Genomic DNA, 72,089 nt, shown 5'->3' with positions numbered 1-72,089 from the left:
AATCAACATCAATCAAAGCAGAACTCACCTGCAGTAGCAACAGACACCGACTCCAACAGAGTCTGAAAGACAGAAAGAAAACAATGTTAGGTTAAACAAATTCATTACATAGTGAACTACTTTTAACCGGGGCCACTATTCCCTATATAGTGCACTACTTTTGACCAGAACCCTATGGGCCCTGGTCAAAAGTAGTGCACTATATAGGGAATAGGGTGCCGTTTGGGACGCAACCTGTGCAAACCAGAACTTACGAATGCGGCAAGCAGGTATAGGTTAATGGGGTGTTGATGTCTGTAGAAGGCCAGGGCAATGATCAACACCAGGGAGCCAATGGCTGACATCAACACAACCGCTGGACTGTGGGGGACAGAACCAATGAGAGAGTCAGAACCAAGCCAAGCCAACCAGGCAGCGTGTTGGACAGATTATACTATTGCACATCTGGTTGGGCTCTTGTCACTTGCATAATCCATTGAAAGTTCCATAAGGAGTTGGCAAGACGGCAGAAACAGACTGACACCCAGGCTGGAGAGATTAGTATAATAGTAATTTGATGTCATCGTAGCCAAAATACATGTCTCCTTACAGTATATGAATACATGCACAATACTGGTGTATAGGGCTATTTAGGGGGTGGAGGATTGGCATACATTCATTTTCCCCCAAAAAAATGTACGCCTATTTTAATGTTTTGGGCTGTTATTTGATTTTTTTCCTGACGGTCTTCATCCATTACCGTTACAGCCCTAGTGGAGTACGCATTCAACTATCTGAATTTACTAATATCTATCATAACGATATCATTACCCAGATGGGTATCATTTACTAATATCAATCATAACAATATCATTACCCAGATGGGTATCATTAACTAATATCCATCATAACAATATCATTACCCAGATGGGTATCATTAACTAATATCCATCATAACAATATCATTACCCAGGTGGGTATCATTTCCTAATATCCATCATAACAATATCATTACCCAGGTGGGTATCATTTCCTAATATCCATCATAACAATATCATTACCCAGGTGGGTATCATTTCCTAATATCCATCATAACAATATCATTACCCAGATGGGTATCATTAACTAATATCCATCATAACAATATCATTACCCAGGTGGGTATCATTTCCTAATATCCATCATAACAATATCATTACCCAGGTGGGTATCATTTACTAATATCCATCATAACAATATCATTACCCAGGTGGGTATCATTTACTAATATCCATCATAACAATATCATTACCCAGGTGGGTATCATTAACTAATATCCATCATAACAATATCATTACCCAGGTGGGTATCATTTCCTAATATCCATCATAACAATATCATTACCCAGGTGGGTATCATTTACTAATATCCATCATAACAATATCATTACCCAGGTGGGTATCATTTACTAATATCCATCATAACAATATCATTACCCAGGTGGGTATCATTAACTAATATCCATCATAACAATATCATTACCCAGGTGGGTATCATTTCCTAATATCCATCATAACAATATCATTACCCAGGTGGGTATCATTTACTAATATCCATCATAACAATATCATTACCCAGGTGGGTATCATTTCCTAATATCCATCATAACAATATCATTACCCAGGTGGGTATCATTTCCTAATATCCATCATAACAATATCATTACCCAGGTGGGTATCATTTCCTAATATCCATCATAACAATATCATTACCCAGGTGGGTATCATTTACTAATATCCATCATAACAATATCATTACCCAGGTGGGTATCATTTGTGGAATGTTCCAACAGGAATCTGTTCCAAAAACTTTGTAAATAACAAGAATGCCAACAAACAACACATACAAAGTAGTATGATCAATTCACCTAGCTGACTAGCTGCCGAATAGGCATCAACTCACCACGTAGCTTATTCTTAATGTTTGTCCATAGGCTACCAGAGAGAGGACAGACACTTTTCCAGAATAAACGTGGTGAGTTAAAAAAGTAATGAAATAGCCCACCCTCTACCTGGTATCTTATTCTGCCGATATACCTCTTTGTATACGTTGTTTGTTGGCAACGTTTTTGAAACAGATTCCCGTTGGAACATTCCACAAATTATACCCACCCTCATTACCCTTCTACCACAGTGTTTCCCAGATATGCCCATTGAATGATGCAGGCCTACTAATAGTTCACAATTTACCTTGAATGGACAAAGTCCTTGATGGTGTCACAGAACATGAAGAGAGCAGAAGTAGCCGTGGTCAGGATGATCTGAAGAGACAGGATGGTGTACACCTTGCGCAGGAAATCTGTTCCGGGGAGAGAGAATAAATAGATAGACAGCTAAGTAGGCTTATTGAAATCATGATTTATTTAATTAAATTCTATAGCAGCAGATTTATTTGATTCTGTCATTTAGTTAGTTACCACCACAATAAATATCACATAGTTTTATTTCATTTGGCAAGGCATGATCTAGACATATTGATAAGATGGCTTGCTAGTTAGCAACCATCATCGGCTAGGCTAGCTAGCTAGGTAAATAGACTAGAACGGGTCTTCTCTTACCCATCCGGATTTGCACACTCGCAGTCGCAACGTTTGTCCCATAGTTGAAATCATCTTCAATTGAAGACCTAGGATATTTTTCAGGTGTAGTCATCTTGATCCAGCTTTAATTCAGACTAAAATACTGTGTGATGTTTTCTGTTTTGGGCCCTTGCACAGCTGTTCCTGTTGACGTGCGTCAGTTCACTCCACTTCCGGCTTCCGGCTTGGTTTGTCATGTGACATGTCTCGTGATTTCTGTGAAACCTGCAATAGCACAACACACCACCTACTGTTGACAAAGGGTCATTTTCAGGGAACTATTAAAGCGGTAGAGTAGACTATGCTCAACTTTATGCTAAAACTCAAAACAAAAACCTTAATTAAAAGAGGTATGTGTATTGTGGCCTAGGGTGGTCTAGTGGTCTATGCCGCACGTCTACGGTGTTGGCCTGGGTTCAAATCCGGCGTACTGCCTGATATAAACTATCTTTCCCCACTGTCATCCTCACTCTGTTCAATAAAATCTGAAAATACCGTATAAATACACATATATTTTTAAAGAGATACATGCATTGTTATATTGGATTAAGTAATGGTGTGTAACCATTCTAGCAACTTTTCACTGTAATGACTAATATATTTGGGCTCCCGAGTGGCGCAGCAGTCTAAAGGTACTGCATCTCAGTGCAAGAGTCCCTGGCTCGAATTAAGGCTGTATCACATCCCATAGGGCGGCGCACAATTGGTCCCAGCGTCGTCCGGGTTTGGCCGGGGTAGGCCGTCATTGTTAATAAGAATTTGTTCTTAACTGACTTGCCTAGTTAAATAAAGTTTCAATAAATACAAATTACAATTAGATCAACAGAGACACAAAATATTGAAAAGGCAAAACAACTATTCTATTCTATATTTTTTGATTCTCAAAACGGATGCCTAGGTGAAATAACATTATCTCATGACATACATGTTAAATCGAAATTGTTATTATGGTAGCTCGCCTGGATTTCAGGTTATTTCCAGACTATAGTCCTCCCCAATAAACTACCTAACCTGTGAGGCTTTCTTTAGCCTAACAACAGAAATATACCACTTTTGATTGGCTTTTAAAATAGAGAGGAGGCGGTCCTGGAGAGTATTTATACGACTATCTGCCTTACTTTCAGTTAGGTTATTTCCACAGACAGACACAGACAGACCGATCTGTCCATTATCTAGTTTAGTTGACTACGAATAATTCCGAATTAGACCAAATATGAAGTCTATTCTGTCAATCGTTGTACTTGTGCTCATTTACAGCGCGGTGGAGTCCAAAGAATGTAAGTGTCTTGTTTTATAAAGTCACCGCAACGTTTGGAAATGCACGTCTTTATCGATTTCTTACCATCAGTTTGTTTGTACGCTATTTATATTTTAGTTGTACGTTTTTTACTAGGATATTTATTTAAATACCAAATGTATACTTTTGTTGTTTATATAACACTGTTTCTTGTAAACCCTACATTGTCATATCATGTGGGACGAAGGACACCACAACCTCCAGCCCTAGCTAAATCATTTGCATTAACCTTTTGCCATTTTTGCCAGATAATCGTTATTTCTACATCCTAATCATTGATTGTTTATGTAGGCCTGGCCTGTAACTTGTTGTGAGATGTGTGATGAGCATGTCACCGAATGTAAAGTTTTTAACGTGACCAGAATGTAACGTTAAGGGATTGTTTCAGTAGATAGGTTATAGACTACCTTGTATAGACCAACAATGACGCCACATTTTGTTATGGTTGGAAATCCCCTCCAGATTTTACTTTCACTTTTAATGAAATGGCTGCTGTCTTTGGCAGTCAGTATGGTTCCAGAGCCATAATAAATGGCTGATAACTCAGACCTTTTTCCCTAAGTGCACTTTGCTAGGAAATAACTTTGTTAAAATATATATAGCCTACCTGTGTGAAATGTAAATTAATATATTTATGTATTCCAATACCTACAAATGGCATAATTTAAACTTTAACTGATGAAAACCTATGAATCTTCCTGTGGCATTTCCTTTCGTATTTCTACCAGCTCCCCCCAAGGTGCAGGTGTACAGCCGTAACCCTGGCAACTTTGGAGATAAGAATACCCTGATCTGTCACGTGAGTGGCTTCCACCCCCCTGACATCAGCATCCAGCTCCTGAAGAACGGTGTGGAGATCCCAGACGCCAAGCAGACAGACCTGGCCTTCGAACAGGGATGGCAGTTCCACCTCACCAAGAGTGTTGGCTTCACACCAGCCAGAGGAGAGGAGTACACCTGCAGAGTCCGCCACCTGAAGAATCTGAAGACCTACACCTGGGGTGAGTTACTAGTGTAGTTAGTAGTTAGAGGAGTACACCTGGGGTGAGTTACTAGTATAGTTAGTAGTTAGAGGAGTACACCTGGGGTGAGTTACTAGTATAGTTAGTAGTTAGAGGAGTACACCTGGGGTGAGTTACTAGTGTAGTTAGAGGAGTACACCTGGGGTGAGTTACTTAGTATTTCCACCTCCTTGATTAACCCTGGCTCCTGTGTTTGTGTGACTATCACCTGCAGAAGCCAACCACTAGACCTGGGCCCTGTACAGAAGCCCCTACTCCCTAGAGTCACTTGTGGAGAACTGAAAGGATTTGGTTTAGGTTGAACCTGTCCTTCTGATAGGCTAGGTGGAATTTTCTTGACATATTGACTACAATTCAAGTTTGTACTTTATTTGTCCCAGAGAGGGCAGTTGGTTTTGTAGCAGAGGAGCACGTGACATAAAAATCATATCAAATCTACATGGATTACAATGCTACTGAGTACAGTGGGCTAGTACATCAGTCATGAGCTGACTGGCCTATCCTCTCACATCCACAAGTTTCTAGGGAGGAAGTACAGGGGTTGTTTCTGGACAGGGCCGTGGAGAGCTAGGTGCATTATGTGGTCATTGATTTAGATACCAATTGATGAGCCATTAGTTACACTAAGAGACTGATATCATGAAGACATGTAGTTTGTGGAAATCTGTAAAACAGTAACAATGCTTTCTTTGTTGTTTTCTCCAGAGGCAGATATGTAAGGATCTGTCTGGAGCAGGACTTAATGGTAGGTATTCAGCTGAATTTATTTACATTTATTTGTTGAAACTGTATCTAATTACATTAACTGTAACTTAACTAGATTAAATCAGAATTAAAACTCATACCTTTACCCTTCTTTCTTAACAGGCGGCCATTCCATCTGGGGTTGTCCAATCCGTGCCAGCCTTAAACTAGACCTGAGATGACTAACTTGGGCTTTTGTTTTCATTTTTGGTAACACTTTGTGCGACGGTGCCAGTTTCAAGGGTTTTGAATTGAAAATCATTACTAAACACTTAGACACAAAATTATTAGATTTTGGGCAAGCTATTGTTAATTGACAAATGGCACAGCTTCTGATGAACATTCTCATTCTCTTTTAAAACAAAGGCTTTATCAAGTATTTTATTTTTAGATTAAGAAAACCTTTAATTTCCTTGAAATTGGTACCATTAGATTTGAACACTTTCTCAAAATGGAAATAAATTAACTCCATAACTTGCACTATTTGAATGTGGTTTTAGCTATAAAGTCTGATATTTGATCAGCATTTTATTTTTTTAAGTCCAAATTATTTTTAGAGGAAGCCCATGTGATATGTATTTGTGTGACCTGTAAATATCAACGTTCGTTTTGGTTTGAAGTCATTTATCAATATAACATCTAATCTTCTGTCTATCCTTCAACATTCCTGTAAATGACCAATTATCAACAGTAATAAATGGGGTCTTTTTACAGGCACATTTTGCTAAGTAGAGAACTGTATTTTCATTACTTAAAAAAAAAGATATGTTCTGTCTTTCGGTGTATTATACAACACTTTTCTGTTCCGTTTGATAAAAAAATAAATGGTAAACCACTGACATCGGACAACTATTTGACTAAATATTTTTAATTTAAAGAAATACAAAATCATTGTGACCAAAAATGCACTTTTTATGATATTTCTTGATTAAATGTCTCTAACTGTAAGAACTTGTTGTGATCGACTCAGTAATGTTCAAAAGTCCATTTTGATAAGTTATATTAATCATTCAATCAGTAATGTACTAAGCTACTCACATTAGAGGTCGACCGATTAATTGGAATGTTCGATTAATTAGGGCCGATTTCAAGTTTTCATAACAATCGGTATTTTTGGGCACCCATTTGGCAATTTTTTGTTTTTTTTTGTATTTTTTATTATTATTTTTTTATTGTTTTTATTTGTATTTTTTTTAAATTTAATATAAAAAAAAATTTTTGTCATTTTTAAAAACATTTTTTTTTTATATAAATATTTTTTAACCAGGCAAGGCAGTTAAGAACACATTCTTATTTTCAATGACGGCCTAGGAACGGTGGGTTAACTGCCTTGTTCAGGGGCAGAACGACAGATTTTTACCTTGTCAGCTGGGGTATTCAATCTTGCAACCTTACGGTTAACTAGTCCAACGCTCTAACCACCTGCTTTACATTGCACTCCACGAGGAGCCTGCCTGTTACGCAAATGCAGTAAGAAGCCAAGGTAAGTTGCTAGCTAGCATTAAACTTATCTTATAACAAACAATCAATCAATCATAATCACTAGTTAACTACACATGGTTAATGATATTACTAGTTTATCTAGCCTGTCCTGCGTTGCATATAATCGCTTAGGTACACGTTGCTCCAACCATAAACATCAATGCCTTTCTTAAAAGCAATACACTGAAGTATATATTTTTAAACCTGCATATTAAGCTAAAAGAAATCCAGATTAGCAGGCATTATTAACCAGGTGAAATTGTGTCACTTCTCTTCCGTTCATTGCACGCAGAGTCAGGGTATATGCAACAGTTTGGGCCGCCTGGCTCGTTGCAAACTAATTTGCCAGAATTTTACGTAATTATGACATAACATTGAAGGTTGTGCAATGTAACAGGAATATTTAGATTTAGGGATGCCACCCGTTAGATAAAATATGGAACGGTTCCGTATTTCACTGAAAGAATAAACGTGATACTTTCCGGATTCGACCATATTAATGACCTAAGGCTCGTGTTTCTGTGTGTTATGTTATAATCAAGTCTATGATTTGATAGAGCAGTCTGACTGAGCGATGGTAGGCACCAGCAGGCTCGTAAGCATTCATTCAAAACAGCACTTTAGTTTTGCCAGCAGCTCTTCGCTGTGCTTCAAGCATTGCGCTGTTTATGACTTCAAGCCTATAAACTCCCAAGATTAGGCTGGTTTAACCGATGTGAAATGGCTAGCTAGTTAGCTGGGTGCGCGCTAATAGAGTTTCAAATTATCACTCGCTCTGAGACTTGGAGTAGTTGTTCCCCTTGCTCTACATGGGTAACGCTGCTTCGAGGGTGGCTGTTGTCGATGTGTTCCTGGTTCAAGCCCAGGTAGGAGCGAGGAGAGGGACGGAAGCTATACTGTTACACTGGCAATACTAAAGTGCCTATAAGAACATCCAATAGTCAAAGGTATATGAAATACAAATCGTAAAGAGAGAAATAGTCCTATAATTCCTATAATAACTACAACCTAAAACTTCTTACCTGGGAATATTGAAGACTCATGTTAAAGGGAACCACCAGCTTTCATATGTTCTCATGTTCTGAGCAAGGAACTTAAACGTTAGCTTTCTTACATGGCACATTTTACTTTCTTCTCCAACACTTTGTTTTTGCATTATTTAAACCAAATTGAACATGTTTCATTATTTATTTGAGGCTAAATTGATTTTATTGATGTATTATATTAAGTTAAAATAAGTGTTCATTCAGTATTGTTGTAATTGTCATTATTACAAATAAATGTAAAAAAATCGGCCGATTAATCGGTAGCGGCTTTTTTGGTCCTCCAATAATCGGTATCGGCGTTGAAAAATCATAATCGGCCGGCCGCTAACTCACATTGCCAAGGCAGGTAGGCAATGTATGCAGAGCACAGTAGTCTACAGCATTATATTGGGTGATGATACGATGTTGACATTTCAGATCATACACTATACTTTATTACCATACCTTCTCTCAATGCAATGCATGTCCAGCATTGTAACTGGTAAAATGAAGATTGCGTCAACTTTGTAACAGACTGTCATGGCTAGAAGGGATACATACAGCTTTTGTCAAATTCAAGTCATTTAAAAAAAAAAAAATTGTTCTTTTGCATTTCAGCAAACCCTTTTCCAAACCTTATCCAAATTCGCCTAACCTGCTACAAAAAGTCAATTCTCACGTTCATTTCACAAAAGCTGTTTCTCTTCTAACCCTGTAACCTTTTGGGTCTCAATTTAAGGTTAGGCACAAAGTTAACAGTGTGGTTAAGGTTGAGTTTAAATCAGATAAATTGTGGAATTGGGTGGAAATGGGTGGGGTTTAGCCATAATTATTACTTTGTGGCTGTATTAACTAGTGACGACCCTGGATCAGCCTAGAGAAACATCGAGAGGTGAAGCCTGCATAGCAACTGTGAAGTACGATTTTCAATTGGCGCATCAATCGAAGTGGGTGCGGCTTTAGTACATTTCAGGAAGAATATATATTTCACTTTCATCAGACACCATCTGCAAAGTCTGTTTTGTTCTGTTTGGCGCAGTTGTATATTTTTTCAGCCTTGGAAAGAAATCATGAAAACTGTTTTGTCCGTGATCGCTTTCTGCGTCTTCCTGGGGTTCATAAACGCCAAAGAATGTAAGTAGTTAAAGTTATCACTTTGTCATTATAATTATTGATGGGATTGTCTTTGTCACCCATGATGACGTTCGTGAAAACAATTAGATATTTCCTTAACATTGTTTTAAGGAAACAATAAACCTAGCATTAGGCAACTATTATTACTTGATAAAATATTGAATTTGATGTTTACTATTAGTGCCCAAAGATACGCATTGAATAACATATTGTTAACTGCTGTTTCATTACAATATTCTTAAATGGCAAAAAAACGTCTAAAAATAAATCGTAAGGTTTTGAAGTGTTTGTTTTATATCTATATATAATTTAACCCCCCTATTTTTGTTGGCACAAAACTACCTCCATACTTCCATTCGTTTGTATGGGTTGAAGCGTCATGACACTTATTGGGGGGGGGGGGGGGGGGGGGGGTAATAGAGAAAAACGTGTTTGTGAGAGTCTCCCCTTTCCATAGAGGGGTCATAATAGTTTACCGAGGTAAAGACAGTTTCAAGTTGGATATTCGACGGATATTTGCGCTTTCAAACCTCAATAGCTTTCAAACCACTTGAGCCACAGACTCCAAATAAGTGTCATGATGTTGGAAAAAATGCACACAACATTGCACAGGTCTTATTTTCACAATTTTGACATTAATTCACTTACCAAAGCTAATAAACATGTGGAAATGTGACTAAAATGTTGTATTTCTAGTTGAATTAGTTATGGAGCGTAAACAAAGTAAAAACGTTTTTTTACATTCGAATTTCAATATCTCCTTGGTCATGTTTTATTTATTCATTTTATTTATGCCTTATTTTACCATGTTGACTGAGAACACGTTCTCATTTACAGCAACGACCTGGGGAATAGTTACAGGGGAGAGGAGGGGGATGAATGAGCCAATTGGAAACTGGGGATTATTAGGTGACCGTGATGGTTTGAGGGCTAGATTGGGAATTTAGCCAGGACACCAGGGTTAACACCTCTACTCTTATGATAAGTGACATGGGATCTTTAATGACCACAGAGAGTCAGGACACCAGGGGTTAACACCCCTACTCTTACGATAAGTGACATGGGATCTTTAATGACCTCAGAGAGTCAGGACAACGGGGTTAACACCCCTACTCTTACGATAAGTGACATGGGATCTTTAATGACCTCAGAGAGTCAGGACACCAGGGGTTAACACCCCTACTCTTACGATAAGTGACATGGGATCTTTAATGACCTCAGAGAGTCAGGACAACGGGGTTAACACCCCTACTCTACAATAAGTACCATGGGATCTTTAATGACCACAGAGAGTCAGGACACCAGGGTTAACACCTCTACTCTACAATAAGTACCATGGGATCTTTAGTGACCACAGAGAGTCAGGACACCAGGGTTAACACCCCTACTCTACAATAAGTACCATGGGATCTATAGTGACCAGAGAGTCAGGACACCAGGGTTAACACCCCTACTCTACAATAAGTACCATGGATCTATAGTGACCACAGAGAGTCAGGACACCAGGGTTAACACCCCTACTCTACAATAAGTACCATGGGATCTATAGTGACCACAGAGAGTCAGGACACCAGGGTTAACACCCCTACTCTACAATAAGTACCATGGGATCTATAGTGACCACAGAGAGTCAGGACACCAGGGTTAACACCTCTACTCTACAATAAGTACCATGGGATCTATAGTGACCACAGAGAGTCAGGACACCAGGGTTAACACCCGTACTCTACAATAAGTACCATGGGATCTATAGTGACCACAGAGAGTCAGGACACCAGGGTTAACACCCGTACTCTACAATAAGTACCATGGGATCTATAGTGACCACAGAGAGTCAGGACACCAGGGTTAACACCCCTACTCTACAATAAGTACCATGGGATCTATAGTGACCACAGAGAGTCAGGACACCAGGGTTAACACCCCTACTCTACAATAAGTACCATGGGATCTATAGTGACCACAGAGAGTCAGGACACCAGGGTTAACACCCCTACTCTACAATAAGTACCATGGGATCTATAGTGACCACAGAGAGTCAGGACACCAGGGTTAACACCCGTACTCTACAATAAGTACCATGGGATCTATAGTGACCACAGAGAGTCAGGACACCAGGGTTAACACCCCTACTCTACAATAAGTACCATGGGATCTATAGTGACCAGAGAGTCAGGACACCAGGGTTAACACCCCTACTCTACAATAAGTACCATGGGATCTATAGTGACCACAGAGAGTCAGGACACCAGGGTTAACACCCGTACTCTACAATAAGTACCATGGGATCTATAGTGACCACAGAGAGTCAGGACACCAGGGTTAACACCCCTACTCTACAATAAGTACCATGGGATCTATAGTGACCACAGAGAGTCAGGACACCAGGGTTAACACCTCTACTCTACAATAAGTACCATGGGATCTATAGTGACCACAGAGAGTCAGGACACCAGGGTTAACACCCCTACTCTACAATAAGTACCATGGGATCTATAGTGACCACAGAGAGTCAGGACACCAGGGTTAACACCCCTACTCTACAATAAGTACCATGGGATCTATAGTGACCACAGAGAGTCAGGACACCAGGGTTAACACCCCTACTCTACAATAAGTACCATGGATCTATAGTGACCAGAGAGTCAGGACACCAGGGTTAACACCCCTACTCTACAATAAGTACCATGGGATCTATAGTGACCACAGAGAGTCAGGACACCAGGGTTAACACCTCTACTCTACAATAAGTACCATGGGATCTATAGTGACCACAGAGAGTCAGGACACCAGGGTTAACACCCCTACTCTACAATAAGTACCATGGGATCTATAGTGACCACAGAGAGTCAGGACACCAGGGTTAACACCCCTACTCTACAATAAGTACCATGGGATCTATAGTGACCACAGAGAGTCAGGACACCAGGGTTAACATCCCTACTCTACAATAAGTACCATGGGATCTATAGTGACCACAGAGAGTCAGGACACCAGGGTTAACACCCCTACTCTACAATAAGTACCATGGGATCTATAGTGACCACAGAGAGTCAGGACACCAGGGTTAACACCCCTACTCTTACGATAAGTGACATGGGATCTATAGTGACCACAGAGAGTCAGGACACCAGGGGTTAACACCTCTACTCTTACAATAAGTGACATGGGATCTTTAATGACCTCAGAGAGTTAGGACACCCGTTTAACGTCCCATCCGAAAGACAGCACCCTACACAGGGCATGTGACCTAATGACTTCAAACATGGTGCAGAATGTCCACTGACTACCCTTCTATATTGCACACTCTTACTTGTGTACTGTAAAATCACACGGTGTAATTTACATTTTTCATCGTTTTAAATGTCAATAACTCCTTGGTCCCTAAGAAGCGTGCAGTGGATATACACCCATATTGCATAACCTCTAGTCATGTATCTTCTATATTGTTGTACATTACATTTACATTTACGTCATTTAGCAGACGCTCTTATCCAGAGCGACTTACAAATTGGTGCATTCACATTAATATTAGTTTGACAATTAGGGGGTTCAGTCCAGTGTTGTGTTTACCCTTGTCTTTAATATTTATCTATAATAATTGATAGTTCTAAGTACTTATTTTCCCTGATTTTTATTTTTCCACAGTATTTAACAGCGGTACATAATAGGAGAGAGACAGATAATATCTCCTTTCGTCGTTAATATCAACCATAAAGGAAAATGGTAAAGTACGAGAGACATGCTATTAATTGTCCTCAGCAGGGATAGAGAGTGAGCTAGTGAGATAGGTTGCAGTGGGTTTGCTGGTCAATACATACACTGAACATGTAACCACAGTAATGGTGGCCAGTAAATCAATGAATAAAAATGTAATGTTGACAAATTAAACAGAAATTGTAGACCTTTAATCTTTTCCATCATGTCAACAGACACTTTACTTCAAATTAGTACGAAACATTTCAGAGTGTTAACTTCCTCTTTATCCCTGGTTGATGTACATGTCAGAGCCTCTTCAGTGTGGAGGCGGTATAGCATACATGTTCAACAACAAAGACAGCACTTCCTGTTTCTGTTCTTCACTCTGTTCAACTCTCTTGTCTTCATTCCTAGTTACAGCACATGGAACCACCGTTGGCATGCAAAACATTCAATCTAAAACAAAAAAAAGCGTAACACGTTATAAATAATATCAATGCAGTACGATGAATGATGAATTAGCCATTGTGTTGTATCATAAATTGTCTTACATGCCGTCGCTGTTGTCAAAAGATTATAAACATGTTAGATAAAGTTACTAAGCCAGTCAGTCTTTGGGCCACATCCAGGTTCTTTATCAGTGACACATATGAAGCAGTTGTTGGCTTTGTTGAACTCTGAAATCATAGGCATGAACTGAACATATGGTTGTCCCACACAACTACATATAAATAAAGAATTTACATTTACTTTGATGAATTAAATGTCATTATATACCGTTGAAGTGGGAAGTTTACATACACTTTGGTTGGATTCATTAAAACTTGTTTTTCAACCACTCCACAAATTTCTTGTTAACAAACTATAGTTTTGGCAAGTCGGTTAGGACATCTACTTTGTGCATGACACAAGTCATTTTTCAACAATTGTTTACAGACAGATTATTTCACTGACCCAATTCCAGTGGGTCAGAAGTTTACATACACTAAGTTGACTGTGCCTTTAAACAGCTTGGAAAATTCCAGAAAATTATGTAATGGCTTTAGAAGCTTCTGATAGGCTAATTGACATCATTTGAGTCAATTGGAGATGTACCTGTGGCAGCATCATGTTGTGGGGGTGCTTTGCTGCAGGAGGGACTGGAGTACTTCACAAAACAGATGGCATCATGAGGGCGGAAAATTATGTGGATATATTGAAGCAACATCTCATGACATCAGTCAGGAAGTTAAAGCTTGGTTGTAAATGGGTCTTCCAAATAGACAATGACCCTAAGCATACTACCAAAGTCGTGGCAAAATGGCTTAAGGACAACAAAGTCAAGTTATTGGAGTGACCATCACAAAACCCTGATCTCAATCCTATTAAAAATTTGTGGGCAGAAAAAGTGTGTGTGAGCAAGGAGGCCTACAAACCTGACTCAGTTACACCAGCTCTGTCAGGAGGAATGGGCCAAATTCATCCAACTTATTGTGGGAAGCTTGTGGAAGGCTACCCAAAACGTTAGACCCAAGTAAAAAATGTAAAGGCAATGCTACCAAATACTAATTGAGTGTATGTAAACTTCTGACCCAATGGAAATGTGATGAAAAATAAAAGCTGAAATAAATCATTCTCTCTACTATTATTCTGACATTTCACATTCTTAAAATAAAGTGGGGATCCTAACTGACCTAAGACAATTTTTACTCGGATTAAATGTCAGGAATTGTGAAAAACTGAGTTTAAATGTATTTGGCTAAGGTGTATGTAAACGTCCGACTTCAACTGTACCAGACATTTTTAGTATATCCTCAGCCATTTCTTTTCGCTGTTGCTCCATGTGTTTTTGTGAAGGTTTTATATCAATTTGGAATGTTGGGGATGTTCTGTGCAACTTCCTTGGCCATCTACACCAAAAAATAAAATAGAGTTTTTGACCTAATTGTCACATAACAGCTAACCATTCATTACTGAAATATAACTATCAAACCTGCATTACAAAGACCCTGCAGCTGAAGGTGTCCTGCTGCATGGTGGGAGTTATTTCCCCTCCTTTCCACTGGGTGGACACCCAGTCCTCTTTTCCATGGCAGGATCTTCTCATTTTGAAGTATTCTCTTTTTTATGTAAACATAATGGAATTCTGATTAGTTTATAGGCAAATGAATACACAGGCCAAAACTGTATGCTGTTTTCCTTATCACTATAATCTAGTAGAGGTAATTTCCTTTATGCCCCATTCCACACACAGCCTAAATTATAGCCACTGAACCATTTACAGGACAATAATAAAAGTAGCATACAGGATCCAACCCTATCACAGAGAGAATACATGTAGAGCGTTTGTAGACTTTAAGAAACAAATATTAAGTGACAGTTTCATACATTTTTTTTATTTTTTTTCGCATTGATCCATTGTGTCTTCTAAGTGTCCAAGAATAGGATCCAAAGTGTTAGGAAATATTTGTTCCCATAAATACAAAGGAGGATGTCTCTCCTCATAACACTGGCACTTTAGTCAGACTGCCAGACTGCGCACCACAGAGCCAATCAGGAGAGAATACATACAGGTCAACGGTGCCAATAGAAAGTCAAGGGGTGTGTCTGTGCCTTTTGGATTAATCTCTATTTACAGAGAACCCCTGTGGTTCAAGTCAAGAGCTACCTTTCCTCGTTCAGTCTGCTCTGCGCATGTCTGAAAGTGACAGAGCCAGCAGCCAAGAGAGTTTTTCACAGTATGTCATAAAAAATTATTACACTTATGAATGTATGTAAAATGCTTATATGTATTAGATCCAGTACAATGGAATAACTAGGACCTGAATTAGAATGCAGCGTGTTCCAATTCCTCCTTCTCTTCCTGTCCAGCAGGGTCAACCAAAAACACACAGCCTGATGGTTCATGCAGATACTGGGGAAGCAAATATAGAAATGTATTGAACCCTTAAATGATTTTACTATTAAATGACCCATATCACAACCCTCATACCTCTTCACAAAAATGTACCTAAATCAATTTAGGAAAAAAAGGATTTTACTCACAATGAACTTCCAGTGGTTCTGGTTCACATTGAAGAAACTCATGACAGCGTTGTAGTTACTGAAGTTCACCTGAAATAAATACATTCACATGCTTTCCACTAACACAAAAAAATGGATCAAGAGTTAATCCTTTAAAATTACACCAACAGATTGTATTAGTACCTCGGCAGACTTTGCTCGCTCACTAAACTTCTTTCTCCATTTAGAATGACTTGGTCTGAGTAGTGATTTAGGATGTATATCTTTGTCCCGTGACCGCAGTTTTTTGTGTTTGCTTTTGAAAGTACCATTCGATTGTCTGTATAAGGAGAGAAAGTAAAACCACAAATGCTTTGAATGTGAAGAACATTATACAAATAATTAAGCATAAACTAAAATACATAGACATTTCAGAGAATATTGGTTAGTTAGAAGGATTGTTTATTGAGATTTAAAACAAACGTAATTACATTTGCCTTTTGTTTTTATTTGTCTAATATATTCTGGCTACATGCAATTTAATGGGTCATTGTCACATACTGTATACCGTAATTTCCAGACTATTAAGCGCACCTGAATATAAGCCGCACCCACTGAATTAATTTTTTAAATATATTTTTTAACATAAATAAGCTGCACATGTCTATAAGCCGCAGGTGCCTACCGGTACATTGAAACAAATTAACTTTACACAGGCTTTAACGAAACACGGCTTGTAACAAAAAATAAATAGGCTTTAACGAAACACGGCTTGTAACAAAAAATACAAAATTAGCAGTAAACAATAGCCTACCAAGAAAGTCATTGCTCCAGACCAAGCTCCCGTGCAGCAGCTCTATTTCCTTTTCCATCAATTGCCTTCAACTTGAAAGCTGCATCATATGCATTTCTCCGTGTCTTTGCCATGATGAGGGTGACAAAATGACTACCGTAATCAGAATGATGGGAAGTTTGAGCGCACTCGATTTAATCTAAACAGTAAACAATAAAGTTGTTTGACCTTAACCCGTTCGGCAATTTTATTGGTCTAATGAAAGCTTCATGCCGGCAAAAAACTGAGCACGTCACAGAATGTATTTTTATAAAAAAAAAATGTAATTTGAAAGCGGGAAAAATCCATATATTAGCCGCGTCATTGTTTAAGCCGCGAGGTTCAAAGCCTGGGAAAAAAGTAGCGGCTTATATTCCTGAAATTACGGTATATGCTTTGTTAGGGAGATTTAAGTATCATACATAAGGTGTTATGTAGTCAAAAAACGGTGTTATTGCTGACAGTACTGTGTTTACGTGATGACACATCTTCCCCATATACTTTAAAGTGACAGAATAAAGGGCCATAAATATTCACGTGTACTTCATCAGATACATTCACCTCCAATTCCAGTTATCTACATAATGATATTACATGTCCTTAGACTTGGTTACGTGCACATCTAATGTACTTCTATGTTCATCCTTCATACTGTATGAAGACGTTTAGAATTGTGATTTAAAAAATAAATGCTTATTGTCATGTTATGGCTAGTATTTATTACCTCACTCACAAGCCATTTGTGGGGCTGCAGAGTTTTAAACTCTGAAGGATGGAGAAGGAAAGGGGACTTTTTGTCTGTAGACCTCACAACAGCAACCAACACCTCGCAATTGTTTCTTCGCCACAGAGCTGTGACCTGCAATATGCAAATGAAACACATTTAGAAGAGTTATTGTCCTCTTAAACATGAACTGAAAACAAACTATCACAATCCTTTAACATTTGGAGAGAAAAAACGTCACTTTGTGCTTGTGTGTCATCTTTCCTGTCCTCTAGAGTCTCTCTGCCTCATCTTTCCTGTCCTCTAGAGTCTCTCTGCCTCATCTTTCCTGTCCTCTAGAGTCTCTCTGCCTCGTCTTTCCTGTCCTCTAGAGTCTCTCTGCCTCGTCTTTCCTGTCCTCTAGAGTCTCTCTGCCTCGTCTTTCCTGTCCTCTAGAGTCTCTCTGCCTCGTCTTTCCTGTCCTCTAGAGTCTCTCTGCCTCGTCTTTCCTGTCCTCTAGAGTCTCTCTGCCTCGTCTTTCCTGTCCTCTAGAGTCTCTCTGCCTCATCTTTCCTGTCCTCTAGAGTCTCTCTGCCTCCTCTTTCCTGTCCTCTAGAGTCTCTCTGCCTCGTCTTTCCTGTCCTCTAGAGTCTCTCTGCCTCGTCTTTCCTGTCCTCTAGAGTCTCTCTGCCTCATCTTTCCTGTCCTCTAGAGTCTCTCTGCCTCCTCTTTCCTGTCCTCTAGAGTCTCTCTGCCTCATCTTTCCTGTCCTCTAGAGTCTCTCTGCCTCATCTTTCCTGTCCTCTAGAGTCTCTCTGCCTCATCTTTCCTGTCCTCTAGAGTCTCTCTGCCTCATCTTTCCTGTTCTCTAGAGTCTCTCTGCCTCCTCTTTCCTGTTCTCTAGAGTCTCTCTGCCTCATCTTTCCTGTCCTCTAGAGTCTCTCTGCCTCATCTTTCCTGTTCCCTAGAGTCTCTCTGCCTCATCTTTCCTGTCCTCTAGAGTCTCTGCCTCATCTTTCCTGTCCTCTAGAGTCTCTCTGCCTCATCTTTCCTGTCCTCTAGAGACTCTCTGCCTCCTCTTTCCTGTCCTCTAGAGTCTCTCTGCCTCCTCTTTCCTGTTCTCTAGAGTCTCTCTGCCTCGTCTTTCCTGTCCTCTAGAGTCTCTCTGCCTCCTCTTTCCTGTCCTCTAGAGTCTCTCTGCCTCGTCTTTCCTGTCCTCTAGAGTCTCTCTGCCTCGTCTTTCCTGTCCTCTAGAGTCTCTCTGCCTCGTCTTTCCTGTCCTCTAGAGTCTCTCTGCCTCGTCTTTCCTGTCCTCTAGAGTCTCTCTGCCTCGTCTTTCCTGTCCTCTAGAGTCTCTCTGCCTCGTCTTTCCTGTCCTCTAGAGTCTCTCTGCCTCATCTTTCCTGTCCTCTAGAGTCTCTCTGCCTCATCTTTCCTGTCCTCTAGAGTCTCTCTGCCTCATCTGCCTCTCTGCCTCATCTTTCCTGTCCTCTAGAGTCTCTCTGCCACATCTAGCAGTTAGTAGGTCCCGTGTGGCTCAGTTGGTAGAGCATGGTGTTTGCAACGCCAGGGTTGTGGGTTCGATTCCCACGGGGGACCAGTACGGGGAAAAAATGTATGAAATGTATGCATTCACTACTGTAAGTCGCTCTGGATAAGAGCGTCTGCTAAATGACTAAAATGTAAATCTTTCCTGTCCTCTAGAGTCTCTCTGCCTCCTCTTTCCTGTCCTCTAGAGTCTCTCTGTCTCCTCTTTCCTGTCCTCTAGAGTCTCTCTGCCTCCTCTTTCCTGTCCTCTAGAGTCTCTCTGCCTCATCTTTCCTGTCCTCTAGAGTCTCTCTGCCTCATCCTTCCTGTCCTCTAGAGTCTCTCTGCCTCATCTTTCCTGTCCTCTAGAGTCTCTCTGCCTCATCCTTCCTGTCCTCTAGAGTCTCTCTGCCTCATCTTTCCTGTCCTCTAGAGTCTCTCTGCCTCATCCTTCCTGTCCTCTAGAGTCTCTCTGCCTCATCTTTCCTGTCCTCTAGAGTCTCTCTGCCTCATCCTTCCTGTCCTCTAGAGTCTCTCTGCCTCACCTTCTGTCCCTCTCTCTCTGGAGTAATGATCTAGTTGGTGTTGACTGAATTTCTGGCCGTCATCAATATTTCCATTGTCATCTTTATTTGCCGGTTTCATGACACGCTCTGTTTCTAATGTGTCGTTACCTCGATTATTTTGTTGTTGCTGTATGGTTTTCTGTAAAGACATTAAAAGTTAATTAATCACTATGTCGATACCTTTACGTCACTCAGAAATACAAAAAAAAAAACCTATCAAACTGTAAGTTGATCACTGCACAGGAAAAAAAAAACTGTAGTTGTAACGTGTAGTTGTGGTTGGAGTGTTATACATTTTGGTGTTACAACAAAAGACATAGGAATTTATTTTTCCAGTTAGAAATAGAAGGCCATGCATCAAATAACTATTTTCATCAGAAAAAGGAACCCTCAAATGCAGGCGGCTTGTTGTGAATGCACTCAAATATCAAGTCATTATCAGGTAATGTAAACGGTGTTCTAATACTCACAGTAGAAGGATTTGTCTTAATGTACAGTAATATCAAAGTGATGCTATGAAAAGGATTATTTCACGTTATCAAGCTCACTCTGACTGACAAATCCCTGCCTATTACTGTGATTAAAAATAACATATGAAACATTGTTTTTCATGAGGTCTACCTGTGCACCTTATTTTATTTTATCTTTATTTAACCAGGAAGGCTAGTTGAGAACAAGTTCTCATTTACAACTGCGACATGGCCAAGATAAAGCAAAGCAGTGCGACACAAACAACAACACAGAGTTACACATGGAGTAAAACAAACATACAGTCATTAATATAGTAGAACAAAAGTCTATATTCAGTGTGTGCAAATGATGTAGGATAAGGGAGGTAAGGCAATAAATAGGCCATGGTGGCAAAATAATTACAATATAGCAATTAAATACTGGAGTGATAGATGTGCAGAAGATGAGTGTGCAAGTAGAGATACTGGGGTGCAAAGGAGCAAGATAAAATAAAATAAATAACAGTATGGGGATGAGGTAGTTGGATGGGCTATTTACAGATGGGCTATGTACAGGTGCAGTGATCTATGAGTTGCTCTGACAGCAGGTGCTTAAAACTAGTGAGGGAGATATGTCTCCAGCTTCAGTGATTTTTGCAGTTCGTTCCAGTCATTGGCAGCAGAGAACTGGAAGGAAAGGCGGCCGAAGGAGGAATTGTCTTTGGGGGCGACCAGTGAAATATACCTGCTGGAGCGCGTGCTACGGGTGGGTGCTGCTATGGTGACCAGTGAGCTGAGATAAGGCGGGGCTTTACCTAGCAAAGACTTAGATGACCTAGAGCCAGTGGGTTTGGCGACGAGTATGAAGCGAGGGCCAGCCAACGAGAGCACACAGGTCGCAGTGTGTCACGTCCTGACCAGCAGAGGGAGTAATTGTATTAGTTTTGGTCAGGGCGTGGCAGAGGATTTGTGTTGTGTATGTATTTCTATGTTCTGTCTAGTTTAGTTTTTCTATGTTTAGGATTGGGTGTTGGACTCTCAATTGGAGGCAGGTGTTTCTAGTTGCCTCTGATTGAGAGTCCTATATAGAGGTGTGTGTTTGGTTTGGTTATTTTGTGGGTAGTTGATTTTGCACTGCTGTATGTAAGTACCTAGCCTGTAAAACTGTCGGTCTGTCGTTCTCTTTTGTTTATTGTTTTTTCGTGTTCACGTGTATTGAATAAATTATCATGATGAGCACGCAACCCGCTGCGCCTTGGTCTTCTCTCCAGTACGACAACCGTTACACAGTGGTGGGTAGTATATGGGGCTTTGGTGACAAAACAGATGGCGCTATGATAGACTGCATCCAGCTTGCTGAGTAATGTTGGAGGTTATTTTGTAAATGACATCGCTGAAGTCAAGGATCGGTAGGATGGTCAGTTTTACGAGGGTATGTTTGGCAGCATGAGTGAAGGCTGCTTTGTTGCAAAATAGGAAGCCGGTTCTAGATTTAATTTTGGATTGGAGATGCTTAATGTGAGTCTGGAAGGAGAGTTTACAGTCTAACCAGACACCTAGGTATTTGTAGTTGTTCACATATTCTAAGTCAGAACCGTCCAGAGTAGTGATGCTGGACGGGCAGGCGCTGCTATCGGTTGAAGAGCACGCATTTAGTTTTACTTGCATTTAAGAGCAGTTGGAGGCCACGGAAGGAGAGTTGTATGGCATTGAAGCTTGTCTGGAGGTTAGTTAACACAGTGTCCAAAGAGGGGCCAGAAGTATACAGAATGGTGTCATCTGCGTATAGGTGGATCAGAGAATCACCAGCAGCAAGAGCGACATCATTGATGTATACAGAGAAAAGAGTCAGCCCAAGAATTTAACCCTGTGGCACCCCCATAGAGACCGCCAGAGGCCCGGACAACAGGCCCTCCGATTTGACCCACTGAACTCTGTCTGAGAAGTAGTTGGTGAACCAGGTGAGGCAGTCATTTGAGAAACCAAGGCTGTGGAGTCTGCCGATAAGAATATGGTGATTGACAGAGTCGAAAGCCTTGGCCAGGTCGATGAATACAGCTGCACAGTATTGCCTCTTATCGATGGAGGTTAAGATATCGTTTAGGACCTTGAGCGTGGCTGAGGTGCACCCATGACCAGCTCGGAAACCAGATTGCATAGCGGAGAAGGTACGGTGGGATTCGAAATGGTCGATGATCTGTTTGTTAACTTGGTTTTCGAAGACCTTAGAAAGGCAGGGTAGGATGGATATAGGTCTGTAACAGTTTGGGTCTAGAGTGTCTCCCCCTTTGAAAAGGGGGATGACCGCGGCAGCTTTCCAATCTTTGGGGATCTCAGACGGTACGAAAGAGAGGTTAAACAGGCTAGTAGTAGGAGTTGCAAGAATTTCGGCAGATAATTTTAGAAAGAGAGGTTCCAGATTGTCTAGCCCGGCTGATTTGTGGGGCTCCAGATTTTGCAGCTCTTTCAGAACATCAGCTATCTGGATTTGGGTGAAGGAGAAATGGTGGAGGCTTGGGCAAGTTGCTGTGCGGTGTGGCCAGCCGTAGAAAAATGCTCATTGAAATTCTCAATTATCACGGATTTATCGTTGGTGACAGTGTTTCCTATCCTCTGTGCAGTGGGCAGCTGCAAGGAGGTGTTCTTATTCTCCATGGACTTTACAGTGTCCCAGAACTTTTTGGAGTTTGTGCTACAGGATGCAAATTTCTGTTTGAAAAAGCTAGCCTTTCCTTTCCTAACTGCCTGTGTATATTGGTTCCTAACTTCACTGAAAAGCTGCATATTGCGGGGGCTATTCGATGCTAATGCAGTACACCACAGGATGTTTTTGTGCTGGTCAAGGGCAGTCAGGTCTGGAGTGAACCAAGGGCTATATCTGTTCCTGGGTCTAACGGAATGAGGTCAATATCCTTCCAGGATACCCGGGCCAGGTCGATTAGAAAGGCCTGGTCGCTGAGGTGTTTTAGGGAGCGTTTGACAGTGATGAGGGGTGGTCGTTTGACCGCAGACCAATTATGGACGCAGGAAATGAGGCAGTGATCGCTGAGATCCTGGTTGAAGACAGCAGAGATGTATTTGGAGGACAGGTTGGTTAGGATGATATCTATGAGGGTGCCCGTGTTTACGGATTTGGGGTTGTACCTGGTAGGTTCATTGATAATTTGTGTGAGATTGAGGGCATCAAGATTAGATTGTAGGATGGCCGGGGTGTTAAGCATGTCCCAGTTTAGGTCACCTAACAGTACTAGCTCTGAAAATAGATGGGGGGCAATCAATTCACATATTGTGTCCAGGGCACAGCTGAGCTTAGAAGGTGGTCTATAGCAAACGGCAACGGTGAGAGACTTGTTTCTGGAAAGGTGGATTTTTAAAAGTAGAAGCTTTAAAAGTAGAAGCCTTCCTTTAAGCACCTCTGTTCGAACACCTCTCCTGTCCTTGATCCATACCACATACAGCCATTTCCAGATCTTTTCAGTGTCCATGTGAAAGATAGTTATTGTGAGGCTGGAACATTTGTTAACTTCAACAACAAAAAATAACACCCATGTAAAATGAAGGCCTGCAAATCTTACAGATGTAAGTCTAATAGCATGAGATGAAAGTAGACAAACATCAGTGTGCGATATGAAGGTATAGTCAGTGGACATTCTGAACCTTGTTTGAAGTCAGTAGGTCACATGACCAAGGAGCTATTGAAATGTAAAATTTTGAAAGATTCATGTAAAATCATGTGACCTGACTGGCTGACTGTACCATTCCCTCCTCCCCCTGTAGCTCCCCCCAAGGTGCAGGTGTACAGCCGTAACCCAGGGGAACATGGGAAGGACAACACCCTGATCTGTCACGTGAGTGGCTTCCACCCCCCTGACATCAGCATCCAGCTCCTGAAGAATGGTGTGGAGATCCCAGACGCCAAGCAGACAGACCTGGCCTTCGAACAGGGATGGCAGTTCCACCTCACCAAGAGTGTTGGATTCACACCAGACAGCGGAGAGGAGTACACCTGCAGAGTCCGCCACCTGAAGAATCTGAAGACCTACACCTGGGGTGAGTTACTAGTATAGTTAGTAGTTAGAGGAGTACACCTGGGGTGAGTTACTAGTATAGTTAGTAGTTAGAGGAGTACACCTGGGGTGAGTTACTAGTATAGTTAGTAGTTAGTAGCAGTTAGTAGTTAGAGGAGTACACCTGGGGTGAGTTACTAGTATAGTTAGTAGTTAGAGGAGTACACCTGGGGTGAGTTACTAGTATAGTTAGTAGTTAGAGGAGTACACCTGGGGTGAGTTACTAGTATAGTTAGTAGTTAGTAGCAGTTAGTAGTTAGAGGAGTACACCTGGGGTGAGTTACTAGTATAGTTAGTAGTTAGAGGAGTACACCTGGGGTGAGTTACTAGTATAGTTAGTAGTTAGTAGCAGTTAGTAGTTAGGAGTACACCTGTAGAGCCCGCCACCTGAAGAACCTTGAGATCAAACCCGGTGTGAGTTAGTTCCCCCTCCTAAATGAAATCTGGCTCCTGTGTTTATGTGTGACCATCATCACCTGCAGACAGCCAACTGTTTAGTTGATGAGCAGCTTGACCCTGTCCTTCTATTCTATGGAGCTATTTAGGTGATGAGCAGCTTGACCCTGTCCTTCTATTCTATGGGGCTATTTAGGTGATGAGCAGCTTGACCCTGTCCTTCTATTCTATGGAGCTATTTAGGTGATGAGCAGCTTGACCCTGTCCTTCTATTCTATGGAGCTATTTAGGTGATGAGCAGCTTGACCCTGTCCTTCTATTCTATGGAGCTATTTAGTTGATGAGCAGCTTGACCCTGTCCTTCTATTCTATGGAGCTATTTAGGTGATGAGCAGCTTGACCCTGTCCTTCTATTCTATGGAGCTATTTAGGTGATGAGCAGCTTGACCCTGTCCTTCTATTCTATGGAGCTATTTAGGTGATGAGCAGCTTGACCCTGTCCTTCTATTCTATGGAGCTATTTAGGTGATGAGCAGCTTGACCCTGTCCTTCTATTCTATGGAGCTATTTAGGTGATGAGCAGCTTGACCCTGTCCTTCTATTCTATGGAGCTATTTAGGTGATGAGCAGCTTGACCCTGTCCTTCTATTCTATGGAGCTATTTAGGTGATGAGCAGCTTGACCCTGTCCTTCTATTCTATGGAGCTATTTAGGTGATGAGCAGCTTGACCCTGTCCTTCTATTCTATGGAGCTATTTAGGTGATGAGCAGCTTGACCCTGTCCTTCTATTCTATGGAGCTATTTAGGTGATGAGCAGCTTGACCCTGTCCTTCTATTCTATGGAGGCTATTTAGTGTGATGAGCAGCTTGACCCTGTCCTTCTATTCTATGGAGGCTATTTAGGTTGATGAGCAGCTTGACCCTGTCCTTCTATTCTATGGAGCTATTTAGGTGATGAGCAGCTTGACCCTGTCCTTCTATTCTATGGAGCTATTTAGGTGATGAGCAGCTTGACCCTGTCCTTCTATTCTATGGAGCTATTTAGGTGATGAGCAGCTTGACCCTGTCCTTCTATTCTATGGAGCTATTTAGTTGATGAGCAGCTTGACCCTGTCCTTCTTTATGTTTATTTGATTGTCGGGTTAAAATACTAAATCCCATTTTACTGGCATAAACCATGGTAGGATTGTAGTTAGTGGGGAGTCTGAATGTAAAAACAATAACAATGCTTTCTGTGTTTTTGTTGTCTCCAGAGTCAAATATGTAAGGATCTGGAGCAGGACTTAATGGTAGGTATTCAGCCAAATTTATTTATATTTATTTATAATAATAATATATGCCATTTTGCAGATGTTTTTATCCAAAGTGACTTACAGTCATGCGTGAATATACACAACCGTTCAAAAGTTTGGGGTCACTTAGAAATGTCCTTGTTTTTAAAGAAAAGCTATTTTTTTGTCCATTAAAATAACATCAAATTGATCAGAAATACAGTGTATACATTGTTAATGTTGTAGCTGGAAACAGCTGACTTAAAAAAAAAATTGAATATCTACATAGGCGTACAGAGGTCCATTATCAGCAACCATCACTCCTGTGTTCCAATGGCATGTTGTGTTAGCTAATCCAAGTTTATAATTTTAAAAGGCTAATTGATCATTAGAAAACCCTTTTGCAATTATTTTAGCACAGCTGAAAACTGTTGTTCTGATTAAAGAAGCAATAAAACTGGCCTGTAGACTATTTGAGTATCTGGAGCATCTGCATTTGTGGGTTCGATTACAGGCTCAAAATGTCCAGAAACAAATAACTTTCTTCTGAAACTCGTCAGTCTATTCTTGTTCTGAGAAATGAAGGCTATTCCATGCGAGAAATTGCCAAGAAACTGAAGATCTCGTACAACACTGTGTACTACTCCCTTCACGGAACAGCGCAATCTGGTTCGAACCAGAATAGAAAGAGGAGTGGGAGGCCCCAGTGCACAACTGAGCAAGAGGACAAGTACATTAGAGTGTCTAGTTTGAGGTGCTTCAGGAAGCATGGGGTGAAATCTTTTCAGATTACCTCAACAAATTGACAACTATAATGCCAAAGGTCTGCAAGGCTGTAAAAAGCAAAGTTTGAAGGACACAATTATTATTTCAATTAAAAATCATTATTTAAAACCTTGCCAACGTCTTGACTATATTTCCAATTCATTTTTTCAATTAATTTCATGTCTGTTTTCATGGAAAACAAGGACATTTCGAAGTGACCCCAACTTTTGAACGGTAGTGTTTGTTGAAACTGTATCTAATTAGATTAACTGTAACTAGATTAAATCATAACTAAAACTCATACCTTTACCCATCTTTCTTAACAGGGGGGCGTTCCATCTGTGGCCAGCCCTACACTAGAGCTGAGATGACTGTAATTTCCCCTCTCAACATGGGCTTTCGTTTTCATTTTTGATAACACTTTGTGCCAAGGTGCCAGTTTCAAGGGTTTTGAGTTTTAGAGAATCATTACTAAACACTTAAATGATTAAAGTTGTGTAGGTGACCTCTTCTAGAAAAGCTGCCAGTATTTCTGGCTGAGAATCGCATTCTCTTCTTTAAAAACAATAATTAATGATTGATCAAGTATTTTCATTGTATTTTTTTTAGATGTGTGGGGACTCCTTGTAGTCCTTTAATATCCTTGAAGTTGGTACCATTAAGTGTGAGCACAACATTTTTACATAATTTTAAACACCTATGTTAATGTGGTTTTAGTTACAAGCACAAATTGTCAACAATGTCAAATCTGATATTTGATTAAAAATATATTTAAAAGCCCAAATAATTTGCAGAACATCCGTTGTTGTATTTGCGTGACTTGTAAATATAAATGTCCTTTTTGCTTTGGAGTAATTTTTTTCATCAACACCATGAAATCAAATCTTATGTCTATCCTTCAATGTTTGTGTAAATTACCAGTTATCAACAGTCTAATAAAAGGGGATTTTTTTTTTTAAAGGAATATTGTTGATAATTAAGAACTGTATTTTTATGATGGTTTTCTTTAAAAAGCAGCGTCTGTTTTTCAATCTTTGAGTGATACTGAACCAGGGTCAGTCCCCAGGGGACTGGAGTTGCCTATCCCTGGTCTACAGTGTTGAAAGAATTTTTATTTTAGGAACGCCCATCTATGTATGTCCATACCGTTTGTAAAACACAAATTTAAGAAAAGATGGCCGTTCTGGACAAGACCAAAAGAAAGACGTTAGTGCGTTCTTACTGGGGTGTAGCCTACCATGTCCTGCAATGGAATTTTATGAATGCTCACCGTTTGTAAAACAGTTTGTTGCATTGGATGTATTGGTCCCAATTCCTGTTGACAAATCAATTTGGATACAAACTTGAAACCACTGACCATGACATTTTAAACTACTGGACAGCCGTTGTGAGTAGCCTGGTTTTCCATTTTACTATGACCTGTCCTGTTTTTAGAATATGTTTGTTAACATGTCAGCACATTTTTTTATTTTTTGATTGAGCGTGATATAGGTCAGGCTATTTGATCAGAGAAACCTGCATGATGTAAAACGTTTTCGGCTCATTGCATTGTCATACATTTTTATCTCCACTCCAGCCTGTAGGCTACAGAAAAGGCCACATACTCTTTCTACCAGATGCTATATCTGATGGAATGTGGAGCGCCGTAGCACTGCATCTCTCCAACAGCACCCTGGAGAGGCATGCTGGGAATGGACTAGATAAATATTTGGAGTCCCTGCCTTTGACTAAGTGGGCACTTCTTATCACAGGGCGGCATCAGCGCTCACCTAAAAATAAACATATGCCACTGGTTGAGAGAAGTTGTCATTGTTGTTGGTGGTGCGTCTTGGTCAGTTTACCTCAGACAATGTTTACCTCTCATCAATCTGCCGCCATAGACCTCATCCTGCCTAATGAGAGGGCCAGCCTTGCTCTCACCTCATCCTGCCTAATGAGAGGCACTGGTCTCACCTCATCCTGCCTAATGAGAGGCACTGGTCTCACCTCATCCTGCCTAATGAGAGGACCAGCCCTGGTCTCACCTCATCCTGCCTAATGAGAGGACCAGCCCTGGTCTCATCTCATCCTGCCCAATGAGAGAGTCCCTGGTCTCACCTCATCCTGCCTAATGCGAGGACCAACCCTGGTCTCACCTCATCCTGCCTAATGAGAGGACCGGCCCTGATCTCACCTCATCCTGCCTAATGAGAGGACCAGCCCTGGTCTCACCTCATCCTGCCTAATGAGAGGACCGTCCCTGGTCTCACCTCATCCTGCCTAATGAGAGGCCCTGGTCTCACCTCATCCTGCCTAATGAGAGGACCAGCCCTGGTCTCACCTCATCCTGCCTAATGAGAGGACCGTCCCTGGTCTCACCTCATCCTGCCTAATGCGAGGCCCTGGTCTCACCTCATCCTGCCTAATGAGAGGACCGTCCCTGGTCTCACCTCATCCTGCCTAATGAGAGGACCAGCCCTGGTCTCACCTCATCCTGCCCAATGAGAGGACCAGCCCTGGTCTCACCTCATCCTGCCCAATGAGAGGACCAGCCCTGGTCTCACCTCATCCTGCCTAATGAGAGGACCAGCCCTGGTCTCACCTCATCCTGCCTAATGAGAGGACCAGCCCTGGTCTCACCTCATCCTGCCTAATGAGAGGACCAGCCCTGGTCTCACCTCATCCTGCCTAATGAGAGGACCGTCCCTGGTCTCACCTCATCCTGCCCAATGAGAGGACCAGCCCTGGTCTCACCTCATCCTGCCTAATGAGAGGACCAGCCCTGGTCTCACCTCATCCTGCCTAATGAGAGGACCAGCCCTGGTCTCACCTCATCCTGCCTAATGAGAGGACCAGCCCTGGTCTCATCTCATCCTGCCCAATGAGAGGACCAGCCCTGGTCTCACCTCATCCAGCCTAATGAGAGGACCAGCCCTGGTCTCACCTCATCCTGCCCAATGAGAGGACCAGCCCTGGTCTCACCTCATCCTGCCTAATGAGAGGACCGGCCCTGATCTCACCTCATCCTGCCCAATGAGAGGCCCTGGTCTCACCTCATCCTGCCTAATGAGAGGACCAGCCCTGGTCTCACCTCATCCTGCCCAATGAGAGGACCAGCCCTGGTCTCACCTCATCCTGCCTAATGAGAGGACCGTCCCTGGTCTCACCTCATCCTGCCCAATGAGAGGACCGTCCCTGGTCTCACCTCATCCTGCCCAATGAGAGGCCCTGGTCTCACCTCATCCTGCCTAATGAGAGGGCCTTGCACAGAACACTGTTCTGTTGAGTTTTATAAAAAACAAAATTGTAAACTATTGACATGACTTACTTAGTCCTTTTGGTTCTTATGTGGAACTTCGGGCTTCCAGGGAGACAGAGCCACTGCTGCTGCTCTTCTGCCTTTTGGGGAGGGGTTTCTACGACAGGACATTAATTGGCCTCTATTTGACTAAAGATTTTTTTAAAGGAATCAAAAATCCTTGTGAACAAAAATGCACATGATTGATATCTCTTGATGAAATATCTCTAAAGATCTCAGTCATTGTCAACGGTCATTTTTTGAGAAGTTATATTTCTACTTTATTATCAATGAGTAAATCAGTAAAATACTTGTAATAAGCTAGTCAAATTGCCAAGGCAGGAAGGCAATGAATGCAGAGCAGTAATCTACAGCAGTGGTCACCAACATTTTTCTGAGCCCAGATCACATTCTTGAGTCAAAACGCAAGCCGATGATCTACCGCTGAGATTTCTTTTATAAACATGACTTAAAAAACATAAGCCTATTGTCGTAGGAATTTTCTATCCTAATGATAATAATTAACAATCAATAAGCTTTGACTAATCCCCAAGGTTTGTAAGACAATGGGTTAATAATAATTAGTCAAAGACTCAGCATCTGCATAAGGTTCGTACAGTTTATTCAGAGAACGTTCTGAAGAACATTACACAAAGAGCTTCATTTTATGCCCCCTCTCGCTTACGCACACACCTACACACAAACAGTAGATATCCTACACACATACATACACACAAACAGTAGGTGAAATGTATCCCTCCCCGGACTTCTCACCACTGTTACTCACTACCCAGCGCTGTCTGTTCCTTTCCCCAGAGATTAGGGGGACCTTGAAGGTTACTCCCGGTTTTCTCCAAAGTCTCTCCAGGTTAGGTCAACCACATGTCTACAGTTCTCTTAGCTAATACACACATTTCTCTCCCTCTCCGGTCTCTACTAGACCTTATGGGACTTACGTTCAGTACTTTAATTATTCATTACACATGCTACATAACTACTAATTACTAATCAGTTACGTTTCAGGTATGGATTCTTTATTAATTTACCTTTATTATATAATTTCCTTATCACCTATGCAACATTAACCAATTAAAAACAGTTGTGTAGCAATGCGGTTTGTGCAGTAGGCTGTAGGCCCAATAAATTATCACTGCATATTGGGCTACGCTTCAATTGCCCTGCCAATGTTGTTCTTCTCAGACCATTTTAGAAATTATATTTCAACATGTCAGCTACAGTATATGTTCACACTGGTAATAGATTATTTGTTATATTGCTTCTTGTGAGGCACAGCTGAGTGAGGATAATAATTAGCGTTTTTTTTTTTTACTGGACTTGGCCTGGATCTGATGGTCAGTCTGAGGGGAGGGAGAGAGCAGTGGTGAGGCTGCCTGTCACCCGACTCACCGTCCCTCCTATCTCCCACCCTCCACTGAAAAGAAGCCCCAACAGTGTCCAGCTGTGACATCATCTCTCAGAACAGTGCATCTCTCAGGGTTTCTATGCTGCCACCTACTGTGACATCATCTCTCAGAACAGTGCATCTCTCAGGGTTTCTATGCTGCCACCTACTGTGACATCATCTCTCAGAACAGTGCATCTCTCAGGGTTTCTATGCTGCCACCTACTGTGACATCATCTCTCAGAACAGTGCATCTCTCAGGGTTTCTATGCTGCCACCTACAGTGACATCATCTCTCAGAACAGTGCATCTCTCAGGGTTTCTATGCTGCCACCTACTGTGACATCATCTCTCAGAACAGTGCATCTCTCAGGGTTTCTATGCTGCCACCTACTGTGACATCATCTCTCAGAACAGTGCATCTCTCAGGGTTTCTATGCTGCCACCTACTGTGACATCATCTCTCAGAACAGTGCATCTCTCAGGGTTTCTATGCTGCCACCTACTGTGACATCATCTCTCAGAACAGTGCATCTCTCAGGGTTTCTACGCTGCCACCTACTGTGACATCATCTCTCAGAACAGTGCATCTCTCAGGGTTTCTATGCTGCCACCTACTGTGACATCATCTCTCAGAACAGTGCATCTCTCAGGGTTTCTACGCTGCCACCTACTGTGACATCATCTCTCAGAACAGTGCATCTCTCAGGGTTTCTACGCTGCCACCTACTGTGACATCATCTCTCAGAACAGTGCATCTCTCAGGGTTTCTACGCTGCCACCTACTGTGACATCATCTCTCAGAACAGTGCATCTCTCAGGGTTTCTACGCTGCCACCTACTGTGACATCATCTCTAATAATTACAATTTAGCATTAACACTGGAGTGATAGACGTGCAGATGATGATGTGCAAGTAGAGATACTGGGGTGCAAAAGAGCAAGAGGATAAATAATAAATAACAAATAATAATATTTTAGTGACCTTTTACCCCAGCACAAGGTGCACCTGTGCAATTATCATACTGTTTTATCAGCTTCTTGATATGCCACACCTATCAGGTGGATAGATTATCTTGGCAAAGGAGAAATGCTCATCAATAGGGATGTAAACAAATGTGTGTACATCAATTGAGAGCAGTAAGCTTTTTGTGCCCATGGATAATTTCTGGGATCTTTTATTTCAACTCATGAAACATGGGACCAACACTACATATTGCTTTTATATTTTTGTTCACCATACTTTATTATGGCTATGCTGTACGTGGCCTACCTAGCCTTTAACCATACTTTATTATGGCTATACTGTACCTAGCCTTTCACCATACTTTATTATGGCTATACTGTACATGACCTACCTAGCCTTTAACCATACTTTATTATGACTATACTGTACCTAGCCTTTCACCATACTTTATTATGGCTATACTGTACATGACCTACCTAGCCTTTCACCATACTTTATTATGACTATACTGTACCTAGCCTTTCACCATACTTTATTATGGCTATACTGTACATGACCTACCTAGCCTTTCACCATACTTTATTATGGCTATACTGCCCCTAGCCTTTCACCATACTTTATTATGGCTATACTGTACATGACCTACCTAGCCTTTCACCATACTTTATTATGGCTATACTGTACCTAGCCTTTCACCATACTTTATTATGGCTATACTGTACGTTGCCTACCTAGCCTTTCACCATACTTTATTATGGCTATACTGCCCCTAGCCTTTCACCATACTTTATTATGGCTATACTGCCCCTAGCCTTTCACCATACTTTATTATGGCTATACTGCCCCTAGCCTTTCACCATACTTTATTATGGCTACACTGTACATGACCTACCTAGCCTTTAACCATACTTTATTATGGCTATACTGCCCCTAGCCTTTCACCATACTTTATTATGGCTATACTGCCCCTAGCCTTTCACCATACTTTATTATGGCTATACTGTACATGACCTACCTAGCCTTTAACCATACTTTATTATGACTATACTGCCCCTAGCCTTTCACCATACTTTATTATGGCTATACTGTACGTGGCCTTTCTAGCCTTTCACCATACTTTATTATGGCTATACTGTACCTAGCCTTTAACCATACTTTATTATGGCTATACTGTACGTGGCCTTTCTAGCCTTTATTATGACTATGCTCTACGTGAACTAGCCTTTCACCATATTTTATTATGACTATACTGTACATGACCTTGCCTTTCAACATACTTTATCTCAATGTATTATGTGTGCAACATTGTAACTAATAAAATGAAGACTGCATCAACTTTGTCACTGACTGCATCAGGCTGCCTAAAGAAGCATCAAGAGGAGAAGACTGCATAGCAACTGTGAACTAGGATTTTCAATTGGTGCATAAATCGAAGAGGGTGCGGCTTTACTACATTGAGTAAAATATATATTTTACTTTCAGTTTCATTTCTTCGTTTGCGACTGTTGGTTTGGTCCAGTTTCATATATTTTTCAGCATTGGAAAGACTTGGAAAAAGAAATCATGAAAACGGTTTTGTCCGTAGTTGCTTTCTGCGTCGTGTTGGTGACCATAAACGCAAAAGAATGTAAGTAATGTATAAGAATTACTTTGTAATTATGATTAGCCTATATTGATGGGATTGTGTTGTGTACGAACTTAATTTGAAAGGCCTCACCCACGACGTTCCTGAAAACAATTATATATTTCCTTATATCTTAACTTATATCTTAAGTCGACAGCAAATGTGTACTTTATATGGGTTACGCTTCTAAGCAAATGTATATTGAGCAGAGAGATTACTATTTTGTTTTTATAGTGAGAATAAGATAATCAACTTCTGTGATACTGCATATGTGTGTGCGGGCGCCTGCCTGACTGTGCCATTCCCTCCTCCCCCTGTAGCTCCCCCCAAGGTGCAGGTGTACAGCCGTAACCCAGGGGAACATGGGAAGGACAACACCCTGATCTGTCACGTGAGTGGCTTCCACCCCCCTGACATCAGCATCCAGCTCCTGAAGAATGGTGTGGAGATCCCAGACGCCAAGCAGACAGACCTGGCCTTCGAACAGGGATGGCAGTTCCACCTCACCAAGAGTGTTGGATTCACACCAGACAGCGGAGAGGAGTACACCTGCAGAGTCCGCCACCTGAAGAATCTGAAGACCTACACCTGGGGTGAGTTACTAGTGTAGTTAGTAGTTAGAGGAGTACACCTGGGGTGAGTTACTAGTGCAGTTAGTAGTTAGATGAGTACACCTGGGGTGAGTTACTAGTATAGTTAGTAGTTAGAGGAGTACACCTGGGGTGAGTTACTAGTATAGTTAGTAGTTAGAGGAGTACACCTGGGGTGAGTTACTAGTATAGTTAGTAGTTAGAGGAGTACACCTGGGGTGAGTTACTAGTGTAGTTAGTAGTTAGAGGAGTACACCTGGGGTGAGTTACTAGTATAGGTAGTAGTTAGAGGAGTACACCTGGGGTGAGTTACTAGTGTAGTTAGTAGTTAGAGGAGTACACCTGGGGTGAGTTACTAGTATAGTTAGTAGTTAGAGGAGTACACCTGGGGTGAGTTACTAGTATAGTTAGTAGTTAGAGGAGTACACCTGGGGTGAGTTACTAGTGTAGTTAGTAGTTAGAGGAGTACACCTGGGGTGAGTTACTAGTATAGTTAGTAGTTAGAGGAGTACACCTGGGGTGAGTTACTAGTATAGTTAGTAGTTAGAGGAGTACACCTGGGGTGAGTTACTAGTGTAGTTAGTAGTTAGAGGAGTACACCTGGGGTGAGTTACTAGTATAGGTAGTAGTTAGAGGAGTACACCTGGGGTGAGTTACTAGTGTAGTTAGTAGTTAGAGGAGTACACCTGGGGTGAGTTACTAGTATAGTTAGTAGTTAGAGGAGTACACCTGGGGTGAGTTACTAGTATAGTTAGTAGTTAGAGGAGTACACCTGGGGTGAGTTACTAGTGTAGTTAGTAGTTAGAGGAGTACACCTGGGGTGAGTTACTAGTATAGTTAGTAGTTAGAGGAGTACACCTGGGGTGAGTTACTAGTGTAGTTAGTAGTTAGAGGAGTACATCTGGGGTGAGTTACTAGTGTAGTTAGTAGTTAGAGGACTACACCTGGGGTGAGTTACTAGTATAGTTAGTAGTTAGAGGAGTACACCTGGGGTGAGTTACTAGTATAGTTAGTAGTTAGAGGAGTACACCTGGGGTGAGTTACTAGTATAGTTAGTAGTTAGAGGAGTACACCTGGGGTGAGTTACTAGTATAGTTAGTAGTTAGAGGAGTACACCTGGGGTGAGCTACTAGTATAGTTAGTAGTTAGAGGAGTACACCTGGGGTGAGTTACTAGTATAGTTAGTAGTTAGAGGAGTACACCTGGGGTGAGTTACTAGTATAGTTAGTAGTTAGAGGAGTACACCTGGGGTGAGTTACTAGTATAGTTAGTAGTTAGAGGAGTACACCTGGGGTGAGTTACTAGTATAGTTAGTAGTTAGAGGAGTACACCTGGGGTGAGTTACTAGTATAGGTAGTAGTTAGAGGAGTACACCTGGGGTGAGTTACTAGTGTAGTTAGTAGTTAGAGGAGTACACCTGGGGTGAGTTACTAGTATAGTTAGTAGTTAGAGGAGTACACCTGGGGTGAGTTACTAGTATAGTTAGTAGTTAGAGGAGTACACCTGGGGTGAGTTACTAGTATAGTTAGTAGTTAGAGGAGTACGCCTGGGGTGAGTTACTGGTGTAGTTAGTAGTTAGAGGAGTACACCTGGGATGAGTTACTGGTGTAGTTAGTAGTTAGAGGAGTACACCTGGGGTGAGTTACTAGTGTAGTTAGTAGTTAGAGGAGTACACCTGGGGTGAGTTACAAGTATAGTTAGTAGTTAGAGGAGTACACCTGGGGTGAGTTACTGGTGTAGTTAGTAGTTAGAGGAGTACACCTGGGGTGAGTTACTAGTGTAGTTAGTAGTTAGTAGTTGAAGTACACCTGCAGAGTCCCTCACCTGAGGTGAAAACCCACACGTTGCTAAGTTCTCTTTCAGAATCTGACTTCAGGGTGTGTGTGTGTGTGTGTGTGTGTGTGTGTGTGTGTGTGTGTGTGTGTGTGTGTGTGAGTTAATCATAATATATATATGCCATTGACTAACAGAAACCAACTTTTCCTATTTCCTCTACAGAACCAGATATGTAAGGCTTCGGTGCTCATCGCTGCAGGTGTGTATGTCTGATCATTTCATTTGTAGAGAAACACTCTATTTAGATGGCAGTTCTTTAGCTTTGGTCACTAACAACTGGTGGTTATTGTTATACTGTGTAGAGAACTGAATAGTGCTGGACAATATGGTAGGGCTGGGCGATATGGTAGGGCTGGACAATATGGTAGGGCTGGACAATATGGTAGGGCTGGGCGATATGGTAGGGCTGGGTGATATGGTAGGGCTGGGCGATATGGTAGGGCTGGGCGATATGGTAGGGGTGGACAATATGGTAGGGCTGGGCAATATGGTAGGGCTGGGCGATATGGTAGGGCTGGACGATATGGTAGGGCTGGACAATATGGTAGGGCTGGGCGATATGGTAGGGCTGGACAATATGGTAGGGCTGGGAGATATGGTAGGGCTGGGCGATATGGTAGGGCTGGACAATATGGCAGGGCTGGACGATATGGTAGGGCTGGACGATATGGTAGGGCTGGACAATATGGTAGGGCTGGACAATATGGTAGGGCTGGGGGATATGGTAGGGCTGGGGGATATGGTAGGGCTGGACAATATGGTAGGGCTGGACAATATGGTATGGCTGGGCGATATGGTAGGGCTGGACAATATGGTAGGGCTGGGGGATATGGTAGGGCTGGGGGATATGGTAGGGCTGGGCGATATGGTAGGGCTGGACAATATGGTAGGGCTGGGCGATATGGTAGGGCTGGACAATATGGTAGGGCTGGGCGATATGGTAGGGCTGGGAGATATGGTAGGGCTGGACAATATGGTAGGGCTGGACAATATGGTAGGGCTGGGCGATATTTAACAATAAATCAAATGATCCATGTTACATTGTTGACAGCACATTGTTTAAAGTAATCCTTCTAACCCCCCCCCTTAAAATATTTAGATGCACTATTGTAAAGTGGTTGTTCCACTGGATATCATAAGGTGAATGCACCAATTTGTAAGTCGCTCTGGATAAGAGCGTCTGCTAAATGACTTAAATGTAATGTAATGTAAAGTTGTGCACTTTAAATGTAGCCTACAGCTCTGAGGACAAAGTAATTGTCTTATCTTCAAGCTAATGTTTCTCTCATGGCCTATCGGGTTGCATTTTACATGAACAGGTGTTTTACTATCATAGCATTTAGCCCTTTGGTCAGCCCTGACAATGGTATGCTGTCTTCCCCACTTCAAATAACGGTTAGCCTACAGCACCAACGGAGGGTCCACAACACTGACACAGGTCAACACAAAACACTCAACACAAAACGTTTTTTTGAAACAGAATCAGTTCTATGACTTCTTTCACTGTTGATGTTAGCCTAGGCTACTGTTAGCCAAACACTGTTGCTGTTAGCCTAGGCTACTGTTAGCCAAACACTGTTGCTGTTAGCCTAGGCTACTGTTAGCCAAACACTGTTGATGTTAGCCTAGGCTACTGTTAGCCAAACACTGTTGCTGTTAGCCTAGGCTACTGTTAGCCAAACACTGTTGCTGTTAGCCTAGGCTACTGTTAGCCAAACACGGTTGCTGTTAGCCTAGGCTACTGTTAGCCACACTGTTGCTGTTAGCCTAGGCTACTGTTAGCCAAACACTGTTGCTGTTAGCCTAGGCTACTGTTAGCCAAACACTGTTGCTGTTAGCCTAGGCTACTGTTAGCCAAACACTGTTGCTGTTAGCCTAGGCTACTGTTAGCCACACTGTTGCTGTTAGCCTAGGTTACTGCGGAATAGCATGTAATTTAACAAACCTAACATTGAAATACCTTTATAGAAGGTAAAGTAAAAACCCAAACTGGTCCATGCATCAATACCGGTATATAGTCAAATATGGTATATCGCCCAGCCCTAGTACTGCATACTGTGTAATATATAAGCTTTAATGAAGTAAGCATGAACCATTGTGGAAATGAAACGTGGATGAGATGAATGACCTCTTGTTGATGTTGTTGTTGACAACCACAGAATACACCAGCCTCCGAGAATCTCCACTCCAGATGCTGTGGATATTCCTGGGAATCATCTTCACAACACTATCCTATCAAAACTAATCTTCACAACACTATCCTATCAAAACTCATCTCCACAACACTGTCCTGTCAAAACTAATCTTCACAACACTGTCCTGTCAAAACTAATCTCCACAACACTATCCTGTCAAAACTCATCTTCACAACACTATCCTGTCAAAACGAATCTTCACAACACTGTCCTGTCAAAACACTGCAGGTGAAATCTGTAATGACTCTCTGCACATTGTGACTTATCATTGACATTGAACTTAAATTGTATTGTATTTGAACAGGGCTTGATTTGTGTGGTATTTGATGTGTGTAAGTAATGAAGCTCGTATCTGTGTGATTGTAAATCTGCACCAGAGGAAAACACCCTAATTGCAGCCAGGCTTGTCATGTCAACCTATACAGTAGAACCTGGGTTATGTAATGTGTCAATCTATACAGTAGGACCTGGGTTATGTAATGTGTCTATACAGTAGGACCTGGGTTATGTAATGTGTCAATCTATACAGTAGGACCTGGGTTATGTAATGTGTCTATACAGTAGGACCTGGGCTATGTAATGTATCAACCTATACAGTAGGACCTGGGTTATGTAATGTGTCTATACAGTAGGACCTGGGTTATGTAATGTGTCAATCTATACAGTAGGACCTGGGTTATGTAATGTGTCTATACAGTAGGACCTGGGCTATGTGGGCTTATCTCTTAGCTATGATCTGGAAATAAGTACAACTGATCAACAATCAAGATGTGATTGATGAGAAGAAATGTAGAACTTTAATCTGTTTTTAAATAGTGTAGATTATAAAGTGCTTTCTCTTTGGTTTTTAAAATCACATCACCAAAATAAATAAAGTCTGACTTGATTGCCTTTGAACTACCAGTTACTTCCTGTTCTATTCTTGTCTAAAAAAAGCTACATGATATTTGTATGCAGTATATGTCATAGTATTCTGCTAATTTATCACTTTACTGAAACTTGATTATGTAAAAGTCATGTACCACTGTCTCACCTTGTACTGTTTAGAGCAGACCATCCAATCTAATGTTGAAGAGCGGGTTGCCTCCTCTGCTGTAGTTGAGGGCTAAATCACCATGGAGATATTTCTATATAAATCACAAGCTCTACAGCCAGGACATTAGACCAAATGCAGGATGACAATATTACTGTCGACTCTAAATGGATTCATGTTATTTCTCCTCAAGTTCCATGGTCTCTGCCCGTTTAATGATCAGACACCATTGTGTGGTCACAGTCATGTGATCAGACACACCATTGTGTGGTCACAGTCATGTGATCAGACACACCATTGTGTGGTCACAGTCATGTGATCAAACACACCATTGTGTGGTCACAGTCATGTGATCAGACACACCATCGTGTGGTCACAGTCATGTGATCAGACACACCATTGTGTGGTCACAGTCATGTGATCAAACACCATTGTGTGGTCACAGTCATGTGATCAGACACACCATTGTGTGGTCACAGTCATGTGATCAGACACACCATTGTGTGGTCACAGTCATGTGATCAGACACACCATCGTGTGGTCACAGTCATGTGATCAGACACACCATTGTGTGGTCACAGTCATGTGATCAGACACACCATTGTGTGGTCACAGTCATGTGATCAAACACACCATTGTGTGGTCACAGTCATGTGATCAGACACACCATTGTGTGGTCACAGTCATGTGATCAGGCACACCATCGTGTGGTCACAGTCATGTGATCAGACACACCATCGTGTGGTCACAGTCATGTGATCAGACACACCATCGTGTGGTCACAGTCATGTGATCAGGCACACCATCGTGTGGTCACAGTCATGTGATCAGACACACCATTGTGTGGTCACAGTCATGTGATCAGACACACCATCGTGTGGTCACAGTCATGTGATCAGACACACCATTGTGTGGTCACAGTCATGTGATCAGACACACCATTGTGTGGTCACAGTCATGTGATCAGACACACCATCGTGTGGTCACAGTCATGTGATCAGACACACCATCGTGTGGTCACAGTCATGTGATCAGACACACCATTGTGTGGTCACAGTCATGTGATCAGACACACCATCGTGTGGTCACAGTCATGTGATCAGACACACCATTGTGTGGTCACAGTCATGTGATCAGACACACCATTGTGTGGTCACAGTCATGTGATCAGACACACCATCGTGTGGTCACAGTCATGTGATCAGACACACCATCGTGTGGTCACAGTCATGTGATCAGACACACCATTGTGTGGTCACAGTCATGTGATCAGACACACCATTGTGTGGTCACAGTCATGTGATCAGACACACCATTGTGTGGTCACAGTCATGTGATCAGACACACCATTGTTTGGTCCACTTGCAATAAGAAGCAATAAGCAAGCTGTAATTGTCACATTTATTGATTAGTCTGTCACTAGTTTTATGCATGGTTGTTTTCATTTCATGAGTTATAACAATTTCAACATGATACAGAATTCCAATGTAATAATAGTTACCACATTGTATCCATGATTAACTTTAACAAGCTACATTGTCAAAACCAAGAAAGCAGAATGATGGATCCATGAAGTAATATAATAATATACCATTTAGCAGACGCTTTTATCCAAAGAGACTTACAGTCACACTGCATAAAATATTGTTTTGTAAGTATGGGTGGTCCCAGGAATCTAACCATCCTCTACCAACTGAGCTACAAAGGACCTGAAGTTACTGGGAAGTCACCGTCTCAGAAGAGTACAAAAGTAGTGAGCCATGACTATTCAACATGACTCTATTCCACATGATATTTTGAGACACGTTAAAGCAAAGACAAGTGATCAAAATGTAGAACAAAAATAAAACCATATTTAAATTGTTACAATCTGATCTAGGTAGATGTCTTAATCTATTAAATGTTTATTTTTGCAGGGAAGGCCCACTGAGACCAAAGTTTATTTTTCAAAGGAAACCATGCTTCACAGAAATGCAGCGTACTTCATAAGGAACAGGTGATGAGAATTACAGAAAACAAAGGTGCATGAGAGATAAAACAATACAAATGATTAAAAAAACATGTACCTTTGACCTAGGACAAGTAATCTATCAATGCCCAAAAGGCACTAGTGGAATGGTTGAACAGAAATACTGACATTACAGTATTTGCAGCCTACCTCTGAATTCTAAATAGACGTTGTGTTGTTCCCAGGTCAACCACTGGGTGGCATTGTTGTGTTGTTCCCAGGTCAACCACTGGGTGGCGTTGTTGTGTTGTTCCCAGGACAACCACTGAGTGGAATTGTTGTGTTGTTCCCTGGACAACCACTGGGTGGAATTGTTGTGTTGTTCCCAGGACAACCACTGGGTGGCATTGTATTAGCTGTATTTGCAACAATCTCCTACGACATATCCATAGGCTCATGACCACACGTTTTGAAAAGAGCCTCAAACAGGATGAGGTTTTTCTGTGCCTCTTCCTGAACTCTTGTCAAAACTGCCTGATTGTCGTCCTCCTTCAAACGGATGACAAAGTTCTGTAATATGGTGAACAGAGGGAGGGCGTACTCTAACACACTCTGTGTGCTCTGAGTGCGCTTATCCTTATAGTCAAAGCCACCAGTATGCATGCCAAACACTCGACCAAGGTCATCGAAGACTGGAGAGCCAGAAGATCCATGGAAGAAGGAGGTGTTATAGGTCACAAAGTCGTCCTTGTTCTCCTGCATCACGTCCTCGTGGCGCTTTTTGTTTCCTTCAACGGCATCATTTATTGTGAAGATTGCATGTCCATTTTCCCGTTTATATTTATTCGCAGCCTCCTCTCTTATTTCACTGCCAATGATGGAGGTGGGGTCCATTTGTTTCACCAGTCCACCTGGGTGTCCAATGAGGCAGGCCCCACCGCATGCTGGAACTGGGCCATATTCACGGAGGAGACCAGGAGGGACCTTTTTCTGTTGCTTGTTTTTCGGAGGTTCCATCTCCAGTATGGCATAGTCCATGTAATGTTTTCCCTGAAGTCCATGTTGAAAGTCGATCAGCAGGGTTTTTGCTTTGATCACGTTCACATCGGATCCATTTGGATTTTCATAGTTGAACTTCACAGATACGTCAACTAACAGCTGCATGTTTTTTCTTACATTTTCACCAAACAAATGTCCATTTGTTAGGATGTAGTTATCAAACAGCACGAAGCCTGTCCCCTGAACACCCTGAACAATCACCTGACAAACGGAGGCACCAAGTTTAATCAATTTCTTCACTCTGTGAACCTCCGAGAACTTCTGTCTGATTTTCCCGAATTCCTGCTTCATCAGATCCAACTCTTCAGGAAGTGTCTTCTTTTGGCTGTCCTCCCTCCTACTTTCCATCTGCTTCACCAGATCATCAAACTGGTTGCGAAGGATCGTCAATATTTCACCATGGCCTGGCATGGGATTGCTTTTCCGTTCCTGCTTTGTTCTCGAAGAGGACTCCCCTACATCTGATGTTTCAGTTGTTAGCGTCGATGGAGTCATCTGTGTTCTATCTCCTTCAGAGTTTACAAGGGTTTTTATTGTGGAGTCCGTTTCCTCCTTAAGTTGTGTCAGACAGATTGCAAAGCTTCGATTATTAAGGTTTTTTACTATTTGCCCCATTGAAACCTTGCTCTCTGTTATTCGCTCAGAGAGCTGACATTTTTGTTCAAACACAATGTTAGAGAAGCGCCCATCATTTCGTAGAGCCTTCTTCACTTCATCCTCCTGTTTTGCATAGATACATAGAGGTCCGTAGGACCGAAGATGTTTGTTTCTAAGTATTGGTTTTGATATGCTGTTTTTCCCTCCTGTTGTCTCAATAGAGAAAGTGACATAATTGTCTGTTTCCTCATCTGTGTCCCCTGCAGTTTCATCTGTGGCACATGTGGCCATCTCAATAGTGAGATGGTCATTCTCTTTGATCAGCCAACATGGAAAGTGCTTCACTATGTACCCCTTATAACTCTTGATGACAATGTCTTTCCCTTTCAGTGTCTTCTTGTCCTTGAATGAACCCGTTTTAAGTGCTCTCAATAGTGTTCCAGGTTTGGTGCACAAGATTTCCTCGTTGGTTACGTTAAGAGTTGAGCAACTGAAGAAGAACACGTGACTGTGTTTCGTTTCTGGATTAATCTGTAAAAGAAAATCGAAAATTGATTTTGGCATCAATATGCTCATGTTACTGATGTTACTAAAATGGTGAGCATAAAGTATTCTGAGATACTCTGCAGTATATTTTCATCATATTGAGAAACAGTATAAATATATACAGACAAGATCCCTCTGTCCTTGATTGCTGATGATGCTTTTATTATGTGACCCATCAAAGTCATGCTTAAACTAAAATAACTTCACTTACATTGCTCTTAAGCGGCTCAGACTTCACCACTTGGACCTGTGAAATGATTCAACATTATTATGAAGTCCATTGGTTGATAAGAGGTGTCATTCTATCAATAGTGCCTCTTGGGTAATTTGGTTTAAAACAATAACAATTTGTTTAACCTAATTGTAACATTGTCATAAAGAGCACGTTCAACTTCCTAAAATAACATGTTTTCCCATCTCAAGAGGTTAAAGGTAGACTCAGTGAAATGACGTACAAACCACATAAAACAAATACCCCCTGCCACGTCCTGACCAAACTACAATAACAAATAGCCCCTTACTGGTCAGAACGTGACACATGTTTTCCCATCTCAAGAGGTTAAAGGTAGACTCAGTGAAATGACGTAGCAACGAGCAGCTGACTAGGTATCCCCTTTCCCCTTCCCCAGCTCACCTGTTTTTTACACTATAACTATTAGATGTTTCATGTTTCTTTTGAAACATTTTTTATAAAGGAATAGTTTCACCATTTTCAAATGAGAGTTCAGTTCACGTACGTACCAGGGTTGATCTTGAAATTAGGGAAAATTGTAAATTCATCACTAATCACGTTATATAATGAAACATCTTCAAAAATGACTGTCATAGCAACAAAAGCTTAACAATGATAGTCAAAACGTGGTGTAATGTTTGGGTTAAAATGTTCCTAGAAATAGAAAGAAAACATGAGGAGGGACAAATGGCGTCTTTATTTTAGCAAATCTTTATGCAAAATCAGATTTATAGAACTTTCCATTTGGGACTATATCAAAGCACAGTTCATTTAATATAACAGGCTTTTAAAATGCAATATTGATGCACACTTCTACTTAAAATATAAAAAGGGCAAAAGGCACTCTACTTGTGAGAACGACCGAGAACAGGTAGACGGAAGAAGAACAGGGAAGAAGACGGCCCAGAGAGGGCTTTCAATAAAGACCCAAACACAAGATAAACCAGTACCTTCTCTCTTTGGCTTGTAAAATAGTCACCCTACCGGTGGTTCACAAGAACAAGCCAGATCCAATGGTACTCAATGACCAGCTAAGCTTTGGTTAAATGAATCTAGAAAAATCAGTTGTGATAGTGTAGTAGCCTACTGCTATGGCAACCACGTCTAAACCAGAGACTGTTGGTGATCACTGCACATATAGGGTACTGTATAAATGCCCGCCTACCTAACATACCTGCCCCACGCTCAACTTCTGGAAAGGTCCTGTCTAAACCAGATGGTAGTAAATCAATAAAGCAACTGGCTTTTTGGTCAAGCTATAGAAGGTAATGGAGACTAGTTAAGGATCATATCACCTCCGCCCTACCTGTCACCCTAGACCCCCTTCAATTTGCTTACCGCCCCAATAGATCCACAGACGACGCAATCGCAATCACACTGCCCTATCCCATCTGGACAAGAGGAATACCTACTGTATGTAAGAATGCTGTTCATTGACTACAGCTCAGCACTCAACACCATAGTACCCTCCAAACTCAGCTTGAGACCATGGGTCTTGACCCCGCCCTCGACTTCCTGACGTGCCATCCCCAGGTGGTATGGGTAGGAAACAACATCTCCACCCCGCTGACCCTCAACACTGGGGCCCCACAAAGGTGTGTTCTCAGCCCTCTCCTGTACTCCCTGTTCACCCATGACTGCGTGGCCACGCACGCCTCCAACTCAATCATAAAGTTTGCTGACGACACAACAGTAGTGGGCCTGATTACCAACAACGACGAGACAGCCTACAGGGAGGTGAGGGCACTCGGAGTGTGGTGTCAGGAAAATAACCTCACACTCAATGTCAACAAAACAAAGGAGATGATGGTGGACTTCAGGAAACAGCAGAGGGAGCACCCCCCTATCCACATCGACGGGACAGCAGTGGAGAAGGTGGAAAGTTTTAAGTTCCTCGTCGTACACATCACGGACAAACTGAAATGGTCCACCCACACAGACAGCGTGGTGAAGAAGGCGCAGCAGCGCCTCTTCAACCTCAGGAGGCTGAAGAAATTTGGCTTGTCAACAAAAACACTCACAAACTTTAACAGATGCACAATCGAGAGCATCCTGTCGGGCTGTATCACTGCCTGGTATGGCAACTGCTCCGCCCACAACCGCAAGACTCTCCAGAGGGTAGTGAGGTCTGCACAACGCATAACCGGGGTCAAACTACATGCCCTCCAGGACACCTACACCACCCGATGTCACAGGAAGGCCAAAAAGATCATCAAGGACAGCAACCACCCGAGCCACTGCCTGTTCACCCCGCTATCATCCAGAAGACGAGGTCAGTACAGGTGCATCAAAGCGGGGACAGAGAGACTGAAAAACATCTTCTATCTCAAGGCCATCAGACTGTTAAACAGCCATCACTAACATAGAGTGGCTGCTGCCAACATACTGACTCAAATCTCTGGCCATTTTAATAAATGGATTTAATAAAGGTATCACTAGTCACTTTAAACAATGCCACTTTATATAATGTTTACATATCTTACATTATTCATCTCATATGTATATACTGTACTCTATACCATCTAGTGCATCTTGCCAATGCCGCTCGGCCATCGCTCATCCATATATTTATATGTACATATTCTAATTAATTCCTTTACACTTGTGTGTATAAGGTAGTTGTTGGGGAATTATTTGATTACTTGTTAGATATTACTGCCCTGTTGGAACTAAAAGCACAAGCATTTCGCTACACTCACATTAACATCTGCTAACCATGTGTATGTGACCAATAACATCTGCTAACCATGTGTATGTGACCAATAACATCTGCTAACCCTGTGTATGTGACCAATAGGATCTGCTAACCCTGTGTATGTGACCATAAACATCTGCTAACCATGTGTATGTGACCAATAACATCTGCTAACCATGTGTATGTGACCAATAGGGTCTGCTAACCATGTGTATGTGACCAATAACATCTGCTAACCATGTGTATGTGACCAATAGGATCTGCTAACCATGTGTATGTGACCAATAGGGTCTGCTAACCATGTGTATGTGACCAATCGGATCTGCTAACCATGTGTATGTGACCAATAACATCTGCTAACCCTGTGTATGTGACCAATAGGATCTGCTAACCCTGTGTATGTGACCATAAACATCTGCTAACCATGTGTATGTGACCAATAACATCTGCTAACCATGTGTATGTGACCAATAGGATCTGCTAACCATGTGTATGTGACCAATAACATCTGCTAACCATGTGTATGTGACCAATAGGATCTTCTAACCATGTGTATGTGACCAATAACATCTGCTAACCATGTGTATGTGACCAATAGGGTCTGCTAACTATGTGTATGTGACCAATAACATCTGCTAACCATGTGTATGTGACCAATAGGATCTGCTAACCATGTGTATGTGACCAATAACATCTGCTAACCATGTGTATGTGACCAATAGGGTCTGCTAACCATGTGTATGTGACCAATAACATCTGCTAACCCTGTGTATGTGACCAATAGGATCTGCTAACCCTGTGTATGTGACCAATAACATCTGCTAACCATTTGTATGTGACCAATAGGATCTGCTAACCATGTGTATGTGACCAATAGGATCTGCTAACCATGTGTGTGACCAATAACATCTGCTAACCATGTGTATGTGACCAATAGGGTCTGCTAACCATGTGTATGTGACCAATAGGATCTGTCACTTCCGGGTTTGGAGTGAGTGGTCGTGCTGCACTTCGCTCCGCAGGTAATATTACATTTCATTACATTACAACGGTTTGATTTGTTTGATCTGAGCAATTTTAGCTAGCTACATAGCTGTCTTTGTATCAAAGATAATTGTGTAGTTTAAAGTAATTATCGAGGTTAGCAAGCCAGCTATTTTTGTCCGCCGCGACGCCGTTTTCCAAACTTAGTCAACACACTTAGTCAACACCACACCACGCCACACCCACTGCTAGCTAGCCAACTTTTACCGACTAGCAGCACTGTAGAAAGTAATTCATTACAACGGAACGATTTGATTAGTGTAGTGTTAGCTAGCTACATAGTTGTCTTTGTCAGTTGTCTTTGCTGTCTTTGTATTAAAGATAATTGTGTAGTTTAGAGTAATTATCGAGGTTAGCTAGCCAGCTATTTTCGTCCTCCGCAACGCCATTTTCCAAACCTAGCCAACTTTTACCGACGAGCAGCATTGTAGAAACTAAATACATTACAAAGGAACGTCTTGATTAGTGCTAGGTTAGCTAGCTACATAGTTGCCTTTGTATCATGATAAGGTGTAGTACAGAAACTATCGAGGTTACCTAGCCAGCTACACTTTCAAACAGTCAACAACGCAGCCACTGCTAGCTAGCCTACTCCACCAGCCAGCAGAACTGTATCATTTTAGTCAATAAGATTTTTGCAACGTAAGCTTAAAACCTGTTAGGGCTAGGGGGCAGCATTGACACGGCTGGATAAAAAACATACCCGATTTAATCTGGTTACCACTCCTACTCAGTAACTAGAATATGCATATACTTATTACATATGGATAGAAAACACCCTAAATTTTCTAAAACTGTTTGAATGGTGTCTGTGAGTATAACAGAACTCAAATGGCAGGTCAAAACCTGAGAGATTCCTTTACAGGAAGTGGCCTGTCTGACCATTTCTGGAACTTCTTTGCCATCTCTATCATTTACTAAGGATCTCTGCTCTAACGTGACACTTCCCACGTCGTCCATAGGCTCTCATAGCCCGGGAAAAAACAGAATGTCGTCATTCCAGCCCCAGGCTGAAACACATTATCGCCTTTCTCAAGTGGCCCATCAAGAGACACTAGCTTATGCGCGTGACCCCGACCGCCCCCGCCTTTGGGATTTTTTCCTCTGTTTGCCGAAAAGGAGATTCCCTGTCGGAATTTTACCGCTTTTCTACGAGAAAAATGACGTAAAAATTGATTTTAAACAGCGGTTGACATGCTTCGACGTACGGCAATTGAATACTTTGAATTTTATTGTCAGGAATTGCGCCAAGCGCGCGACACTTCTTTACTATTTCGGATAGTGTCTGGAACGCACGAACAAAACGCCGCTATTCGGATATAACGATGGATTATTTTGGACCAAACCAACATTTGTTATTGAAGTAGACGTCCTGGGTGTGCATTCTGACGAAGACAACAAAAGGTAATGACATTTTTATAATAGTAAATATGATTATGGTGAGTGCTAAACTTGCCGGGTGTCTAAATAGCGAGCCCGTGATGCCTGGGCTATATACTTAGAATATTGCAAAATGTGCTTTCACCAAAAAGCTATTTTAAAATCGGACATATCGAGTGCATAGAGGAGGTCTGTATCTATAATTCTTAAAATAATTGTTATGCTTTTTGTGAACGTTTATCGTGAGTAATTTAGTAAAATGTTAGCGAATTCCCCGTAAGTTTGCGGGGGGTATGCTAGTTCTGAACGTCACATGCTAATGTAAAAAGCTGGTTTTTGATATAAATATGAACTTGATTGAACAAAACATGCATGTATTGTATAACATAATGTCCTAGGGTTGTCATCTGATGAAGATCATCAAAGGTGAGTGCTGCATTTAGCTGTCTTCTGGGTTTTGGTGACATTATATGCTGGCTTGAAAAATGGGTGTCTGATTATTTCTGGCTTGGTACTCTGCTGACATAATCTAATGTTTTGCTTTCGTTGTAAAGCCTTTTTGAAATCGGACAGTGTGGTTAGATTAACGAGAGTCTTATCTTTAAATGGCTGTAAAATAGTCATATGTTTGAGAAATTGAAGTAATAGGATTTTGAAGATTTTGAAAATCGCGCCACAGGTTGGCAGTGGATGTTACGTAGGTGGGACGAATTCGTCCCGCCGGTCACATAGAGGTTAACTTTCTGAACATTCGAGACGTGTAGTCCACTTGTCATTCCAATCTCCTTTGCATTAGCGTAGCCTCTTCTGTAGCCTGTCAACTATGTGTCTGTCTATCCCTGTTCTCTCCCCTCTGCACAGACCATACAAACGCTTCACACCGCGTGGCCGCTGCCACTCTAACCTGGTGGCCCCCGCGCCCACAACCCACGTGGAGTTCCAGGTCTCCGGCAGCCTCTGGAACTGCCGGTCTGCGGCCAACACGGCAGAGTTCATCTCAGCCTATGCTACCCTCCAGTCCCTCGACTTCTTGGCGCTGACGGAAACATGGATTACCACAGATAACACTGCTACTCCTACTGCTCTCTCCTCGTCTGACCACGTGTTCTCGCATACCCCGAGAGCATCTGGCCAGCGGGGTGGTGGCACTGGAATCCTCATCTCTCCCAAGTGGACATTCTCTCTTTCTCCCCTGACCCATCTGTCTATCTCGTCCTTTGAATTCCATGCTGTCACAGTTACTAGCCCATTCAAGCTTAACATCCTTATCATTTATCGCCCTCCAGGTTCCCTTGGAGAGTTCATCAATGAGCTTGACGCCTTGATAAGTTCCTTTCCTGAGGATGGCTCACCCCTCACAGTTCTGGGTGACATTAACCTCCCCACGTCTACCTTTGACTCATTCCTCTCTGCCTCCTTCTTTCCACTCCTCTCCTCTTTTGACCTCACCCTCTCACCTCCCCCCCTACTCACAAGGCAGGCAATACGCTTGACCTCATCTTTACTAGATGCTGTTCTTCCACTAATCTCATTGCAACTCCCCTCCAAGTCTCCGACCACTACCTTGTATCCTTTTCCCTCTCGCTCTCCTCCAACACTTCTCACTCTGCCCCTACACGGATGGTATTGCGCCGTCGCAACCTTCGCTCTCTCTCTCCCGCTACTCTCTCCTCTTCCATCCTATCATCTCTTCCCTCTGCTCAAGCCTTCTCCAACCTATCTCCTGATTCTGCCTCCTCAACCCTCCTCTCCTCCCTTTCTGCATCCTTTGACTCTCTATGTCCCCTATCCTCCCGGCCAGCTCGGTCCTCCCCTCCTGCTCCGTGGCTCGACGACTCATTGCGAGCTCACAGAACAGGGCTCCGGGCAGCCGAGCGGAAATGAAGGAAAACTCGCCTCCCTGCGGACCTGGCATCCTTTCACTCCCTCCTCTCTACATTTTCCTCTTCTGTTTCTGCTGCTAAAGCCACTTTCTACCACTCTAAATTCCAAGCATCTGCCTCTAACCCTAGGAAGCTCTTTGCCACCATCGCCTCCCTCTTGAATCATCCCCCCCCCTCCTCCCTCTCTGCGGATGACTTCATCAACCATTTTGAAAAGAAGGTTGACGACATCCGCTCCTCATTTGTTAAGTCAAACGACACCGCTGGTCCACTTCCTACCACTGGTCCTGCTCACATTGCCCTACCCTATGCTTTGACCTCTTTCTCCCCTCTCTCTCCAGATGAAATCTTGCGACTTGTGACGGCCGGCCGCCCAACAACCTGCCCGCTTGACCCTATCCCCTCCTCTCTCCTCCAGACCATTTCCGGAGACCTTCTCCCTTATCTCACCTCGTTCATCAACTCATCCTTGACCACTGGATACGTCCCTTCCATCCTCAAGAGAGCGAGAGTTGCACCCCTTCTCAAAAAACCTACACTCGATCCCTCCGATGTCAACAACTACAGACCAGTATCCCTTCTTTCTTTTCTATCCAAAACTCTTGAGCGTGACGTCCTTGGCCAGCTCTCTTGCTATCTCTCTCAGAATGACCATCTTGATCCAGATCAGTCAGGTTTCAAGACTGGTCATTCAACTGAGACTGCTCTTCTCTGTGTCACGGAGGCTCTCCACACTGCTAAAGCTAACTCTCTCTCCTCTGCTCTCATCCTTTTAGACCTATCTGCTGCCTTTGATACTGTGAACCACCAGATCCTCCTCTCCACCCTCTCCGAGTTGGGCATCTCCGGCGCGGCCCACTCTTGGATTGCGTCCTACCTGACAGGTCACTCCTACCAGGTGGCGTGGCGAGAATCTGTCTCCGCACCACGTGCTCTCACCACTGGTGTCCCCCAGGGCTCTGTTCTAGGCCCTCTCCTATTCTCGCTATACACCAAGTCACTTGGCTCTGTCATATCCTCACATGGTCTCTCCTATCATTGCTATGCAGACGACACACAATTAATCTTCTCCTTTCCCCCTTCTGATAACCAGGTGGCGAATCGCATCTTTGCATGTCTGGCAGACATATCAGTGTGGATGACGGATCAGCACCTCAAGCTGAACCTCGGCAAGACGGAGCTGCTTTTCCTCCCGGGGAAGGACTGCCCGTTCCATGATCTCGCCATCACGGTTGACAACTCCATTGTGTCCTCCTCCCAGAGTGCTAAGAACCTTGGCGTGACCCTGGACAACACCCTGTCGTTCTCCACTAACATCTAGGCGGTGACCCAATCCTGTAGGTTCATGCTCTACAACATTCGCAGAGTACGACCCTGCCTCACACAGGAAGCGGCGCAGGTCCTAATCCAGGCACTTGTCATCTCCCGTCTGGATTACTGCAACTTGCTGTTGGCTGGGCTCCCTGCCTGTGCCATTAAACCCCTACAACTCATCCAGAACGCCGCAGCCCGTCTGGTGTTCAACCTTCCCAAGTTCTCCCATGTCACCCCGCTCCTCCGCTCTCTCCACTGGCTTCCAGTTGAAGCTCGCATCCACTACAAGACCATGGTGCTTGCCTACGGAGCCGTGAGGGGAACGGCACCTCCGTACCTTCAGGCTCTGATCAGTCCCTACACCCAAATGAGGGCACTGCGTTCATCCACCTCTGGCCTGCTGGCCCCCCTACCTCTGCGGAAGCACAGTTCCCGCTCAGCCCAGTCAAAACTGTTCGCTGCTCTGGCACCCCTATGGTGGAACAAGCTCCCTCACGACGCCAGGACAGCGGAGTCAATCACCACCTTCCGGAGACACCTGAAACCCCACATCTTTAAGGAATACCTAGGATAGGGTAAAGTAATCCTTCTAACCCCCCCCCCCCCCCTAAAAGATTTAGATGCACTATTGTAAAGTGGTTGTTCCACTGGATATCATAAGGTGAATGCACCAATTTGTAAGTCGCTCTGGATAAGAGCGTCTGCTAAATGACTTAAATGTAAATGTAAACGCTAACCATGTGTATGTGACCAATAGGATCTGCTAACCATGTGTATGTGACCATTAACATCTTCTAACCATGTGTATGTTACCAATAGGATCTGCTAACCCTGTGTATGTGACCAATAGGATCTGCTAACCATGTGTATGTGACCAATAGGATCTGCTAACCATGTGTATGTGACCAATAGGATCTGCTAACCCTGTGTATGTGACCAATAGGATCTGCTAACCATGTGTATGTGACCAATAGGATCTGCTAACCATGTGTATGTGACCAATAACATCTGCTAACCATGTGTATGTGACCAATAACATCTGCTAACCATGTGTATGTGACCAATAAAATTTGATTTGATTTGGTTGAGGGCCCAGTGAGTGTCTGCCAGCCCATCAATCGGTCCGTATCATTGGCCCTGTGTTTTGGGATGTAGATGTGGACATCCACCAGGATCTGGAGAGGGAACCTGCCACCTGCCCTCCGGAGCACATCTACGTCTCCACGGGGGTAAGAGATCGGTTGCTGACTTGGGCACACACATCCCTCGCCGCTAGACATCCAGGCATCAACCGCACCACTCAATCCGTTTCTGAGAAATACTGGTGGCCCACTTTGGTGCAGGACGTCGAACACTATGTCAACTCATGTTCAGTATGTACTCAATCTAAATCTCCCCTGCACTCTCCAGCAGGGAAACTCCTTCCCCTTCACGTGCCTCAGCGTCCCTGGTCTCATCTTCATTTCATCACTGATCTCCCCTCTGATGGTTTCACCACCATTTTGGTGGTTGTGGACAGATTCTCTAAATCATGCCGTTTCATCCTTCTCTCTGGTCTCCCTACTGCTCTCCAGGTCTCTGAGGCACTGTTCCAGCAGGTCTTCCAGTACTATGGCCTTCTAGAGGATATACTCTCCGATCGTGGACCCCAATTCACATCACGTGTATGGAAGGCTTTCATGGAGAAGCTGGGGGTCACGGTCAGCCTCACTTCCGGGTACCGGCTTCAATCTAACGGGCAGGTGGCGAGGAGGAACCAGGAGCTGGGGAGGTTCCTGAGGAGTCACTGCCAGGACCTGCAGGGGGAGTGGTCACGATTCCTTACTTGGGCTGAATACACCCAGAATTCATTGCGACACTCCCACCGGGCTGACTCCCTTCCAGTGTGTTCTGGGCTATCAGCCGGCCCCTGGCTCCGTGGACCCTGAGCCAGACCGACGCTCCTGCGGTGAACGTGTGGTTCAGGTGCGCAGAAGAGGTATGGAACGATGCCCACGTGAGACTCCAGCGCGCCATCCTGCCGTCAGAAAAACCAGGCGGATCACCACCGCAGTGAGGCTCCACTGTTCCATCCTGGTGATCACGTCTGGCTCTCCACCAGGATCCTCCCGCTCCGCCTGCCCTGTAAGAAGCTGAGTCCCTGGTTTGTGGGGCCGTTCAAGGTCCTCCGGAGGGTCAACAAGGTAATTTACAGATTACAACTCCCCAATCTCACCATCTTTTAATTTTTCCCTCCTCAGGCCGGTGGTTCCTAGTTCCCTGGCTGATGCCGTCCCTCATGACATCCCTCCGCCTCCCTTGGACATCGAGGGGAGCCCCGCCTATGCCGTCAGATCACTCCTGGACTCCCAACGTCATGGAGCGGTACGGGGTTCCGGTGGACGACATTCTAGATCCCAACATAATCCGAGAATTCCACCGTCCTGAGGACTGATGCTGGAGTCGCGCATCAGGGGGTAATGTTATGTCTACTTCCCCTCTCCGGTGCTCGACGTTGCCGGTCTACTAACCAGTGGTTCTGGCAACCCATCTTTACACACACCTGCGTCTCATCATCAGTCACACCTGGACTTCATTACTTCACGATTACTTACCCTTTACATTGCACTCTGTTGTTATCAGTCACACCTGGACTTCATTACTTCAAGATTACTTACCCTTTATATTGCACTCTGTTATTATCAGTCAGCAGGTAGTATTGGTTGTTTCCTTGTCAGACGTTTCTCTTGTTTTGTATCGTTCCATGTTCGTTATTATTAAACTCACTGCACCTGCTTCCTGACTCCCTGTGTTGACGTTACACAGACACATTGCATATGCTACAGAACAACAAAATGGAGCCCTTTACCTAGCCCTTCTCCCCTTGTCTATAGCAGGGACACACGCTGTCTAAATGGCCCAAATGTTGATTTAGACCCTTTACATAGCCCTTCTCCCCTTGTCTATAGGAGTAACACACGCTGTTTAAATGGCCCAAATGTTGATTTAGACCCTTTACCTAGTCCTTCTCCCCTTGTCTATAGCAGGGACACACACTGTCTAAATGGCCCAAATGTTGATTTAGACCCTTTACATAGCCCTTCTCCCCTTGTCTATAGCAGGGACACACGCTGTCTAAATGGCCCAAATGTTGATTTAGACCCTTTACATAGCCCTTCTCCCCTTGTCTATAGCAGGGACACACGCTGTCTAAATGGCCCAAATGTTGATTTAGACCCTTTACATAGTCCTTCTCCCCTTGTCTATAGCAGGGACACACGCTGTCTAAATGGACCAAATGTTGATTTAGACCCTTTACATAGCCCTTCTCCCCTTGTCTATAGCAGGGACACACGCTGTCTAAATGGCCCAAATGTTGATTTAGACCCTTTACATAGTCCTTCTCCCCTTGTCTATAGCAGGGACACACGCTGTCTAAATGGCCCAAATGTTGATTTAGACCCTTTACATAGCCCTTCTCCCCTTGTCTATAGCAGGGACACACGCTGTCTAAATGGACCAAATGTTGATTTAGACCCTTTACATAGCCCTTCTCCCCTTGTCTATAGCAGGGACACACGCTGTCTAAATGGCCCAAATGTTGATTTAGACCCTTTACATAGTCCTTCTCCCCTTGTCTATAGCAGGGACACACGCTGTCTAAACGGCCCAAATGTTGATTTAGACCCTTTACATAGTCCTTCTCCCCTTGTCTATAGCAGGGACACACGCTGTCTAAATGGCCCAAATGTTGATTTAGACCCTTTACATAGTCCTTCTCCCCTTGTCTATAGCAGGGACACACGCTGTCTAAATACCCCAAATGTTGATTTAGACCCTTTACATAGCCCTTCTCCCCTTGTCTATAGCAGGGACACAATCTGTTTAAATGGCCCAAATGTTGATTTAGACCCTTTACATAGCCCTTCTCCCCTTGTCTATAGCAGGGACACAATCTGTCTAAATGGCCCAAATGTTGATTTAGACCCTTTACATAGCCCTTCTCCCCTTGTCTATAGCAGGGACACAATCTGTCTAAATGGCCCAAATGTTGATTTAGACCCTTTACATAGCCCTTCTCCCCTTGTCTATAGCAGGGACACAATCTGTCTAAATGGCCCAAATGTTGATTTAGACCCTTTACCTAGTCCTTCTCCCCTTGTCTATAGCAGGGACACACGCTGTCTAAATGGCCCAAATGTTGATTTAGACCCTTTACCTAGTCCTTCTCCCCTTGTCTATAGCAGGGACACACGCTGTCTAAATGGCCCAAATGTTGATTTAGATGTTGACAAATGTAACAGATTTTGACCATCACTAATGTTATGATATGTTTGGTAAAGTAATAAAGAAGGTGAAATGTTTCGGGACAAGTCTCTGAATGTCCTTGAGTGGCCCAGCATGAACCCGGACTTGAATCCGATCTAACATCTCTGGAGAGATCTGAAAATAGCTGTGCAGTGACGCTCTCCATCCAATCTGACAGAGCATGAGAGGATCTGCAGAGAAGAATGTGAGAAACTCCCCAAATACAGGTGTGCCAAGCTTGTAGCTCCATACCCAAGACGACTTGAGGCTGTATCGCTGCCAAAGGTGTTTCAACAAAGTACTGAGTAAAGTGTCTGAATACTTACGTAAATGAGATATTTCTTATTTTTCTATAAATTAGCAAACATTTCTAAAAAACTGGCTTTGCTTTGTCATTATGGGGTATTGTTTGTAGATTGATGAGAAAAAAAACAATTTAATAATTTTTAGAATGAGGCTGTAACGTAACAAAATGTGGAAAAGGTCAAGGGGTCTGAATACTTTCTGAAGGCCCTGTAGGTGTACACTGAATATATATACATGACTATTCAGAAATAAACTCATTGCACTTATTTTAACTCATAGCTATAGTATTTATCTATAGTATTTGTATCGTAGATTTGCAATAAACATTTTTTTTTATATGACTTAAAAGCAATATACTTAACAAATGGCAAATTTTATACATACTATTGGTATCATTTGTATGGCTCTACTTCCTGCTGGAGAGTAGTGACTTCCTACTCATGGTGGAATCATTTAGAGCTACAGAGCCTTCAGAAAGTATTCTATTCATACCTGTTGACTAATTCCACATTTTGTTGTGTTACAGCCTGATTTCAAAATTGATTCATTTTATGTTTTTTTCTCAACCATCTACACACAATACCCCATAATGACAAAGTGAAAACATGTTTTTAGACATTTTTGCAAATGTATTGAAAATGAAATGTGGAATAAGTCATAAGGGATAAGGGATATGAATACTTTCTGAAAGCTCAGTATGTTTCCAGCTCATTCATAGCAATATAGCATGTGCTTTTATAATATAATATAATATATTCCATTTAGCAGACACTTTTAGCCACAAAAGATACATTTCTCATTTAAAAAATAAATGTACAAAATTGTAAAAAATGATCTATTATCTTTTTCTTATATTATTAGCTGAAAACAAAACATAATATTGATCAAACCAATACTTCATGGTAGAAAACAAATGAATGTGTTATAAACATTATACTGACCATGCTATCATTAGGCTCAGTTATCTTCATCTTTGTAGCCATTTGATCTGACAGTGAATCACCCTGGAAGAGAAAAATAACAGGAGATTGAAGGTTCTAAAGAAAATACAATATGGACTTTCAGAATATCATGATAATATGGATACACATACACTACATGACCAAAAGTATCTGGACACCCCTTCAACATACACTATATATACAGCAGTATGTGGACACACCTTCAACATACACTATATATACAGCAGTATGTGGACACACCTTCAACATACACTATATATACAGCAGTATGTGGACACACCTTCAACATACACTATATATACAGCAGTATGTGGACACACCTTCAACATACACTATATATACAGCAGTATGTGGACACCCCTTCAACATACACTATATATACAGCAGTATGTGGACACTCCTTCAACATACACTATATATATACACCACAATATGTGCATACCCCTTCAAATTAGTGGATTTGGCTATTTCAGCCACACCTGTTACTGACTGGTGTATAAAATTGAGCAAAAAGCCATTCAATCTCCATAGACAAACATTGGTGGTAGAATGGCCCATACTGAATAGCTCAGTGACTTTCAACATGGCACCGTCATAGGATGCCACCTTTCCAACAAGTCAGTTTGTCAAAATGTCTGCCCTGCTAGAGCTTCCCCAGTCAACTGTAAGTGCTGTTATTGTGAAGTGGAAACATCTAGGAGCAACAACGGCTCAGCTGCGAAGTGGTAGGCCACACAAGCTCACAGAACGGAACACAGAAAAATTGTCTGTCCTCGGTTGTAACACTCACTAGAGTTCCAAACTGCCTCTGGAAGCAACGTCAGCTCAAGAACTGTTCGTCGGGAGCTTCATGAAATGGGTTTCTATGGCCGAACAGCCACACACAAGCCTAAGATCACCATGTGCAATGCCAAGCGTTGGCTGGAGTGGTGTAAAGCTCGCCACCAATTGATTCTGGAGCAGTGGAAACGCGTTCTCTGGAGTGATGAATCACCATCTGATGAATCACCATCTTCACCACCTGGCAGTCCGACGGACTAATCTGGGTTTGGCAGATGCCAGGACAACACTACCTGCCCGAATGCATAGTGCCAACTGTAAAGTTTGGTGGAGGAAGAATTGTCACACCCTGATCTGTTTCACCTGTCTTTGTGATTGTCTCCACCCCCCTCCAGGTGTTGCCCATCTTCTCCATTATCCCCTGTGGATTCATACCTGTGTTCTCTGTTTGTCTATTGCCAGTTCCTTTAGTTCGTCAAACCTACCAGCGTTTGTTTCCCTGCTCCTGCCTGTTTTCCTGCTCTTGTTTTCTAGTCCTTCCCGGTTTTGATGTTTCTGCCTGCCCTGACCCTGAGCCTGCCTGTCGTTTTGTACCTCCCCCCCCGGTCTGTATTACTGACCCCTGCCTGCCGTGACCCTGAGACTACCCGCCGTTCTGGACCCTTTACACCCTCTCTGGATTATTGAGCCCTGCCTGCCTTGACCTGTTGTTTGCCTGCCCCTGTTGTTGGAATAAAGTCTTGTTACTTCTACACCGTCTGCATCTGGGTCTTACCTAAACGTGATAAGAATAATGTTCTGGGGCTGTTTGTCATGGTTCGGGCCCCTTAGTTCCAGTGAAGGGAAATCTTAACGCCACAACATACAATGACATTCTAGACGATTCTGTGCTTCCAACTTTTGTGGCAACAGTTTAGAGAAGGCCCTTTCCTGTTTCAGCATGACAATGCCTCCGTGCACAAAGCTTGGTACATACAGAAATGGTTTGTTGAGGTCGGTGTGGAAGAACTTGACTGGCCTGCACAGAGCCCTGACCTCAACCCCATCGAACACCTTTGGGATGAATTGTAACGCTGACTGCGAGCCAGGCCTAATCGCCCAACATCAGTGCCCAACCATACTAATGCTCTTGTGGCTGAATGGAAGCAAGTCCCCGCAGCAATGTTCCAACATCTAGTGGAAAGCCTTCCCAGAAGAGTGGAGGCTGTTATAGCAGCAAAGGGGGCACCAACTCCATATTAATGCCCATGATTTTGGAATGAGATGTTCAACGAGCAGGTGTCCACATACTTTTGGTCATGTTTGGGGTGGCAGGTAGCCAAGTGCTCTAATAGTTGTCATTACTATCAGCCATCCTGAACAACAACTTTGATTTTATAAAAAAAAGTAAATATGAGGCTTTATTATGTGACCCATCAAAAGGCATGCATAGATTGCAACTAAAACAAAAATTACTTATTTTACACAAATACATGTATTAACTTACATTGCCATCAAGAGGCTCAGATTTCACCATGGCTGCCATTGGACCTGTGAAATCATTATTTAAAAAAATATTATTTGATATTTTATGGTTGACAATAACAGGTAGGTTGCAGGGTTTTTAATAAACAACAAAATACTACAAGATACACCAGCACCTTTCTTCTGTCTTCGGCTTGTAAAACAGACACAACACGCCTACTGTATTGTCAGTTCCAATGGCACTCAATGAGTTAAGTTGTTTCCAACTAGTTGCAAAGTAAGTTGTGATTGTATAGTAGCCTACAGCTTGTAGGTTTATTTATTCTCCAATTAGAAGTGACTGGCAGACACAAGTGAAAACAATTCATTCAAGAACTGATGGGCCTCCTGGGTGGCGCAGTGGTCTAAGGCACTGCATTGCAGTGCTAGCTGTGCCACCAGAGATTCTGGGTTTGAGCCCAGGCTCTGTTGCAGCCGGCCGTAACTGGGAGGCCGATGGGGCGGTGCACAATTGGCCCAGTGTCGTTTGGGTTAGGGGAGGGTTTGGCTGGCAGGGATGTCCTTGTCTCATTGCACACTAGTGACTCCTGTGGCGGGCTGGGTGCAGTGCATGCTGACACGGTCGCCAGGTGTATGGTGTCACATTGGTGTGGCTGGCTTCTGTGTTGTCTGTGTGTTGTGTCAAGAAGCAGTGCGGCTTGGTTGGGTTGTGTTTCGGAGGACGCATGGCTCTCCACTTTGCCTCTCCTGAGTCCGTACAGAAGTTATAGTGATGAGACAAGACTGTAACTACTATCAATAATTTTTTTTTTGAAATACAGTTTCCTCCCTGTACATGCATCAACTCATTATAATTGTATTAATATAATGACCTGATATAAAGACATGAACACTAACAAGACTGACCTGTATCCTTCCCTTCTCATTGTAATATATATATATATAAAGACATAAACACTAACAAGACTGACCTGTACCCTTCCCTTCTCATTGTAATATATATATATATAAAGACATAAACACTAACAAGACTGACCTGTATCCTTCCCTTCTCATTGTAATATATATATATATAAAGACATAAACACTAACAAGACTGACCTGTATCCTTCCCTTCTCATTGTAATATATATATATAAAGACATAAACACTAACAAGACTGACCTGTACCCTTCCCTTCTCATTGTAATATATATATATATATATATAAAGACATAAACACTAACAAGACTGACCTGTACCCTTCCCTTCTCATTGTAATATATATATATATATATATATATATATATATATATATATATATATAAAGACATAAACTCTAACAAGACTGACCTGTACCCTTCCCTTCTCATTGTAATATATATATATATATATAAAGACATAAACACTAACAAGACTGACCTGTATCCTTCCCTTCTCATTGTAATATATATATATATATAAAGATATAAACACTAACAAGACTGACCTGTACCCTTCCCTTCTCATTGTAATATATATATATATATATATAAAGATATAAACACTAACAAGACTGACCTGTATCCTTCCCTTCTCATTGTAATATATATATATATATATAGACATAAACACTAACAAGACTGACCTGTATCCTTCCCTTCTCATTGTAATATATATATATATATAGACATAAACACTAACAAGACTGACCTGTATCCTTCCCTTCTCATTGTAATATATATATATATAAAGACATAAACACTAACAAGACTGACCTGTATCCTTCCCTTCTCATTGTAATATATATATATATATATATATATATAGATATAAACACTAACAAGACTGACCTGTACCCTTCCCTTCTCATTGTAATATATATATATATATATATATATATATATATATATATATATATATATATATATATATATATATATATATATAAAGACATAAACTCTAACAAGACTGACCTGTACCCTTCCCTTCTCATTGTAATATATATATATATATATATAAAGACATAAACACTAACAAGACTGACCTGTATCCTTCCCTTCTCATTGTAATATATATATATATATAAAGATATAAACACTAACAAGACTGACCTGTACCCTTCCCTTCTCATTGTAATATATATATATATATATAAAGATATAAACACTAACAAGACTGACCTGTATCCTTCCCTTCTCATTGTAATATATATATATATATAAAGATATAAACACTAACAAGACTGACCTGTATCCTTCCCTTCTCATTGTAATATATATATATATATATAAAGATATAAACACTAACAAGACTGACCTGTACCCTTCCCTTCTCATTGTAATATATATATATATATAAAGACATAAACACTAACAAGACTGACCTGTACCCTTCCCTTCTCATTGTAATATATATATATATATAAAGACATAAACACTAACAAGACTGACCTGTACCCTTCCCTTCTCATTGTAATATATATATATATATATATATATATATATATATATATATATATATAGATATAAACACTAACAAGACCGACCTGTATCCTTCCCTTCTCATTGTAATATATATATATAGATATAAACACTAACAAGACCGACCTGTATCCTTCCCTTCTCATTGTAATATATATATATATATATATATATATATATATATATATATATATATATATATATATATATAAAGACTTAAACACGAACAAGATCGACCGGTATTATATAAATGTTTAGTAACCTACCTGTGTTACTGCGTTGGTTGATCTGAGATCTGTGTTGAAAGAGGAAGTTGTGGCAGTGATCATCGCTTTTATACTTGCGTACGTATGTTTTTATACCTGTACAATGATGAATATTAATAGACACAACCTGCGGAATGGTACTGGTTAAACCAGGTGTTTACCCAATGGACGGGCTCAAAGGAAAACCATTCAACAGAATCGATTATGATGATGGTATTGTCTTGGTGTTTGAGGAAGAGAAATACCAGCAAAATATGGTTGAAAGATGTCTTGTTTTTCAATGTCTTTTTAAGTCTTTTCAACCCCAAAAATATATTTTCAATGTCTTGTGCTCATAGGGAGAACTCCTGTTGACCTTTACATTTAAATAGCATTTCCTTAATTGATTAATTAATTGCTCTTGTCATCTTTCCTCGCCACCATCTGTTGGTGGCAAGTGACGCACCTTCTCGGGTTCCCGAGTGGCGCATCAATCTAAGGCACTGCATTTCAGTGCTAGAGGCTTCACTACAGTCCCTGGGTCGAATCCAGGCTGTATCACAACCGGCTGGGATTGGGAGTCCCATAGGGCGACGCACAATTGGCCCAGCGTCGTCTGGGTTAGGGGAGGGTTTTGATGGTGTAGGCCGTCATTGTAAAATAATAATGTGTTCTTAACTGACTTGCCTAGTTAAATAAAGGTTAAATAAAAAATAAAAGAAATTTAAACTAATCCAATGGGTTTTGAAAAAGAGGCGAGGAGAGAGGATGCAAGGAACCAAGGAAACGCAATTGAGATCCTTCATTATTTTATGCCGTGTACTCTTCACTGATGGTCTGTGTTCCGTTGAGGATGGTCTGTATTCTGTTGGGGATGGTCTGTGTTCTGTTAGAGATGGTCTGTGTTCTGTTGGGGATGGTCTGTGTTCTGTTGGGGATGGTCTGTGTTCTGTTGGGGTTGGTCTGTGTTCTGTTGGGGATGGTCTGTGTTCTGTTGGGGATGGTCTGTGTTCTGTTGGAGATGGTCTGTGTTCTGTTGGGGATGGTCTGTGTTCTGTTGGGGATGGTCTGTGTTCTGTTGGGGATGGTCTGTGTTCTGTTGGGGATGGTCTGTGTTCTGTTGGAGATGGTCTGTGTTCCGTTGAGGATGTCCTGTGTTCTGTTGGAGATGTCCTGTGTTCTGTTGGGATTCAAACGCTCTTGATCTTTGATCAAATAAAGTTAATACAGTATGTCAGAGCAGATGAAATCGTCAAGCTATCTGACGTAAGATAATGGCTCAATGTTTGTTGTTAACAGCTACAGCCTTCATGGGTAACACTTTAGACTAGTCTATCTGTGGATGTTCTACAATAGACCATGTTCTGCTGTTGTGTTCACCTGCACACCGTCATGCCCCACCCTAAACCAACCGGTTTCAGTCTATTCAATTCAAATAGCTTCCATACATCTCATCACAGCACTAAAATAGAGTAATCATGCTAGATCACATTCCTAAGTATGAATCATGAAGTCACCTGAACAGGTTCTAGAAACAGCTTTAGCCCTCAAGACAGTTATAACTAAGACAGTTCTCTGTTAGCATTTTCCATAGGTTTTTTCTTTGTTTCCACCATGCTAATGCTATCGTTCCTGGATAAACACCACAGATGAAAAACATTCCTTAGCTAAGAATATATCCATGTGCACAGGGGTTAAAACAAGAGTGGGGAACACCCAGCAGGATACAACATAAATTCATGGACTCAACTAAAAGCCCCCCCAACAGGATACAACATGAATTCATGGACTCAACTAAAAGCCCGACCCAACTGGATTCAACATGAATTCATGGACTCAACTAAAAGCCCGACCCAACAGGATTCAACATAAATTCATGGACTCAACTAAAAGCCCCCCCAACAGGATTCAACATGAATTCATGGACTCAACTAAAAGCCCCCCCAACTGGATTCAACATGAATTCATGGACTCAACTAAAAGCCCCCCCAACAGGATTCAACATGAATTCATGGACTCAACTAAAAGCCCGACCCAACAGGAGTCAACATAAATTCATGGACTCAACTAAAAGCCCGACCCAACAGGATTCAACATAAATTCATGGACTCAACTAAAAGCCCGACCCAACAGGATTCAACATAAATTCATGGACTCAACTAAAAGCCCCCCCAACAGGATTCAACATGAATTCATGGACTCAACTAAAAGCCCGACCCAACAGGATTCAACATAAATTCATGGACTCAACTAAAAGCCCGACCCAACAGGATTCAACATAAATTCATGGACTCAACTAAAAGCCCCCCCAAAAGGATTCAACATGAATTCATGGACTCAACTAAAAGCCCCCCCAACAGGATTCAACATGAATTCATGGACTCAACTAAAAGCCCCCCCAACAGGATTCAACATAAATTAATGGACTCAACTAAAAGCCCCCCCAACAGGATTCAACATAAATTCATGGACTCAACTAAAAGCCCCCCCAACAGGATTCAACATGAATCCATGGACTCAACTAAACAAAGTTTACAGTTTGAACTAAAAGATACACAACAACATATCAATTATAACATGGGTTCTCTCTTCACAAGTAGAATAGTTTTCAGTTGTCATGATTGGTCAAAAGTCATTTAAATGGGGACCACATTTTGTTTTGGAACATTTAGTCAAACACACTTTAATCCCTGTACATGTTTCATATTATCATGGTTTAAAATGGTTTAAACACTAACAAGACTGACCTGTACCCTTCCCTTCTCATTGTAATATATATATATATATATATAAAATCATGAACACTAACAAGACTGACCTGTATCCTTCCCTTCTCATTGTAATATATATATATATATATATATAGACATAAACACTAACAAGACTGACCTGTACCCTTCCCTTCTCATTGTAATATATATATATATATATATATAGACATAAACACTAACAAGACTGACCTGTACCCTTCCCTTCTCATTGTAATATATATATATATAAAGACATAAACACTAACAAGACTGACCTGTACCCTTCCCTTCTCATTGTAATATATATATATATAAAGACATAAACACTAACAAGACTGACCTGTATCCTTCCCTTCTCATTGTAATATATATATATATATATAGACATAAACACTAACAAGACTGACCTGTATCCTTCCCTTCTCATTGTAATATATATATATATATATAAAGACATAAACACTAACAAGACTGACCTGTATCCTTCCCTTCTCATTGTAATATGCATATAAAGATATAAACACTAACAAGACTGACCTGTATCCTTCCCTTCTCATTGTAATATATATATATATATATATATATATATAAAGATATAAACACTAACAAGACTGACCTGTATCCTTCCCTTCTCATTGTAATATATATATATATATAAAGACATAAACACTAACAAGACTGACCTGTATCCTTCCCTTCTCATTGTAATATATATATATATAAAGACATAAACACTAACAAGACTGACCTGTATCCTTCCCTTCTCATTGTAATATATATATATATAAAGACATAAACACTAACAAGACTGACCTGTATCCTTCACTTCTCATTATAATATATATATATATATACATATATAAAGACTTAAACACTAACAAGACTGACCTGTATCCTTCCCTTCTCATTGTAATATATATATATATAAAGACATAAACACTAACAAGACTGACCTGTACCCTTCCCTTCTCATTGTAATATATATATATATATAAAGACATAAACACTAACAAGACCGACCTGTATTATATAAATGTTTAGTAACCTACCTGTGTTACTGCGTTGGTTGATCTGAGATCTGTGTTGAAAGAGGAAGTTGTGTCAGTGATCATCGCTTTTATACTTGCGTACGTACATACGTGTTTTTACACATGCGCAATGATGAATATTAATAGACACACCCTGTTGAAAGGTACTGGTTACACCAGGTGTTTACCCAATGGACGGGCTCAAAGGAAAACCATTCAACAGAATCGATTATGATGATGGTATTGTCTTGGTGTTTGAGGAAGAGAAATACCAGCAAAATATGGTTGAAAGATGTCTCATCTTTCAATGTCTTTTTAAGTCTTTTCAACCCCAAAAATATATTTTCAACGTCTTGTGCTCATAGGAAGGACTCCTGTTGACCTTTAAATTTAAATATCATTTACTTGATTGATTAATTAATTGCTCTTGTCATCTTTCCTCGCCACCATCTGTTGGTGGCAAGTGACGCACCTTCTCAAGTTCCCGAGTGGCGCATCAATCTAAGGCACTGCATTTCAGTGCTAGAGGCTTCACTACAGTCCCTGGGTCGAATCCAGGCAGTATCACAACCGGCCGGGATTGGGAGTCCCATAGGGCGGCGCACAATTGGCCCAGCGTCGTCTGGGTTAGGGGAGGGTTTTGATGGTGTAGGCCGTCATTGTAAAATAAGAATTTGTTCTTAACTGACTTGCCTAGTTAAATAAAGGTTAAATAAAAAATATTAACATTTAAAACTAATCCAATGGGTTTTGAAAAGGAGGCGAGGAGAGAGGATGTAAGGAACCAAGGAAACGCAACTGAGATCCTTCATTATTTTATGCCGTGTACTCTTCACTGATGGTCTGTGTTCCGTTGAGGATGGTCTGTGTTCTGTTGGGGATGGTCTGTGTTCTGTTGAGGATGTCCTGTGTTCTGTTGGGATTCAAACGCTCTTGATCTTTGATCAAATAAAGTTAATACAGTATGTCAGAGCAGATGAAATCGTCAAGCTATCTGACGTAAGATAATGGCTCAATGTTTGTTGTTAACAGCTACAGCCTTCATGGGTAACACTTTAGACTAGTCTATCTGTGGATGTTCTACAATAGACCATGTTCTGCTGTTGTGTTCACCTGCAAACCGTCATGCCCCACCCTAAACCAACCGGTTTCAGTCTATTCAATTCAAATAGCTTCCATACATCTCATCACAGCACTAAAATAGAGTAATCATGCTAGATCACATTCCTAAGTATGAATCATGAAGTCACCTGAACAGGTTCAAAAAACAGCTTTAGGCCTCAAGACAGTTATAACTAAGACAGTTCTCTGTTAGCATTTTCCATAGGTTTTTTCTTTGTTTCCACAATGCTAATGCTATCGTTCCTGGATCTGCACCACAGATGAAAAACATTCCTTAGCTAAGAATATATCCATGTGCACAGGGGTTAAAACAAGAGTGGGGAACACCCAGTAGGATTCAACATGAATTCATGGACTCAACGAAAGCCCCCCAAACTGGATTCAACATGAATTCATGGACTCAACGAAAGCCCCCCAAACTGGATTCAACATGAATTCATGGACTCAACGAAAGCCCCCCCAACAGGATTCAACATGAATTCATGGACTCAACTAAAAGCCCGACCCAACAGGATTCAACATAAATTCATGGACTCAACTAAAAGCCCGACCCAACAGGAGTCAACATAAATTCATGGACTCAACTAAAAGCCCGACCCAACAGGATTCAACATGAATTCATGGACTCAACTAAATGCCCGACCCAACAGGATTCAACATGAATTCATGGACTCAACTAAAAGCCCCCCAACAGGATTCAACATGAATTCATGGACTCAACTAAAAGCCCTCCCCAACAGGATTCAACATAAATTCATGGACTCAACTAAAAGCCCCCCCAACAGGATTCAACATGAATTCATGGACTCAACTAAATGCCCGACCCAACAGGATTCAACATGAATTCATGGACTCAACTAAAAGCCCCCCAACAGGATTCAACATGAATTCATGGACTCAACTAAAAGCCCCCCCCAACAGGATTCAACATGAATTCATGGACTCAACTAAAAGCCCCCCCAACAGGATTCAACATGAATTCATGGACTCAACTAAATGCCCCCCAACAGGATTCAACATGAATTCATGGACTCAACTAAAAGCCCCCCCAACTGGATTCAACATGAATTCATGGACTCAACTAAAAGCCCCCCAACAGGATTCAACATGAATTCATGGACTCAACTAAAAGCCCCCCCAACAGGATTCAACATGAATTCATGGACTCAACTAAAAGCCCGACCCAACAGGATTCAACATGAATTCATGGACTCAACTAAAAGCCCCCCCAACAGGATTCAACATGAATTCATGGACTCAACTAAAAGCCCCCCCAACAGGATACAACATAAATTCATGGACTCAACTAAAAGCCCGACCCAACAGGATTCAACATAAATTCATGAACTCAACTAAAAGCCCCCCCAACAGGATTCAACATGAATTCATGGACTCAACTAAAAGCCCGACCCAACAGGATTCAACATGAATTCATGGACTCAACTAAAAGCCCCCCCAACAGGATTCAACATGAATTCATGGAATCAACTAAAAGCCCCCCCAACAGGATACAACATAAATTCATGGACTCAACTAAAAGCCCGACCCAACAGGATTCAACATAAATTCATGGACTCAACTAAAAGCCCCCCCAACAGGATTCAACATGAATTCATGGACTCAACTAAAAGCCCGACCCAACAGGATTCAACATAAATTCATGGACTCAACTAAAAGCCCCCCCAACAGGATTCAACATGAATTCATGGACTCAACTAAAAGCCCCCCCAACAGGATTCAACATGAATTCATGGACTCAACTAAAAGCCCCCCCAACAGGATTCAACATGAATTCATGGACTCAACTAAAAGCCCGACCCAACAGGATTCAACATGAATTCATGGACTCAACTAAAAGCCCCCCCAACAGGATTCAACATGAATTCATGGACTCAACTAAAAGCACCCCCAACAGGATACAACATAAATTCATGGACTCAACTAAAAGCCCGACCCAACAGGATTCAACATAAATTCATGGACTCAACTAAAAGCCCCCCCAACAGGAGTCAACATAAATTCATGGACTCAACTAAAAGCCCCCCCAACAGGATTCAACATGAATTCATGGACTCAACTAAAAGCCCGACCCAACAGGATTCAACATGAATTCATGGACTCAACTAAAAGCCCCCCCAACAGGATTCAACATGAATTCATGGACTCAACTAAAAGCCCGACCCAACAGGATTCAACATAAATTCATGGACTCAACTAAAAGCCCCCCCAACAGGATTCAACATGAATTCATGGACTCAACTAAAAGCCCCCCAACAGGATTCAACATGAATCCATGGACTCAACTAAACAAAGTTTACAGTTTGAACTAAAAGATACACAACAACATATCAATTATAACATGGGTTCTCACTTCACAAGTAGATTAGTTTTCAGTTGTCATGATTGGTCAAAAGTCATTTAAATGGGGACCACATTTTGTTTTGGAACATTTAGTCAAACACACTTTAATCCCTGTACATGTTTCATATTATCATGGTTTAAAATGGTTTAAACACTAACAAGACTGACCTGTACCCTTCCCTTCTCATTGTAATATATATATATATATAAAATCATGAACACTAACAAGACTGACCTGTATCCTTCCCTTCTCATTGTAATATATATATATATATATATATAGACATAAACACTAACAAGACTGACCTGTACCCTTCCCTTCTCATTGTAATATATATATATATATATATATAGACATAAACACTAACAAGACTGACCTGTACCCTTCCCTTCTCATTGTAATATATATATATATAAAGACATAAACACTAACAAGACTGACCTGTACCCTTCCCTTCTCATTGTAATATCTATATATATATATATAGACATAAACACTAACAAGACTGACCTGTATCCTTCCCTTCTCATTGTAATATATATATATATATATAAAGACATAAACACTAACAAGACTGACCTGTATCCTTCCCTTCTCATTGTAATATACATATAAAGATATAAACACTAACAAGACTGACCTGTATCCTTCCCTTCTCATTGTAATATATATATATATATATATATATATATATATAAAGATATAAACACTAACAAGACTGACCTGTACCCTTCCCTTCTCATTGTAATATATATATATATATATATATATATATAAAGACATAAACACTAACAAGACTGACCTGTATCCTTCCCTTCTCATTGTAATATATATATATATATATATATAAAGACATAAACACTAACAAGACTGACCTGTATCCTTCCCTTCTCATTGTAATATATATATATATAAAGACATAAACACTAACAAGACTGACCTGTATCCTTCCCTTCTCATTGTAATATATATATATATAAAGACATAAACACTAACAAGACTGACCTGTATCCTTCACTTCTCATTATAATATATATATATATACATATATAAAGACTTAAACACTAACAAGACTGACCTGTATCCTTCCCTTCTCATTGTAATATATATATATATAAAGACATAAACACTAACAAGACTGACCTGTACCCTTCCCTTCTCATTGTAATATATATATATATAAAAAGACATAAACACTAACAAGACCGACCTGTATTATATAAATGTTTAGTAACCTACCTGTGTTACTGCGTTGGTTGATCTGAGATCTGTGTTGAAAGAGGAAGTTGTGTCAGTGATCATCGCTTTTATACTTGCGTACGTACATACGTGTTTTTACACATGCGCAATGATGAATATTAATAGACACACCCTGTTGAAAGGTACTGGTTACACCAGGTGTTTACCCAATGGACGGGCTCAAAGGAAAACCATTCAACAGAATCGATTATGATGATGGTATTGTCTTGGTGTTTGAGGAAGAGAAATACCAGCAAAATATGGTTGAAAGATGTCTCATCTTTCAATGTCTTTTTAAGTCTTTTCAACCCCAAAAATATATTTTCAACGTCTTGTGCTCATAGGAAGGACTCCTGTTGACCTTTAAATTTAAATATCATTTACTTGATTGATTAATTAATTGCTCTTGTCATCTTTCCTCGCCACCATCTGTTGGTGGCAAGTGACGCACCTTCTCAAGTTCCCGAGTGGCGCATCAATCTAAGGCACTGCATTTCAGTGCTAGAGGCTTCACTACAGTCCCTGGGTCGAATCCAGGCAGTATCACAACCGGCCGGGATTGGGAGTCCCATAGGGCGGCGCACAATTGGCCCAGCGTCGTCTGGGTTAGGGGAGGGTTTTGATGGTGTAGGCCGTCATTGTAAAATAAGAATTTGTTCTTAACTGACTTGCCTAGTTAAATAAAGGTTAAATAAAAAATATTAACATTTAAAACTAATCCAATGGGTTTTGAAAAGGAGGCGAGGAGAGAGGATGTAAGGAACCAAGGAAACGCAACTGAGATCCTTCATTATTTTATGCCGTGTACTCTTCACTGATGGTCTGTGTTCCGTTGAGGATGGTCTGTGTTCTGTTGGGGATGGTCTGTGTTCTGTTGAGGATGTCCTGTGTTCTGTTGGGATTCAAACGCTCTTGATCTTTGAT

The 72,089-nt window shown here is 41.7% G+C and overlaps 5 protein-coding genes across 6 annotated transcripts in view; 3 read left to right on the top strand and 2 right to left on the bottom strand.

Annotated features, from left to right (window-relative positions):
* Nucleotides 1–2,821, bottom strand: part of LOC106609847 (protein lifeguard 4) — a 35,085-nt gene extending 32,264 nt beyond the window's left edge. The window contains exons 1-4 of the mRNA XM_045714028.2: nucleotides 2,576–2,821; nucleotides 2,208–2,316; nucleotides 255–360; nucleotides 29–62 (exon numbers count right to left, since the gene is read on the bottom strand). Coding sequence (XP_045569984.1) covers nucleotides 29–62; nucleotides 255–360; nucleotides 2,208–2,316; nucleotides 2,576–2,669 — 343 coding nt within the window. The 5' untranslated portion in view covers nucleotides 2,670–2,821. The remainder of the gene's footprint in view (nucleotides 1–28; nucleotides 63–254; nucleotides 361–2,207; nucleotides 2,317–2,575) is intronic.
* A 774-nt stretch (nucleotides 2,822–3,595) lies between these two features.
* LOC145880077 (beta-2-microglobulin) lies at nucleotides 3,596–6,610 on the top strand. Its single transcript, XM_082978037.1, has 4 exons — nucleotides 3,596–3,873; nucleotides 4,622–4,894; nucleotides 5,621–5,660; nucleotides 5,783–6,610. The coding sequence occupies exons 1-3, from the start codon at nucleotides 3,810–3,812 to the stop codon at nucleotides 5,632–5,634; spliced, it is 351 nt and encodes a 116-aa protein (XP_082834163.1). The 5' UTR covers nucleotides 3,596–3,809; the 3' UTR covers nucleotides 5,635–5,660; nucleotides 5,783–6,610.
* A 2,604-nt stretch (nucleotides 6,611–9,214) lies between these two features.
* LOC100329141 (beta-2-microglobulin) lies at nucleotides 9,215–27,342 on the top strand. Its single transcript, NM_001245913.1, is given in 4 exon segments — nucleotides 9,215–9,300; nucleotides 23,836–24,108; nucleotides 25,776–25,811; nucleotides 26,885–27,342. Coding segments are annotated over 3 exon segments (351 nt in total). The 5' UTR covers nucleotides 9,215–9,236; the 3' UTR covers nucleotides 25,790–25,811; nucleotides 26,885–27,342.
* Nucleotides 27,343–33,541: 6,199 nt separating this feature from the next.
* Nucleotides 33,542–39,345, top strand: b2mg (Beta-2-microglobulin precursor). 2 transcript variants are annotated; one of them, NM_001198574.1, is given in 5 exon segments: nucleotides 33,751–33,830; nucleotides 34,148–34,420; nucleotides 36,416–36,452; nucleotides 38,413–38,987; nucleotides 39,056–39,343. In NM_001198574.1, coding segments are annotated over 3 exon segments (351 nt in total). In that variant the 5' UTR covers nucleotides 33,751–33,766; the 3' UTR covers nucleotides 36,430–36,452; nucleotides 38,413–38,987; nucleotides 39,056–39,343.
* A 1,523-nt stretch (nucleotides 39,346–40,868) lies between these two features.
* On the bottom strand, nucleotides 40,869–66,512 carry LOC145880076 (serine protease FAM111A). Its single transcript, XM_082978036.1, has 6 exons — nucleotides 66,464–66,512; nucleotides 62,686–62,714; nucleotides 60,001–60,044; nucleotides 57,714–57,776; nucleotides 43,843–43,878; nucleotides 40,869–43,616 (listed from the first exon to the last, which is right to left on the bottom strand). Exons 3-6 carry the CDS (start codon nucleotides 60,037–60,039, stop codon nucleotides 41,865–41,867), a joined length of 1,890 nt encoding a protein of 629 aa, XP_082834162.1. The 5' UTR covers nucleotides 60,040–60,044; nucleotides 62,686–62,714; nucleotides 66,464–66,512; the 3' UTR covers nucleotides 40,869–41,864.
* Between the last annotated feature and the right edge of the window lie 5,577 nt (nucleotides 66,513–72,089).

This window comes from Salmo salar, chromosome 07 (genome assembly GCF_965601325.2).
Source record: "Salmo salar chromosome 07, fSalSal1, whole genome shotgun sequence".
NCBI classification, from domain to species: Eukaryota; Metazoa; Chordata; class Actinopteri; order Salmoniformes; family Salmonidae; genus Salmo; species Salmo salar.
This window is presented reverse-complemented; position numbering and strand designations above follow the sequence as displayed.

Bases quoted from the DNA above. Each gene is read 5' to 3' on its own strand.
- LOC145880076 (XM_082978036.1), bottom strand. From the start codon at position 60,039: ATGGCAGCCATGGTGAAATCTGAGCCTCTTGATGGCAAT. The intron at 57,777-60,000 runs GTAAGTTAATAC...TTTCTCTTCCAG, and splicing joins CTGAGCCTCTTGATGGCAAT to GGTGATTCACTGTCAGATCA. The intron at 43,879-57,713 runs GTCAGTATAATG...ATCATTTCACAG, and splicing joins CTGAGCCTAATGATAGCATG to GTCCAAGTGGTGAAGTCTGA.
- LOC145880077 (XM_082978037.1), top strand. From the start codon at position 3,810: ATGAAGTCTATTCTGTCAATCGTTGTACTTGTGCTCATTTACAGCGCG. The intron at 3,874-4,621 runs GTAAGTGTCTTG...TATTTCTACCAG, and splicing joins CGCGGTGGAGTCCAAAGAAT to CTCCCCCCAAGGTGCAGGTG.
- b2mg (XM_082977203.1), top strand. From the start codon at position 33,767: ATGAAAACGGTTTTGTCCGTAGTTGCTTTCTGCGTCGTGTTGGTGACC. The intron at 33,831-34,147 runs GTAAGTAATGTA...CTCCCCCTGTAG, and splicing joins GACCATAAACGCAAAAGAAT to CTCCCCCCAAGGTGCAGGTG.